The sequence below is a fragment of the Carassius auratus genome, chromosome 27 (genome assembly GCF_003368295.1).
Source record: "Carassius auratus strain Wakin chromosome 27, ASM336829v1, whole genome shotgun sequence".
NCBI lineage: Eukaryota > Metazoa > Chordata > Actinopteri > Cypriniformes > Cyprinidae > Carassius > Carassius auratus.
Genome location: NC_039269.1, coordinates 24,928,052 through 25,000,140, shown reverse-complemented (window position 1 = coordinate 25,000,140; position 72,089 = coordinate 24,928,052). Strand labels below are relative to the sequence as shown.

Below are 72,089 nucleotides of genomic sequence, written 5' to 3'. Positions count from 1 at the left end.
ACACACACACACACACAGACAGACAGACACACACAAACACATAGACAGACAAAGACAGACACACACACACACACACACACACACACACACACACACACACACACACACACACACACACACACACACACACACACAGACAGACAGACAGACAGACACACACAAACACATAGACAGACAGACAGACAGACAGACACACACACAAACACATAGACAGACAAAGACAGACACACACACACACACACACACACACACACACAGACAGACAGACACACACAAACACATAGACAGACAGACAGACAGACACACACACACACACACACAGACAGACACACACAAACACATAGACAGACAAAGACAGACACACACACACACACACACACACACACACACACACACACACACACACACACACACACACAGACAGACAGACAGACAGACAGACACACACACACAAACACATAGACAGACAGACAGACAGACACACAGACAGACAGAAACAGACCATAAATAATTAATGACGGATTCAGTTAACTCAGATTACACATTTTTAAAGTTCTTAATCACATTGCATTTAAGGGCATGTGTTTCTTAAATACAAAGTGACATTTAAAAGAACTTGTATTCCAATTCATGAACACACTATCTTTGTAGACCATACCTGCATGGCTCCAACAGATTTCAATTATAGCTAAGTGCCCCTTACCTCTCAGTGAGCGTCTGTTTAAACTCTTTCACAATGTCTTGTCTTGTTCTGAATTCACCACTATATTGTGTGTCCCGTAACAGGCTTCAAATGCATTTCACTCTTTTATTTTTTTATATTTTTTTGCTTTTAACATTATTTTATTTATGTGGTACATTTAATTTGAGACAAATTGGTCTCCAACCAATAAAAGAAATACAGCATGAATGAAATGTATACAAGAGATAAAGAGATATATAATACAGAGTAATGCACTCAGCATATTGCATATACACACATATTAAAACATGAAAAGATACTCCATCACAGAAATAATACAGCTACAGCATGCATCAAGAGACAAAGCACAGAGGCCCAGCTACTATGAACATGCCTGACCAATGCTTAGCTGAAACCTAATCTGATGACCAAACTTTCATTGTGGCAATGTAAATTGTTGCATTGTGACATCTTGAAAAGTCTGACATGGATTGGTTGCCACAACACAACATTGTGAGGTCGTCAGTAAGTAACTGTGACATTGTGGCATTGTTGTGAATCAGTAGCTGTGTTCTGGAAATCATTTGATAATTTTGATTTATATCCATGAGTGGACATGCTGTATTTATGTCATCGATTGACCTTAATTTTTTTTTATTCTCAAACAAAAAAACCTAAGAAAAAGAAAAGACAAAATGAATGCAAACTCAATTCTTTCAGTTCGTTTATTTTTAAAAACACAACAAATAATAACAAACACATGGTGCAAACAACCTTAGTCTTGTCGAGGTTTCCATTGGGAAGCTTCTTAAAAATAAATTTTCCCTGAAGCAAACCGGGCGGCTTCATAGCTTCATCCATGTCACTCACTTAAAGTCACTTAGCGCGTCACGTTTGATTTGGTAATTTCACAGGTGCGAAGACTCGTTCTCGCCCCCTACAGTGCAATTCGGCTAGGTATACATCCACGCTAAACCATCAAGGTGAAAGTCATCATAGCTCGCGTAGTATAGACCCAGCTCTCAACCCAACTTTGAGAATAGATTAACGGCGATATTTTTTTTTATCGCCCGATAAGAGTCTCGCGTTAACGCAGCACGTTAACGCCGATATCGGCCCACCACTAATTTGTACATTTACGTAATTGGTTAGGAAAAAAAGACATTAGCTGTTGATTACACACCATGAGTTCAACTTTATTTTCGTGATGAGTAGTGATTAGTGTATTTTGTTCATTTAACGGACCATAACATACGCTAGTGCCAAATCCACTGGCTCAGGTAACATTTCTAGTATAGTAATAATAGCAGTGTATATCTTATTTGCATTTGAAATGATATTAAAAATCCTGTAAAAATATAAAGAAGGTAATATTTGAATTTGTCCCGTTCTCTGCACTGGAGTTCAGCACAACCGGAAGTATCTATGCACGCACTCGCAAGACCGGAAATCCAAGATGGTGGAGATATACAACTAGCCCATGTGCATGTGTTTGTTATTATTTGTTGTGTTTTTAAAAATAAACGAACTGAAAGAATTGAGTTTGCATTCATTTTGTCTTTTCTTTTTCTTAGGTTTTTTTGTTTGAGAATGAAAAAAAAATTAAGGTCAATCGATGACATAAATACAGCATGTCCACTCATGGATATAAATCAAAATTACCAAATGATTTCCAGAACACAGCTACTGATTCACAACAATGCCACAATGTCACAGTTACTTACTGACGGCCTCACAATGTTGTGTTGTGGCAACCAATCCATGTCAGACTTTTCAAGATGTCACAATGCAACAATTTACATTGCCACAATGAAAGTTTGGTCATCAGATTAGGTTTCAGCTAAGCATTGGTCAGGCATGTTCATAGTAGCTGGGCCTCTGTGCTTTGTCTCTTGATGCATGCTGTAGCTGTATTATTTCTGTGATGGAGTATCTTTTCATGTTTTAATATGTGTGTATATGCAATATGCTGAGTGCATTACTCTGTATTATATATCTCTTTATCTCTTGTATACATTTCATTCATGCTGTATTTCTTTTATTGGTTGGAGACCAATTTGTCTCAAATTAAATGTACCACATAAATAAAATAATGTTGAAAGCAAAAAAATATAAAAAAAATAAAAGAGTGAAATGCATTTGAAGCCTGTTACGGGACACACAATATAGTGGTGAATTCAGAACAAGACAAGACATTGTGAAAGAGTTTAAACAGACGCTCACTGAGAGGAAAGGGGCACTTAGCTATAATTGAAATCTCTTGGTAATAGACTCAATACAGGCAACAAAGCAACTACAGCACATTTTATGCACTCATTTAAATGATGTGCCATTAAGATGTCAACAGGGCTCAGCCGTTGGGTATGGGGCTTGATCTGCATGTTTTTTTTGTGTTTCAGTCTTGATATATAAACATTAGTAATGTACATGAAAAAGTCACCTCAACCAGTGTTTTTATTTTTCACTTGTGGCTTTTTATATTGTAAAGTGAGCAGAGATATCACAACAGACATCATCAGTTAAAGGAATAACATTTGCCGTCTATTTTCTCGCCTTTAGGACATCCAAGATGTACTGAAGATGAGTTTGTTTCTTCATCAGAACAGATCTGGAGACTGCACATCAACTGATCCTCTGCAGTGAATGGATGCCGTCAGAATGAGAGTCCAAACAGCTGATAAATACATCACAGTTAACACTGTGAGGTGTTTGTAAACAAACGTGTCAGGGTATGGACTTTTTCCCTGGAGGAAGCATTATTATTTTTATGGACTTGAAGTTAAAATGCCTTAATGATGGATTTGTTTATTATACACACATAGCCTTTCTCTTCACAAGATGTTAACTGATACACTGGAGTGGTGTGGATTACTTGTGGGTTATTGTGATGTTTTTATCAGCTGTTTGGCCTCTCATTCTGACGGCACCCATTCACCACAGAGGATCCATTTGCGAGCAAGTGATGCAATGCTAAATTACAAATCTGTTTGAATGAAGAAACAAACTCATCTACACTTTGCATGACATTAGGGTAAGTACAGTTTTAGCAGAGTGTATTTTGGGTTGAATTATTTAGTTAACTCTATGTTTTCATTACTTATACAAAAGGAAAACTACTATTACAGCAAAACCGAAGACCTGGGTCCCAAGGTTGCGCAATGCATGCAGTAGGTTAGTACAGCTATTCTCACAATGACCAAAGCTGTTGTGTGTTTGAACCAGACATTTAATGCACTGAAATTACTCCAAGATACATCCACGCTAGTGAATAAAGCATCCCTTGGGTGCAACAAAAAACTCTTTCTTTCTGTTCTGTGATCATAAGCTTTTGAGGTAACAAAATAACAAGATAATATTAGTCAGCTCAATATTTTTTTCATTTCAGTCTCAGCTTACAAGTGTTCAAAACTACTTTAAATTGAGCACAAAAGGCAGTACCATAGCACAATAAGATTGAAACTAAGCTTTGATTTGGTATCTGATCTGGTCCAAAGCCTGTTTTTTGAAGCAAAACTGACAATAATTGCTTTGAAAGCTTGGATTTAAAAAAAAAACAAGAGCATTTCTGTTTCATCCGTACATTTTTAAGGGTGACCCAAAAGATTTAAATACCTACACTTCCAGAAAAGAGCTAACTATTTTAGTCTATATTGCATCCATTCCTTAAAAATGACTTAAAGTAGATGTTCTGAGGAATATGACACAGACATATTTTCAGACAAAGAAATGTATGTCCAGTAATTCTCCGTGGAAAATTACAGGCATGGTTGGATCCTGCCAAATCTTTAGAAGGCTGGAGGCTTGGAGGAGTGATGTAGTGTGCCTTTTTGGTTTATTTCTTGTCAGGGTCATTTCAGTTTTCTGCGGTCAGCCCTTTCCATCAGCTAGACCTAGAATAGTTATTTTTTTCAATAAGAAGGAAATGTGCTCCTGTCTCTTCTTTTGTGAAAATCTCTTTGAGACAAAAGCTATTTTAAGTGATTGTCTGAAAGACAGTGTAGGGCAGAAAAAGATCTAAATAAAACATGCTCTCAGAGCGGTGTCAGCAGCTTATTTAAAAAGAAGTCAACTCCTCACAGTCATAGGTCAGTGAACTCTGGGTGCTGCAGTACATGCCCTTAAAAATCTCTTCCAAGTAAGAATAGCTTTTCACTTATTACCGTGATCTCTGTGCATCTGTGTGCTTCTCTAGTCTGCTCAGAGAAAGAATGCAACACGATAGTGGTAAGCCTGCAGACCTTAATTAACTTAGAATGTGGGAGGGGGTAAAATAGCCCCCCATATGATCCCTAAGGTTTGGGACAGAGGTCACTTTAAAAAGCAGTGGGGCCATTTTAAGCAAAAAAAATAAAATAAAAAAAATAAAAAAATAATAATATATATATATTAAATTATATATATATGTATATATATATATATATATATATATATATATATATATAGGCTATATATATATATATATATATATATATATATATATATATAATTTAATAATAATAATAAAAATTATGATGTATTCTTAAATAACTTGTAGGTTTAAAACTGTCCACACAAACCGCAATTTTATGTCTGTCAACAATAGTGGAAAAAGGTACAGTAGACCTTAAGTTCTAATAAGCAATTCTCAACATTGGAAATGTAGCGCCATCTAGTGGACACTGTAAGTAAGTCTGAATGAATAAGCATGAATAAAAAAAGTAAAACACAAAATAGAAGTAATGAATACCAAAACTGCTAACAAAATAAAATACCACAAAAACTGTCAGAAACTAAAAGTCCAAAAGCTGTCACTGAGGTGGTTCCTTTTGAAAAGATAGACTTTTATAACTTAAGGAACCGATATGAAACTTTTAGGTACAAAGTGTTTTCTTTCTTTTCCTTTTTTTTTTCTGAGAGGTTATAGTGCTACAGATGGTAGCTGTGGTGTAGTGTGTTGTGTGAGATGGGGGTGTGTATTGGTTTTAAGCCCTTCAGATTAATTATTGTTATTGACTGTTTGCACCTGCTATAAACCTTTGGTTTATAGAGCATTTCAGAATGAGCCATAAAACAATGAACTACTTTGCAAAGCACATTCAAATTCCACAACACAACATTCAATAATAATAATAATAATACATTTTGTAACTTGGTACTGCATCTTGGTAGGGATTTCTGTCACATAAACATGTATATAATTATAAATAAAAGCAAGAGAACACAAACTGTCAGAGTTTTGATATTCATAAGCTTTATTGCCTGTTCTGTGCTCTCTCATTTCCATATAAAATGGAAAAGATCATTATAGAATAATTCCCCTGTCTACAGTATTTCGTTGCCTTGTGCCCACATATGCAATGACAATAAAGCTGAATCTAATCTAATCTAATCTAATCTAATCTAATCTAATCTAATCTAAATAAACTTCTTTAGTACACTCTTCAGCAGACTTTAAAATCATAAGCTGCTGACAATAAAAGTTTATTATTATTTTTATTTGAAAAAAAAAAAATCTTGTATTATTATTAATTTATGTTCTTCTTTTTTTTTTTTTTTTTAGAAAATTTTACTGACCCCAAACTTTTGGATGCTAGCGTATTACGTTTTTTCACAAAAATTTGAATATATTCATATTCATTCCAAACTTCCAAATATAAATACACACACACACCACACACACACATGTTTGGGTTCATCCCACAGGTGTAATGATTTTTATACTGTACAAACTGTATATTCTATGGCCCTACACCAACCCTACACCTAACCCTAACCCTCACAGGAAACTTTTTACTTTCTCAAAAAAAAAAAGAAAAGAAAATTGTGTGTGTGTGTGTGTGTGTGTGCATCATTGATATTTGTAATCTTTCATTAAAAAATTCAGAAAAATTACTTTCATTAAAGTAAAACAACTGAAAAATCTCATGCTGAAATAAATGTTTTTTAAATAAATTTATGTTGGCCACAATTATTGGCACCATATAAATTCTTACGAGTAAAATATTTCTTAATTATATTCCCATACAATATATATACAGTATATATACAGTCATATTTTTTTTAAACCAGGTTGACTAGGAGCATGAAATTGTCCAGCCATGATTTCCTGTTCCACAGGACTATAAATACGAGGAAAACAAAGGCCAAATACCCCTTAATCATCATCACAAGGAGTAAAACCAAAGAAAATAGTTATGATGTGCAGAACAAGATAGTTGAGCTCCACAAAATAGAAAGTTGCTGTAAGAAAAGAGCTAAAGCATTGAAATCCCCATTTCCACCATCAAATCTGCCTGGAAGAGGACGCGTGTCTATATCGTCCTAATGCACAGTGAGGAGGAGAGTGTGAGAGGCCTAAGACTCTCCAATGATCACAGCTGGAGAATTGCAGAGATTAGGTGAACCTTGGGGTCAGAAAGCCAAAAAAATAAAAAAATAAACAGCCCCTACATCATCACGTGTTGTTTGTAAGGGTTACAAGAAAAAAAAAAAAAAAAAACTCCTCGCTCATCCAAAAACAAACTCCAGCATATTCAGTTGTCAGACACAACAAAATGGCACTGGCTTCTATGATCAGATGAAACTTAAAAAAGAGCTTTTTGGCAGCAAACCCACCAGATGGGTTTAGTACAAACAGGGATAAAAAGTACCCCATGTCTATATTTAAATATACTGCTGGATCTATAATTTTGTGGGCCTGTTTTTCTGCCAGAGATCTTGGACATCTGAGAATCATGGATTCTATCAAATATCTAAACCTGACTGCCTCTGTTAGAAATCTTACAATGTTTGGATCTTCCACCAGGACAATCATTGTTACGGCCCGTCTAAGGGTGATGCAGAAACTATTCTTACACACATGCTTAGTTTGTGGGAGTTTATTACAATACAGATAATAGAATGAAACGATTGGCAAAACCTCACATTCTGACAAAGGCCAAAACTATAACCAAACCACAATCTCAACCATCCATTTTTCCAAACTCTTCAAAAGAAAGGACAACTAAGCCAATGTCTATAGAGAAATGAGTGAGATGAACTGAAGAGAAGAAGCATCAACCTGGAGCGCTGAATCTGAAGGATCTGGATGAAGGAATGGTGTCTGATCGATTATCAGGTGTTCTCCAAACTCTTCAGGCATTACAGGAGAAAACTCAGAGCTGTTATCTTGAGAAAAGGATATTGCAATAATTGGGTGCCAATAATTGTGGCCAACATAAACTAAAGAAAGCATTTATTTCACAATGAGATTCCCCACCCACTTTCAATTGTTTTACTTCAATCACAGGTTAGAATTTTTTTTTTTTTTTTTACGAAAGATCAAAAGGAAAAACTATGGAGATTTACTTTGCTCATATTTACCAAGGGTGCCAATGATATGCACTATATAAACAGTATATATATATACAGCCGTTTGCTTAATGGCTTTGGTTTTGGCTTTAAGTAACCTTAAAGGCAAAGATCAATTTTGATGTAATAGCATATGGTCAACAAATAAAACACAAGGGAGCAGCTACTTAACGGTCAAAGTCATCCAGGATAATGAGCCGAAGCTCTGTGAGTGTGTGTGAGTGTGTGTGTGTGTGTGTGTGTGTGTGTATGGTTTGTCTCGTCTGTCGACTAATTATCTCTGTCTGTGCGCTGGTGGTGAATGAAATCAGACAGCATGGATCTTCTCCATCCTCTGGATCTCTTAATGGACTCAATAATGGGATGATATTCTTATCATTCTTGTCTCTGCTCATCTGGAACATGAGGTTAATGACTCTGATTGGGTCGTGGCCACAGAGATTCACCAGATGGCCTCGGGACCACTCACTCATACTCAGAGATATATTTTGTGAAAGGGTTTAGGATTTGGATGCAGGGTCACCATATTGGCTGCATTTTTTTTTTTTTTTTTTTTTTTTTTTAATGTTTCAATCTTTAACATTCAGGCAAAGTAATAATCACAAATATACAGAAAGAACTGAAAACAACTTATTATTATGATATATGATGTACCATAAATCTAATAGAAAGAAAATAACAAAAAAATAGTCTTTTAAATTTGTATACAATTAAGAGATAGGCTCTTTATAAAAATAAAATAAAAAATAAATAAAAATAGAACCATTTTCTAATAAGATTATTTAAAGAACCATGCTTTGAGCTATACAGAACATTAATAGTGTTAAATGTCCAATATATTTATACTTTCATTAGTATTTTTACATTATTAATATTTTACATCTATTTTACATCTAAGTGTTTTTTTGTTGTAATATAATTAATGATGACATGGATTTAACAGCTACACACACACACACACACACACATATATATATATATATATATATATGTATATATATATATATATATATATATATATATATATATATATATATATATATATATATATATATATATATATATATATATATATTCCTTTATATATGATTTCAAACAAGGTGCCATTGTTTTAAAGAAAGGAAGCACACAAACAAATTTCAACAAAACGTTTCACAACAGATTGCAAGGTCAAATCAAATGATAAAGTAATAGATTTAATGAACTGACTTCATACATTCAGTGCAGATCATCCTGACACCGTTTGCCATTGCAAAATCTCTTAGAAAAATCTAATACTGAAGAAAAAAACAACAACAAAAAACCCCAGCATCATTTATTTGCAGACGGCAATTAGTAGTTAAGAGTCTGATATTTTAACTAATGCAGTTGGACGTTTGCTACAATTGTTACGTGTGCCTTAAGAGTCCAAATAGTTTTAAAGCCAGTGTAAAATATAGTCAGAAGCCACTAGATGTCACGAGAGTACTGATATCTGGTTAAGAGCTCTTTATTCTGTAATGAGGAGAGATTCATTGGTTTGGTTCTATCTATCTATCTATCTATCTATCTATCTATCTATCTATCTATCTATCTATCTATCTATCTATCTATCTATCTATCTATCTATCTATCTATCTATCTATCTATCTATCTATCCATCCATCCATCCATCCATCCATCCATCCATCTATTTTAATGATTTTTTGTTAATCATCGTGCTTTCATTAAATAATCAGATATATGTTTAAACCGATACAATTTTTAAAAACTATATTTGCATTTTAGGTTCATTCATTGTCTAGTCATATATCGTGAGAAATAATAATAGGCTACTAAACTGTCTAAAATCCAAAAGTATGTTTGCTAATGTAATCAGCGTTATACTTCCAATAAATCATTTTATATAAGTTTACCCGTAGCCAAAATAAAGCTATCTGCATATTCATTCAAAGTCAAGTCATAAACTGTGAAAGATAATAATACTAAACCGTATAAAATCCAAAAATGTGTGTGCGTATGTGATTTCCGTGCGTTATTGTTTGATTTCCTGTGCATAAATACATGGAAATGAATGTGCACGTCCTCACAGGAACTCAAAATAATTGCGTGGGGAAAACAGCGATAGACAAAAGTGGCTTTCAATCTCTTCACTCTCATCAATTGCAATTTCGCTTACGTGGAACTGTATCTCTTTATTGAGTATTGTGGGCGTTCAACTCAAATAATATTCACTAATTTTCATTCACCTACAATCTGACAAAGTGTTTAAATGTAGCAGCTCTCCACCACGAAACAGGTTTTTCTTCTAAGATGTCTTCAGCATGTATACAGGTCACGGTCCTGTTGGATAGGCTGCTCTTCACCTGAGGAGGCACTTCTTTACTCCTACATGAGGACGTGAGAGCTGCAGCGCTCGAGAGATCGGGGGAGGAGTTACAACACGATCACCTAGGAACCACTAACGTAAACTGACCAGAAGGGTCGTAAATAGAAACCCGATCCGCGAAGTCGGATCTTTTGTGCAGCTGCTTCAACGCTCGCAGACTGAACTTGTCTCGAGATTGAGAAGACAACCCCCTGCAAATCATATAGAAATAAAGGAAAAAAAAAAAAACAATAGCAGTGTGCACGCAGTATATGGACAACGTGGGAAAGGGTCGATGCGCGCGGCGTGAAGCAAGAGACAGGAGTTGGTAAATATACAACGGAAGCTTCCTCAAGCGACTGGAATTAAACCGGGAATTTCACTCATTTTGATTTGGTAGGTTGTGGGGTTTGCATGTCATCAGTTAATGTGATTATTTTCATATTTGCAGTGATTTCTACAATGAACTCATGAACTTCCAATCGAGACGCCGAAAGTAACTTCAGTTGATTGATGTTCTCTGGTAACTTAAAGCGAATGAATCGAGAAAGTTTGCTATTTTGGACCGGAGATAATGGATCACACGTTACTAAAGCATGTTTATTTTTTATTATTAATATTACATTGAACATTCAGATACATCTATCGTGTTTTTCGTATAGACCACCAGCGGGTGAAAATGATTAGAGAAACATCACATTTCGTGGATTGTGTACCTTATAGTAACTTATATTTCATGGTTACACACGTTTGTCGTTTATATAACGTTAACTATTTCGCTAACAAACAAAGTTCCTGGGTGCATTACATAACTTTGCCTCGTCCCTATTGTTTACCTGTTGTTATGCTCTCTAGTACGCGATACGAGGCGTCTTCACAGACTTGACGCGATTAAACGAACGAAGAGTGCGGTTTTCTGATTGACGTGGCGAGATGATTTTTGGCTTCAGCGCGGTCAAGCCGGCAATAGTTTTTTTTTTTTTTTTTTGGTGTTTAAAGCAAAACCCATAAAGGTTTTACATGTGTTTTGTTACTATAATTCACTTGTAATGAGATATTAAACCAGTTATGTTCTTTTGTTTTGTTCAGAAGTCTCAAGTGATTATCTTTGTAATATTTTAGTCGTAATAATAATAATAATAAGGTATGTCATAGGAGTTAAAAACTGAGCTACTCAGCACTACAATACTCGGGGGCTGAAGCGCAGTTTTCAAACAAAGCTCAAGTCAAGTTTCTCAGAGAGCGGTCTGACAAGGACCGGAAGCCTATCAGCAATTTCTTATATTACCAGAGTCAGTAAGGAAGTGGCTGACACACCAGATGAGAAGCCCGACTTTTTTTCTGTATTTTAGGGAATAGTTGTGTTAAAGAGATAGCTCACCTAAAAAACAAAACAAAACTACTTGCATAGTTTTTTTTTTACCCTGTATGACTCTTTCATCTCTGGAACAAAAAATGATATGTTTATGTCTTTCATTGATTTATAGTAAATGGTAACGTTACAGTATCTTCCATAAGTTGACAGCATCGTGCTAATATTTAATTTTAGTTTACCCACCCCCCCACCCAAATTTATCCTATTCCTTTAGAAGACTATGAATACATTGCCTGGTCCAAATTGACTACTTTCATTATACTTTTACTGTGTTGTTTTGTCCTTTTTGGTTTGAAAGCCCCATTGTATGGAGGTGAGCAATATTAATATCCATCACAACTTTTCTGTGTTAGGTTTGCGTTTACAAGACAACGGTGTAGTCAAAAATGGAAAAGTTTTTCCTTTGTGTTTTAAAAATTTTCACGTATGCACGGCAATGTTTTCAAAACGATTCACATTTACACATATCCTCGAAAGTGGCCAAAAACACTGTATTATGTATGCCAGGCCAATAGTTGGTGCTGTCACCTTGTTAGTAAATAGTACCTGTAGGGAAGTGACGATTATATGACGTATATGATGCGTCTCCGCTGTTGGTTGTAATATTGGTGAAGTAGACAGTAAAAGAAATGGACACAGCGACCCAATTGGATTCAACGAAAACAAGTGAAGTCAATTAGAAGCACGCACTTCCTGCGGCTTGAGCATACTGCGCAGACTCAAACTGAGCTTGATGACGTAGATGTCACGTTAGCAACCTGTCTGACAACTGTAAGTCTTCTAATAGCTGTGCCAAGAGAAATCTGAATCACCCACTGAATCTTGCAGACGTTGTAGAGTAATTTTGTCCCGTTGCTTTTATGGACTCTCAAAATGAATAGGAGTCAATGGAATACTAACAGCAGGTCCGGGTTCGCTAACCAATGGCAGCGCCCAGGGATGTTTCAATAAAATATGAAACCCTGCTCCCCTGGTAAATCCACACTTTGCTGAAAAAGCGTTAGCACACTCTTGAGCAGCAACACCATTGCCATTGTTGTGTATGTTTGTTTGCGCTCTACACATACTGTGCACGTCTACATACCTAACACGTACTATGCATGCGCATGACATCACCGTTTTCAAAGATTCACGTTTTGAGTGTTTACACGGAAACGATAACAGTGGCATTTTAAAAAAATTGCACTTTGAATAGTATTTACAAAAATATGCGTTTTCAGTCCCCAAAACACCATTGTTGAGTAAAACGAACTGGCAAAATGCAAGAAAAGTTTCCAGTTTTTGGCTGAAAACGTTGTCGTGTAAATGGCTCCTTAGACAGAAATTGAGTTAGGACTGACATGATGTTTTTTTTTAAATAATGACAGAGCTTTATATATTTATTTTTAAAAACAATTTTGGTGAACTGGCCCTTTAAGGGTGGTTCATGTAGGTCACCCACTTGCTTTCACACAGCACAGCCATCAATCATAAGAGTGTAAAGTGCAAGCTGACATCTTCCCCCCTCACATTCACGGTTGGTTCCTGTTCTGTGTCACTTCTCACACGCACAGCATGGTTAATTTATAGCTCTTTAACTGGTTGGTTTAGTGACTGTTGTACTCGCAGCATAACTGCATGGCCACGTTGTGTGATCAAACGTTATTGATTTTAACAGTCAATAACTGTGACAGCTGTGGTTTTTCATTCTCCGTACCACAGAGAAGTGCGACTTAAAGCAGCATGCAACACAATGAATGACCCATCAGGCATCATTTAAGCATTTATAGAGAAGAGAGCTGCTCTTTTGAGGACAGTAACGTTTAATTTACACCTGCTTATGTCTTCAGATCAAGGTTATGTTGGACCCTTTTACATTCTGAATTAGTGTTGACTTATTTTAGCACTCAAGTGTGTTTGATACTGAAGCAATACTTTTGAAGCATTATTAAGTATTAAAAGCTTTGGTTTTTGTCTTTTCGTATGACTTTCTGGAGTCCTGCAGATGGAAATTTGTCAAAATATGATGAGAGAGAGGAGAAAAGTTTGCATAGCATGACCGAACTCATTGGAATTCTCAAACATCATTGTTTAAATTAATTTGCGAGGGTAAATGTTGAATGTTTTAAACTGGATCTGTTTCGCAGTGTTGGAGCCCAGGTTTGTTGTTCGCTTTGAAAGTGTTGTTGATGAATCATCTCGAAAGCCGTCACCATCTGCCAGATGTTTTCCAGGTCTGTTTACCCCTCGTTCGTGTGCCTTATCCTTTCAGAAGAAGTTTTACACTCTACACAAAGTCTTTAAATTTGTGAGCTGCGAGAGCTTTGTTTCTTTTTCTGTATGGAAAACGTGTCCGGTGAGCAGTCGGTTTAGTTATCTGAGCTCTTTCTCCATGATGAGGTGTGGTTTTTATTGGACCTTTTCCCCTGCTCGTAAAGTGCTGAAGGAGAGGCAGAAAATGAGTACAGCTTTACTCACAGCCGACTCAAAGAACACCATGAAAAATATAAGCGTACATGTTTTCATGCTAATAATTTGTCTGCATAGTTGTGAAAGTGTTTTGATTTCCACTACTATTGCTTTTTCAAAATCTTTCTTTTTTTTTTTTTTTTGCAGCATGCAAATCAATGTATGTGTCAGACATACCTCTTTGGTTTGTGTATTGGGTTACACATGCAGAGTTCAGTAATTATTTAGCAAAGCTGCCATGAGCATTGTGGTTTTAATGTGGCATGTCCAGTTATGTCAAAATAATCATAAAATAAAATGCAACAATCACTATTTATTTACCTATATACATTTTATTAAATGTGTAAAAAAAAAAGAAAAGAAAGTGCTGAATTTTTCCCCCTCCACATTTTAGGTGTTTTCTACAGGGTTTCTGTGGGTCTTAAAGTCTTGATTTACCCTTCCACAAATTTAAGGGACAGTTCATCCAAAAAATGTAATTGTCATCATTTACTTAGCCTCAAGTTGTTCCAGTTGTATGAGTTTCTTTCTTTTGCTTGATACAAATGAACATATTTTGAAGAAAGTTGGTGACCGAACAGTTGACGGGTTGCCATTAACTGAAGTCTCTATAAGTCTTGCATCAGAAAGTCTTACATTCATTAAATCATGGAATCAAATGTTGCATGCTTTGCAAACAAATAAAAACTAATTGTCTTCCTCAGTATTTTTGTTTTTCTATACAAATATCTAAATATTCTTAAGACATGCACTACTAAAGATGCAAGAAGTTATTTTCATGTAGTGGTTTTGAAGCACTATTTTCAAGCCTGTAAGATGATTTTTAGTAATGGAGATGGCTTGGTAATGTTTCTAATACAAATGACTGTTCCCTTCAAATTATTCATTTAATTTTCTTAACTTCGTCATAAAAAGGGTCTTAAATTTACCTGACAACCTGGTTTTTGGACCCTCCCTGCTTTTCCCCTTTATTGTGTTATCAGCCATTTCAGATAAACCAGACCTAAATGACACGCAATAACAAAACAAGCTGTGGTTGAGTGCATTAGATGCTGGTCTCTTCATGTCTAATTGGGTTCCTCTTTACCGGAATAAGCTGCAGTGTGAACCACACTGATATATTGAGGCTACTAGTACAATGTGCCAAACACTGTGTTAACACATACAAACACATTTATTAAGTATTAAAGACTTTGTGTACAAAGGGTTTTTAAAATAGCTTTATCCTTCGCTACCCAGTATTTAGTCAAATACTGTATTCAAAGTATGCATGCAGCCTTGTTTGAAACAGTCTTTTGAGTTCAAGTTGGTGATGTAATCTCTGAGTCATATCTAGTTTGACTCGGACACATTTGACTAGCCCGATCATGCCTGGATTATCTGTAAATTGACTGTGTGCTATTCTCTCTGAGCTTAACATTTCAGTATTTTTATCTCATTGAAAGCAAGCGGTTTCAAACTGAGTTCCTTAGTTTTGCGATTGTAACAGAGTTATGTTTTTTTTTTTTTTTTTTTTTTAAGAGTCATGTTTGTTATTTGATGTAATTATTCATAGTATAATGCTGTAGGATTTCACATTATTGCTCCTTAGTTTGAAAAAAAATAACATACAGGTGTGGTTTGCTGGTTCCTTTTATGCATTCATTTAGCTGAATTAATTTTAAAAAGGTTGGTGACGCTAAGTGCACTCCCTGCAATTTATTGGTTTGTGCTGTATCTTTTATGAGGTTAAAGATGACGAACAAAACCATGAACCTAAAGGAGCTTTATCCCACATTCTTCTGGAAAGATTATTCGCAACAGCCTCTGATTTATATCGATGGATATTTAGAGCCTCTTCTCAACTCTTGCTAATTGTAAACACATTTGAATGTAATCTAACCACTCTGCAATTCTCTCTTTGTCTAAGCTGTCTGCTGAAGTTAAATGCTTCGAAATATACATCACTGCATTTGAAGCATTAATAGGTCACATTAAACCGTGCTATAGAGTAAGCTTTGACATTCAAATATTTTAACATCTCCCACTTCCTGTTGCCGTCCCCACAAGGCTGGGGTTTGACTATTATGTTAGCGCACAAGCCGACATAATACTAACATGAAGATTGATCGTTCGTCTGTTTTCCTCATTAAACCTTCTTTTGTTTTACAATCTGTTCTCTTAAAGGGATAGTTTGCTGAAAAATGAAATCATTTACTCACTCTCATGTCGTTCCAAAGCCTGTATTTATTTTTCTTACGTGGAACACGGAAGAAAGTCAATGTTAATGAAAATCAATGGTGACCAGAACTGTTTGGTTGCAAATGTTCTACAGATGTTTCACAAAGAAGAATGAAAGTCATGTTTGGGGGAGGATGTGACTTATGGCAGGATTATAATTTTTATTAAACTTCTAACTGCATTGTACGGTTTTATTAATCTGATTTCATTTATCTGTTTCAGGTAGAGGGATTTCTCATATGGCAGCTTAATGTCAACACGGCGTAAAACCATAAATCCCTTCTGTAAAACATGCTGAGAGGGGCTCTTGAAACTGATGAGCTTACCAGCCAAACGCTCTAACTAACGTGAACGTGATGGGGATGATGATATTACACATAGCAATGATGGAACAGCCACACTGACAAAGATTAACTGCACTCATTCTCAGCGCGCTGCTGCCAATCAGCATGCTGCGGATACTGTCGCTCAAATTTGGCCGCGTCTACCGCTGCGGCAAGTTCCTCTTCATCGTAGCTCTTTTTGTGATCCTGCTGATGAACACTCACAACCTCTTCGCCTCTTTCCAGAGGAACGAGCTCACCGACCGGCGATTCATCGGCCTCAACAAGTGTCCGGCCTGCTTTGGCACTAGCTGGTGCCGCAAGTTCATGAACAGCCAGGTGACCTTCGAGATGTGGGGTCGCCTGCGCTTCCTAGACTTTTTCAACGTAAAGAACGTTTATTTCGCTCAATACGGAGAACCCAGGGAAGGAACACGCAGGGTCGTGCTCAAACGCCTGGGCTCCAACCAAGAGCTCGCAGAGATTGATCAGAAGATCTGCAAACGGGCCACTGGAAGGCCTCGCTGTGATCTCATTCAGGGTATGTACAAAACCGAGTTCGCACGGCTTAACGGGGACGTAAGGCTGTTGACCCCGGAGGTGGTGGAAGGCTGGTCAGATCTGGTACACTGCCCCTCGCAGAGGCTTCTAGACCGCGTGGTCAGGAGGTACGCGGAGACCAAGGACTCTGGAAGCTTCCTGCTGAAGAACCTTAAGGACACGGAACGAATGCAGCTGCTGATGACGCTGGCGTTCAACCCTGAGCCGCTTGTGCTGCAGGTATCTACACACTAGCTGATAAAATGTCTAATTTAAATGCAGTTCTCGTTGCTGAACCTTTCTTTTGATGCTGAAGCACTGTGTCTGATGCCCGCTTGGAAGTTAAAGGGATTAACTGTGCGTCTCTGCATATTTGAAAGTTCTGCACAAGGCTATGTAAATAATAGATACTTTGTGTCTGTTGGTGGTCACTTAGAGATTTCTCTTTCCTTCAGACATAAATCATAAAGCACTTGTTATTCCATAAGCGAAGTTTAAAAACACAGAGGTGGCGTATTGTTCCGAAAGTTTTTTTTCCAAAACTTGTTTTCAGTAGGATAAACATTTTCCACTTAAGGGTGTAAAATATTGTGTGTCGGTTAATTCACAGCAGTCCAATTTTAAACATAAACAAGCCCCAACAGAAAAGGTCCTATGCTTGGACACAAATGGGGCCTACACAGCACTATGTCTTCCTAAGTGCTTTTAGAATTGAATGAGGCAAAGGATTTAATGCAGGGTCTAATGGTCGAATGAAATCCAAATTTTGATATCCAGCATATTTTTCTGAATCCTCGATGTTTCAGTGAGACATTATATATCAGTCTAATTCACAATGCTGTTTCTAAAATGGAGTGTCTATTTACATTGCGCAAATAACCTTCCTTGTTGATTTATAGTCTACATTAACCCTCCCCACTTATAACAGGTTGGGCCTCACAAAATTGACAGAAGGAATAACACCAATAGACTATTATAAACTATAAATTCTCTGTAAAAACAACAGCTTTCATCCTGTCAACATTATGCAAACATGAAATATCACACATAAGCCCCTTTCACACGGTAATTCCAGAAAATCAATGGGTATTGTGTCCCGGCAGTTGTTCCCGGGTAGCTAAATGCTAGATTTTACCCCTTTCACACTGCCAGTGATTTCCTGGAATATGTGCGTGTGTTCACACACAACCCATAAAGGTCCCGTGTTGACTCATGACATCAGATTGTGATGTATAATGTACGAGTCGAAAATGCTAGGCACGTTAACATTCCTTTAAACTGGCGAACAAGATCAGCGTCAGCATGGATAGTGATCTCTGCTTCATTACAGTTTGCACATCTTTTTTTGTCGCGAAAGTTGTTCTTCCTTTAAAACACCTGGTAAAAGAGTCACACGATAAAGTGCGTCATCACTACACAAGGGCATTAGTTCTGGCTTTTGTTGACACAGAGCTCGATCCGGGACTGAACCTGTCAATGTAAAAGTTGTGCTCAAGTTAAAAGTTCACACCCATCTTCTTGCATGGTTTTTTCCTATTTCACTGCCCGTGTCGCGTATTTTTCAACACAAAAGCTCGTTCTGTGTGAATGGCACCTATGGGATATGAGAGCATCACATGTGAGCGTTAAATCATGTGCGCCACCATGCGGTTGGATTGTTCTTTTCTCTTTACTGTTAGCACCGGCATATTGTTGAAGTGTCTAATTCCAATGTTTGGTGATATTAAAAATTGTGATTCCTCGATTAAAAAAAGAAAAACAATCGTGGCAAAACATTTGAATTAATAAAATCGGACAAAAGTTCTATGTCAAAAACTGTGACCGTGACATACTCAGAAATGTCAGCTGTTTCCAGGTGAAAAAGGTGCACTTCCATAATGTACTTAAAGTGCTCAATTTTCACTCACTAATTTTTTACTTTAATATACTAAAAATGATTCTTTAGTGCATTTTCAGATAAACCTAAGGTCATCTAAGTGTACTCAACTCTGCTTTTTTGGGACAACATGAACATGAACTAAAATGTACTTTTAACAAAATATCTCTGTATTTAAAAATGTATTTAGTACCCTTGAACCCATCTCTCATACACTAGTACACTCAAGTGCACTAAATATATTTTTAAATACAGAGATAATATGTTTAAAGTGCATTTTAGTTCATATTCATGGTGTCCCAAAATGGCACAGTTGAGTACACTTAGTCGATCTGAAGTTTACTTTAAGTACTAAAGAATCATTTTAAGTATATTAAGTACATAATTAGTGTGCAAAAATAGAGCACTTTAAGTACATTATGGATGTGTACTTTTTTAACCTGGGTTGTAAAAACGTTAATTGCGATATTATCATAGACCATTTATACCACACACCCCTATTTCCAGTGTATTTTTTCATACACTGAGCTTTCCTTTAACAGCTATGAGAGTCCTTGACAGCTCTCTTTTTTGCACCCCTCGGTCCGGCATTGATTTTTAGACCCAGCTAATCTATTCCAATTTCTTTTGCGATTGACCCAGCTTGTCGAAGGCCTGGGCAAACAAAAGGACATCTCTGTGTGAGCAGCCAATATCCGTTCTCACCTCCCATCATTCACTCCATCTGCCACACCTCAAGCATTCTAGGTGATAAAGGCAATCTGATCTCTCTCTGGAGAGCGAGACGCTCGATTTGATTAGCAGCATACAGTTTTGCCCCCTTTTGCCCTGCAACCTCTGCAGCGCTTCGGTCAAAATAATGAAATGTCATTAGTTTGCTGTGGATGCCGCTAATGAATTGGCTCCTAATCCATAGATGCGATTAAGTGTGATCTTCACCAGCGCTTGCTGTTCCTTCTCCTGCTGAAAACATGTTAAAGCTAACAGATGCTTGTCTCCTCAGAATGCTCTAAATGATTCATCCCACTTCCTGAAGCTAAGAAAAGCCAGTTTTTTCAAGTTTAGCAGAAGTTGTAGCAACCTTTTGCAGTTTCATAAGGCAGGCAAAATCTGCTTTGCAATTATTTTTTTACTTTGTTGGAAACCTGAGGCAGCTGCCTTGCTGTCATTCAGTGTTTATTAAGGTGCTTCCAAATCACCATAATGGTGCTATTAGGGATGTGACAATAATATATTCAGAATCAAATAAAAATTGTGTTTTTCATGTTTGACAAGTGGCCATGTACGACAAAGAAAGCTAACTAATACACTATATAGAAAAAGATAATTTCAGAAGCACAAAGTGATGTGATTCTGCCACGGAGCCTGTTCAGATAGCACCTGTAGTACTCCTAAAAAAAGTGTTTGAAGTGATTCCCGCGGTGAGTTTTAATCTAGGTTCCCTCAGGTTTTTTAAAATATAATGTATTCTATAAAATGTAGGGCCATAAAAAGTTATAATGACTGTTTTATATCTTAAATGTCTGTTTAATTACCTGGTCCAAATGCAGGCTTTAGGTTAAGGAAACGGTTATTAATTATTTGTATTTGCTTCCATCCCAAATCATGAACATCTGCTTGCTTTTCTGTTTAATTTAAAGCGATAGTTCACCCCAAAATGGAAGTTTTATGTTTATCTGCTTACCCCCAGGGCATCCAAGATGTAGGTGACTTTATTTCTTCAGTAGAACAAAAACCAAAGATTTTTAAGCAGTCTATCACTCATAATATAAGTGGATGGGAATCTCGGCTAAAACAAAAAAACAAAACAAAAAAAAACACATTAACTAAACCAAATTAAACCATGCGTCTCGTGATGATACACTGGGTACGTTTACATGCACACTTTTTTGTTCAATCGGACTGAATTAATTTCGATTGAATCTGATTGTAGTGTTTACATGAACGCTAAATAAAGTGATCGGGTTGATGTGTGGGTTTATATGTCACAAGCTACAAATCGGAATAGATTTTTTGACGTGCACACTGCTCAAATAGTGAAAGTGACATAGATAATATAGAGTTTCTCACGGTTTGCACATAATAACCACTCTCCTAAACGGGTTTCATTATTTGTTTTAATATTTACCCGTTTAAGGATAAATATATAAACCCCAGTGTTGCTCATATTTATCAAAAAAAAACAAAAAAAAATGGGTAGCCTGTGGATGGCAAGTCTAACAAGGTTGCCCTTCTCACTTTACAGTTGCCGAGTGAAAGGAGAGTTTTATACTGACAGGACACGCTTTTATACAATACTTTATTCAAAAGGAAGAGCCGCTTGTTCTGTGTGTCATACATTACATTATTACGTAATGTGCGTCATTGCACATGCGCAGTCCTTTCAGTTTCGTGGTTCAGTCCGATCGAGTGTTTACATGCACGCTCAATCGTATTAGAAGAGGAGTAAACCACCCCCTTCAATCCGATTAAGAATTTCATTCGGAACGAGCTCAATCGGATCGATTTAAGGTGTTTATATGAACGTTTTTCAGTCCAATTGAGCCGACAGTCTGATTACAAATGGATTATTTGGGTGCCTTTAAAAGTAGCCACTGATGTGCAAGACACAAAATTATTGGTCTGTGCAAGAAACTGAATAGTATTTATATAGGTTTGTACATCTGATTCACGGAACCAACGACATTTCTAATTGAGATTGTAGATGGTGTCAATGTTCCATTTGACAAATAGATGGCGGTAATGCACTTAAGTCTGCGATCCACCATAAAGCAAGAAGAAGAAGACGACAACACCTCACATGCCTGCTGCTGAGAAGTGAGACGCGCACAGGAGGACACGCTCAGGAGAGTTCTAACAGTTCAGACATGAATCAAATGTAAAAGAAACTACATAAATACGGTTCAGTTTCTTGCACAGACTTATTGTTTTGTGTCTTTACACATCACTGTATCGTCACGAGCCACAGGGTTTAATTTGGTTTTGTTTGTGTTTTTATTATTATTGTATGTTTTGGCTGTGATTCCCATTCACATCCATTATAAGACTGATAGACTGCAATGGTTTGACTTAAAAACTCAGTTTGTGTTCTACTGAAGAAACAAAATCCCCTGCATCTCGGATGACCTGGGGGTAAGCAGATAAACATAAAATTTTCATTTCTGGGTGATCTGTCCCTTTAACCCCTTACTAGTAACCCCCCTTTTTTGGCATGGAGACCAAAATTACATTCCCTAAATAAAAAGGTTTCTGCTCATGATTCTTTCTGACTAGATACATAATCAACCTTTGTTCACAAAGCTGACACTTTAAAGTTTACTGTTCAGGAATCAGAATCACTCAGACTGTTATGATAATAGAGATATATAAGCTCAAACATAAAAACAAAAATATAAATATTAAAAACATATGTTTTAAATGTATTTTAAAAAATGTTGATGTAGGAAATGAGTTTGAAAACACAGTGTAGCTAAGGCCACAAGTCTTCCAAAACTTCATAAAAAAATTCATAATCGAATCTGTAAAACTGTGTATTTTATTAAATATTTTCTAAGGCCATGTCATGTGTGTTTTTAGAGAAGGCTAATCAGATTGATTTATGGCCCTTGTCATCCCTGTAAGATCTCACATGTAAACTCTTTTGTGTATTTTGTGTGTGTGTTGGCTTTGCAAAACTCCCCATTCATGATTGTATTGTTCTCACCAAACGAGTCTTTCACACCTCCGCCAGGTATGACACATTATCCGCATTATTCTTTTATCATTATTCTTTTGTTTTTATTCCACCTTTATTAGCATTGATTGTGGTTTTTGAGGCTTTACAAAGACACAAAGCAGCAATCTCACTTCAGTCTCTGTTTGCATTTAGCCCTTATTTATCAAAAGTTTTACTATAAAAATACAACAAAACATTTTCTTACGACCTTACGTGAATTATTGAGACAAAAATGCATTATGAAGAAGAAATGCACCTGCTATTAGTAGCATTGTAGCTAACGTTAGCATCAAGCTACATCAGACAATTTATGAAATTATTAGTACACTTTTACTCAAAACTCACTTTAAACCCCGATCGAGTGTTTATAATAACTTACTTTAGCGATCAGGGGTGGAATTTGGTCGTTTACTGTTGTAAAAATATATTTTCTGTAGCCTTTTTCATCGCTGCACAAGTTAGCATTTCCCATGTACATTTTCGATTTTTTTTATAAAAACGCCCCAGATCTCAAGAAAATCTCATACCAAGCTTTACTATCGTAATCGCAGGTTTATTATTTGGATATTTCGTGTGTACAGATGTGTTTCGGTGTTGTTTTGGCCAGATAACTACCAGGAAGTGTGCAGGAAGCATGTGACACGATGTGGCGGTGTCCATATATGACACTCTAAGATTGACACTGACAAGGCCCAATCAGAGTCTGAGTGACACACAGCACAAGCTGTGACCACTGCACGCACACACAGATCGCTGGGAGAGGCTGTTTATCATCAGATCGCGTAAATCCGTGGAAAATGAATAGAAATGACGATTCTGTCTGAAGAAATATGAAGTAAACATCAGTAAATATATCCATATATCTCCGCAGATATGCATCTTTTGTCTATAAATCCTTATTGACGCTGTTCAGTGAGTCTATGTGAACACAAATAAACCGCTGCTGACGTGACTGAATATGAGTGAGTGGTGAATTTCTATTCAAAATGTGGCATAATACGGATTTATTATTTTGCACTTCTGACATAAATCACTAAATATCTGTCACTGCAACAATGTTTTATCAAAATATTGGTCAAATATCGAAACTAGAGTCTTTAAACTTTCAATTGATGCACAGTTTGTCCAGATGAAGTAAGACAGTGATGTTTAATGTGCTGTGAAAGTGAAACAATAATAAACTGGGGCCGTCAGCGATGTTTGCACGTAAAGGGGTTTTAACAGTGTTTTTGTGAATGTATATGCTTTAATAACAAAAAGCCTAAGTGTAACACTTTACAATAATGTTCCATTAGTTAATGTATTAAAGTGTATTTAAATGTTAGTCAATTATTGTGAAGTGTTACGAAAATAATATTTTGACTATTTAATGTATTCTCCCTAATAAATATAAAAGCACCCCCCACCCCCACCAGTCTGGTGTCCTGACGCCGGGCCTGCTCTGAACGATTCATATTAAAGTAGTGCTCATTTATTTACAGCAGTAACCAAGGAAACGCTGTTTCATTGCGGTTCATAAGTGCAATCTGCTGTCAAATAGTGAACCTGTGTCTCATTCAGCTCGTCTGATGTTTCGTTTTGATTTAAAATTTCAATTTAGTTGTGTTATATTTCAGTTTCACAAAGAAACTTGCAGCAATAGCTAAAAGGATACCTTTATATTTACATTATAATGTTTTCAAACTCATTTTGTAAAAAAAATTGTTAGAAAATCGAATCTTGAAATCAAAATCGTGACTCGAATCATGAGTTGAGTGAATCGTTAAATCCCTAGTTGTGATTAATAGAGCTAAACAGAATGGAAGATTCAATGTGATAAATTACTAAATGACACGACAAGGGTTTTTATGTATTTTGGTAGTTCATTGAAATGACAGCATTTTGTGGGCCAGGAAATGCAACATTTTAAAAGCTGGTTTCCAAAGTGCAAGTGTTTGAAAATGATGAACAATTCTGAAATGTTTGCTATGTACATTGTTTTTGTGTAAACAACTGAATTTATATTTTAAAGGAACTTGCTAATTGCCATTAAAGTGTAATTATTAAATCTACACACAGAAACCTGATAAAAAAAATGCTAATTTTAGTAGCTAATTTTAAATAGCACTTAGTGGCTTTTGCATCTGAACCCTTAATATATTTACCATATTACATTTACTAGATTCCAACAATGGTTGAACCACACACAGAGGATTGTAGGATATCGTAGGCAACAATGGATACATCTAATCGGCATTCAGAGATGGAAGGCAACTTGGTAGATGGGTTTCTAAACCAACAATCTATTTTGGACATGTTTTATTAGCTTTCTTCATCTGTATTCTGCTTGCAAAGGCATTCTTTTGACTGTAAAGGAGACACTAAGGTCTTGTGTAGCGGATCTAAGGATTTCTGTATGTTGGAAAGCTGAATTTAGATTCTGACTTATGTTTGTTTTCCATTTGCCCGGCAGGATGGATCTGGAGTCACTCAAGTTTAGGTTTTTGTGGTCTGTGTATTTTTAGGTTTGGGTAAAACAAGAATGGACTAATTTGTTTTGTTAGGAATTGATGGGAGTGAAAAAAAAAAAAAACAGCCTATGGAACCAGAGACAAGCAAGAAAGTTGAGGTGAGAATGTTGTTTTGTTTTTGTTTTGCCCACTGGCATTTTTTACTGCTATTTATAGCCGTAAAGGTCAGAAACACAATTTGTTCACCTTAACCTGGTATTGTGTCAGAATGTTGTGAAATATGTGTCCTCTGGAGAAAAAAAAAAAAGAAAAAAATGCTGCTGCACTTGACTTTGTGCTTGCATTACTCGTGCCTCCTTCCTTCCATTGAGAAGGAGGCCCATCTGCTCAGCGAGGCTGAGAATAGCACAGGCAGAGCCCTGAGGGTCACGTCCATCACAGCATTAATCTTGCACACAGCCCAGTGTGTGCCTCCTCTCCCTTCACCTGACAATGAGGTTATTATGAGGTTGCCATGCCCCAGGCACCTTTCTAAACAGTCCCAGAGCCGACAGGAGTCAACTGCTGTTTGTATGTAAGGCTTTCAAAAACAAGACTGAGCACAGCAAGGTTGTTATCAAGGACATGCCTATTATTTAGTGCTTGTAAACTGGTGAACTCTCCTCCTGTTGAAGAAAATTGTCCAGATAGCGCCTGTAGTACTCTTATATATATATATAAAAAAAAAAGCGATTCCCGCGGTGAGTTTTAATACAGATTCCCTCAGGTTTTTTAAATATATTGTCTGATATAAAATGTAAGGCCATAAAAAGTTATAATGACTGTTTTATATCTTAAATAGTACAAGAAATGTCTGTTTTATTATTTGCAGACATCATAAGTTTGGCAGAAGAGAGACAGAAGGTAATACTGGTTCCAAACCTGTATGCCTTTTTTCTTCCGTTAAACACAAAGAAGATATTTTGAAGAATGTCGGTAACCAAACAGTTTCTGGTTGTTTTTGTTCAACAAAAGAAAGAAACTCACACAGGTTTGGAAAAACTTGAGGTTGAGTAAATGACAACTTGGGATGTTCATTTCGGTTATTTTTCCTAACCAACAAATGACGCTTGTTAACCGATTATTAACCGTTAAACAACAAGATAATTTTAAGTTAGAATTTAATTAAATTTCAAAGGATCTGTGTATGTGATTAAAAATACTAACATTTGTTTCCGGGGGATTAATTTTACATGCACAAAAAGCATAAAACAACAGAGCATGAGGATTCACATGGTCTTCATATCGCATCACGCACCTGAAGCGCTTCTGTTAGCGGAGAAAAACATAATATATATATATATATATATATATATATATATATATATATATATATATATATATATATATTAGGGATGTCAAATTTCGATTATTTCCATGATCGATCGTCGTTTAAATTAACGATCAATTAATCGATTAATCGTTAACCATAATACTGCAAAATGCGTCTATTGCAGGCACGCAGTCAGCGGTATGACAGGATGTGCAAAAGCCACACACACACACACAAAACGCTTTCTCACTTGAATTAAAGAGGTTTTAGTCTGAATAAAATGCTAGTAGCAGGATTATAAAATGAATAGATGCGATTATGATCATTTGATAAAATGAAGAGAGCGTGCCATACTTTTGAGGTCATTTTACTTTGTTGACAGTTTCCAATCCCGCACGGAGAACGCTGAACGCGCATCTTTAAATGGTCTTGTGGTGCTCGTTGTTGTATTTTAAAGCACAATTGCAATGTTTTCAACTGACATTATTGTATAAAATTATCCGAAATGTGGAGCGCGTGTGACTGCGCTGCACATTAAGTGAACTACATCGGCGCTGCTGCACCAAAACACACTGTTGCTCACATTAATTTGATCCTGCTGGATTCTGTCCTAGAAAATGTCAGATTTTTAAAAATCCGGCATACAGCGCATTAGATCGTGACAGTGCATGCGTGCAGACGAGGATGAGCGAGCGCGGCTCAGGCTAGATTTATTTGGAGGTTATTGCTCATGTCTCATTCGGCACAAATCGAAATGTTTCCATATTCGCAATGTATTTGAATGTTAAACTATTATTTATAATGTAAACTAGGCTTGTACTTAACACGCATTCGCATATAGACGGAAAAGATGATCCTCTTCATATGAGCAAAAACGTCCTTGGCATAACAGCAGAGTGGACCGGTATAGGCTACTACGGTCTATTTAAACTGAATGCTCCAGGAATGTGTCGGTCACAGCGCCTATTAATCGCTGTTTTGAATCCAGCAATTATTTATTTAGAAATGATAAGTGTGGTATAAAAGCTTTGTTTATTAGAGGAATAATAGGTTAACTGGAAAATGTTAGATCGCGACCATGCTTTTGGACCCCATAGTCTTCATTTACGCGGCTTTGTTCTGGTTTGCCGGTTGGTCACGAATTTCCACAAATTCAGTATATTTAGGCATTGTTTCTTTTCCTAAATCTTCATAGTCTAACCCTCTAATTTTCCAGGTTTATTTTATTATCTTTAGCTTTTAATAACTGTTTTCGCATCTTTTACTGTGGTAAACATGGGAAGGGAAATTAAAGATTTCATGAATTAAGAATTCGTTCGATTTATTAATTTGTTCCCTTATTTCACTTAAATCATGGGTTATTTAGGGAACAAAATTAATGAAACATGGACAATTGCCACATTAATAATTCGTAGGAATGAATTAACAAGTTGTATGAATGAATAGACTACCTGTCCTGTCACTGTGTCCCGCAGCCCTGCAAAGCGCACGATATAAAACAGTTAGGCTATCTGATGAAATGATTAGTAACGACATTTCTATTGCATTTAATGTTGAAGAACTTTTATGTTGTTTCTATTTTAATGTACTTTAAAGTTTAAATCACACTAAAAGCTTAATTTGTACATTGTGAATGAATGATGATGCTTTTATATATAGTCACCGTCACTCACAGCCGCTCGCACGTGTTGAGTGCGCATGAGCCGCACGCAGCCCAACATTGAATCGGTTAACCGACCATCGATAGCCTTAATCGATTGCATCTCTTATCGACAATTAATCGATCATCGATTAATCGTTGACATCCCTAATATATATATATATATATAACGAATAAATAGGCCTATATTAGAAGTATATTTTTACTTAACACTGCCCCATCCTCCTGTTGGTGCGAGTGATCGGTCAGTCATGTGTGTGTGTAGGATGGCTGAAATTAGAGGGTTAGTTCACCCAAATCACCTTCATGTCATTCCAAACCCATAAGACCTTCAAATTCGGAACACAGTTTAAGATATTTTAGATTTAGTCCGAGAGCTCTCAGTCCCTCCATTGAAACTGTGTGAACGGTATACTGTCCATGTCCATCATCAAAGTAGTCCATGTGACATTAGAGGGTCAGTTAGAATTTGTTGAAGCATCGAAAATACATTTTGGTCCAAAAATAACAAAAATTTCGACTTTATTCAGCATTGTCTTCTCTTCCGGGTCTGTTGTGAGCGCGTTCACGATGTTGCTGACATTTTTTCTGGTGCACCCAATAATGAAGATAACATATCAGCAGCGTCACTGCAGTGTTGTAAGCCTAAATCTAAATATTTCTTAAACTGTGTTCCGAAGATGAGGTCTTACGGGTTGACATGAGGGTGAGTCATTTTTGGGTGAACTAACCCTTTAAGGAGCTGCCCCCAGAACTTAAGGCCCGGATACACTTCACATTCAGCGTTCCTTTCCATCTCGTGCACAGCTTTCAAAAGTATACTTAACTGCAAATGAGTGTTGATGGATGAGCTCGACATATGCGCAGTACCATTGGGTGCGCAGCTGTCCCATTAAGGGAAGTCTCAGTAGAATATGAAGAAGAGCAACACATTTCAATACGTAAAATAAACCTTATGTTCACCAAGGCTGTATTTATTTGATCAAAAATACATTAACTATAATATGACCGCTAGATGGCAGTCTTCATCTCTGAACGACAGTGAGAGTAAAAGGAAATACTAGCATTAGAGCACACCACTAATGTTAGCATTAATAACACTGCTAGTAGTGGAGGATGAAAGAATTGTCCCTTTTCCTGGTTCAGTGTATAAAGCTGAAGTGTGCCATCATTTGGGCTTTTGTGGTAACGTGTTCTTACAACACGTAGAACTACCAAATTTTGCTATTAAGTTTTTAATACATCGTATAATTGCTTTAAAAACTGTTCATTGTCTGTTTGATTATGCATTTCATAGATTTTTTTCGTACATTTCTGCCATATGTACACAAACTGACAGTCTCCACTGAATTTTCTGTAAAATTGCTTTGCAATGATTTGTATTGTAAAAAAGCGCTGTACAAACAAACTTGAATTTAATTGGGTTCTTAAAAGACTGCTTGTTTAAAAATATATCATATTCCTAAAATAAGAAATATCCCAATATATCACCTTGCTGACAGTATCGCAACATATCGTATCGGAACTCATGTATCGTGATATGTATCGTATCGCCAGATTCTTGGCAATACACAGCCCTACATTAAACATGAATTAATCTCACACAATCACGTCTTTTTTAAAAACCCAGTCTTAATTATAACTTCAGATTAGGTTGATTTTGCTGACAGCTCCCTTCCTTCTGTATCCTGACAGGCATGTTGCATCATGGATCGTATCGGTGTGATTTTGCTTTTTGTCCATCCTAGTGTGAATCGTGTTTCGTAATGAAGTCCATGGGGCAAGACATTGCAGAGGATTTAAAAGCAAAAATATGCTGCCTTAAATAATAAATAAATAAATGTTAAAGGGCTATATTCTTCTGTAAATGTGCTGCTTGAGCTATAAAGTTGTCGACATATTCTTTTCAGTGCTAGGCAGATGATCATACATTACCATCATAGTTCCTGTGGGTGAAAAGTTAGAGTTTTGCAATTACAAAGTTAGTGGTTTTATCGCACTAGTCTTGCATTAATATGCATAATGATTGTCTTGTTTAGTAGAGTTCGGGAATGGAATCCTAAAAAAAATTGCAGGCTGGTTTTAAACCACCATTACCCACATGAGCATCAGTAAGCTGTTTTACGGCTCCAACATTCCCATATTTTCAAAATAGCACTGCTGTATTCCTTTTACAGTTTGTCACTTAGAGCACAGCCATCTGTGCAGAGTTGATATTCCCTCCTCACACTTCAGCAGCAGTTTGACAGACTCTATAATTTCGGAGAGTGTGAGCAAACTGTAGACTTGGGAGCTCCGCCACCCAAATGGAAGTTGCCATTCTTTATTAGTTGTCAAGCAGGTGTGTTTAAAGAAACTTCAGTGCAAATATTACAAGTACAGTATTTCTGAAGCTACCAGGTCTCTTGGCAATCCCACAAGCTCTCAGTCTCTGGAATTGACCCTATCAAGGTTGAAACCAGGCTTTGGGTTTCATGACCAGATCTCATTAAGCTGCCATTACACTAACTAGGGTTGGATGGATGTTTTGCATCGGCCATTGGTATCGATACTGAATTGGTACCTTGACATAACCAGATGGTGGACCATTTAATTTGATATTTTTAATGCACAGACCTAACTGGTTAGCAGTTTAGATTTTAAGGGTATTTGTAAGATATTCATGACTAGCACCTGGCCGTCTGTCATTATGTGGTGTTGATGGTGCTTTTATTAAAACAAACATTTCACCTGCCTCCAATCACCTATTTTGTGTGTCACGCAGGCGTTTGGCCATTGTTGTCATTTATGAAAGGGTTGAGTGCAAACACGTTCCTATTCTTAACGGGCTTGAATTTCCACTGGCTTGGAAAAACAAATAACTAATCTCCATGAGACGGTTCTATCTGCTCACTCTTGCACGCATTGCTTGTCACCAATTGCATGCATTACCAATCTCACAGCACTGTGATAAAATGAGTCTTGATTGTATTGCTTCTGAAAGCCGAGACTCCCTGAGACTTGACCTGACAATAGTTGACTTAGTCAAATCCGATTTAATTTGCTCTTGAATGTGTTTGCAGCTTTTTCATATTGGTCATTTTAAGCGGTTTACAGCAGTGTTTGTTGATGCACGTGCTGTAAAAGCATGTTTGTGAATTGAGGATCTCTTTGACCTCTCTTGGTAAAGAGATGCACTTCACCATTGCATAGAATTTATTTAAAACACTTTTGAAGGTTATGTGCATTGTCATCTTCCAGAGTCCTTGACCAAAAACAGAGCTCTGTGGGTAAGGAAGTAGAGTTAAGTGTTAGTCAGAGTTTCAATTATAGCAAGAACCGCACTTCAAGTTGGAAAAAAAAAAGAGGAAGAAAAAGCTTGCTTCTGAACCGTGTTAAGCGGCCAACTGCAACTCAACAGGTTTGTAGTGTGGGGTGCTGTTTTATTTCACTGAATTTCTTGGAACGGTTTTATGTCAAAAGCTGGTTTCGTTTCAGTTTATTATGGTGCATAACTGTATATGGATTTAGTTTTCCTTGACGTTTGGTAATGATGCAAATCCATGGAAATTTGATAGCGGAACAGGACATGGTATTGACAGTGTGATGTTTGCAAGCACATAATGTTTCGTACAAGTAAAATAGGGTTTGAAGCACAACTACATGGTTTCTGCAAAATAGTCATGAGCTGGCTGTGCCGTTTCTCTGACAAAATGAGGCCGTTAAGCTTCCTAAAAGACAAAGAGCCCTTTAGACATTATTTGTTTTTTAAATGGAATGTATACTGTAGTTGAAAAATGTCATATATTTGATTTGCAAAATGCTAGAAATTACTATAGAATGTAAATTTAGCACATTTAATCATTAAAAAATATATAATATTAAAATAAAAAATGTTGAGTAAACGTGCAGTTTTCCCTGTAGAGTTTCTCTATAATGGCTTCCTTTTTTTTTTTTTTGGTGGTCATCTATTATTTACAAAGTTCAACAACAAAACGTAGGGACAACCACTTTCTGCACAGTGAGGCTTTTTTCCAGGAACAAATCTTCACTCTCACACAGGACGTTGCCTTCCACAGACATTTGACACTTTCAGAGAATGAAACTTCATGCTGACATGTTCTCAGAGGTGAAAAAAAAAAAACTTCTAGAGACACAATGTTCCCTTCTGTAATTAACTCATTTGTCACAGACCGAGCAGTTACTCTGTTAGCGCCTAATAATTGAATTCAGTATGCAATAAATCCTAAAAACTAAATGTAGTTTTAGTTAAGCTGAATAATTATCAAGGTTACCAGGATATATGCATTTTATTTATTTATAAATATATCTATCTCCCTGTTGCGTTTCTTTTGTCAAATTTGTGTGTTCTGGCAGACAAAGTGTAGAAGAGTGCTGAAGGTACATTGCCAGACAGCCGGAAAGAAGCTTAAAAAAAAAAAAATTGAAAATAATTAATTGTAATTTTCCAACCATTTGCCATTCTCCAAATGTCGTGTCACTCAGATGCAGTGTGAATGTTTTGTACCCAGCCTACACTAAAAGCAAGAAGCCTGAAAAAAAAAATCTAGAATAGCCCTTTTCAAATCAACAAAGCATATAAAACAGATTTATTCTGCAGTGCGGACAGCTTTGTTTATTATAGTAGGAGCGTTTGTGAGAATCCAGAGCTCACACTCAACTGTAGAGCTCAAAAAGTTGTGATTTATAATAGTGTGTTGTGGCGTTGGTTGTTTATATTTTATAAAAAAAAAATTAATGAATAATCTGTTTTGATGCTGCTCTGACAGCCAATGTGAAGTTCACTTTAGTATTAATTTACTGAATTTCTTTTGTCTGTTTTGGATGTGTAGCCACACAAATGTCCGATTCCTCATGCAAAAAGGAATTTTTAATAAAAAATTCTATTAATCTACATTAATGATTGTTATTAGGAAATAGTCAACGATTGATTTTGTCAGTCAGTATCATTATGAGCATTAGAACTGGTCAAGGCAAGAGGAGGATGCAGATCTTGTTGTACGTTTTGTCTCCACTTGTGACCCCTAAAAAAAACTCAAGGACAGGACGGGTGTAACAGATTGGACACTGTCTCCAGCAGTTATCAGATTTATGACATTTAAGACTGTAAGCTGGTGAAACATTATTTATATGACCGATTTGCTTTGCCGAAGTCCACAAGTAACCATGCCTGTGTCATGAAGAGCAGGAAGCGTCCCCTTCATTGCATGATTCAGCCGCTCCAGCTCAGACCTCAGAGGCCAGATGTCGGAGGCTCAGACTGGATACCGGATGCTGTGTTTTGTCCTCTAAATTATTTGAATCTCTAAAATTAAAGTTTAATGTTCACTCATACATATTTAATGACTCGAATTGAAATGGGGCTATCGAATATCCACAGCACTTAAGAAAAGTTTGGTCCAGCTACTTTGCTAGTGATTGTGCAGTTTGTCTTGTGTCTTAATTGGTATTTTTTGCTCCAGATTTGAGAGGACATGGTGTGTGTGTGTGTGAATGGAGAACTTCTCTCACCTTGACTCTCCTCGTGTTTCATCTCTGCAGAGTTTTCCCTCCGATGAGGGCTGGCCGTTCGCCAAATACCTGGGGGCCTGCGGCCGGATGGTGGCAGTGAATTACGTGGGCGAAGAGCTCTGGAGCTTCTACAATGCACCATGGGAGAAAAGAGTGGATCTGGCCAAGCAGCTGATGGACATCGCCGAGCAGCTGACAAACAACGATTTTGACTTTGCCCTTTACCTCCTAGACGTGAGCTTCGACAACTTTGCAGTCGGGCCTCGTGACGGAAAAGTCATCGTCGTCGATGCAGAAAACATCATAGTGGCAGACAAGAGACTGATTAAGCAGAGTAAGTAATGACTTTATTCCAGTGTCTCCGTGCTCTTGCTTTACAGCATTAATAAGTTGTGCAGGAGACTGTTATCCAGGTTAGACGGTGTGTTGTTGTTGGGGTTTTTTTTTTCTACTTTCATACGTTCCGACCCACTTTCAGTTTTCCCTTGGATGGGCTGGAGCACCTGTTTTTTTAGGCCTGTTTGTTTCTGTATTTTGCCTTCCCCGTCAAAATAAATGTTTTTCAGGACTTTCAGGAAGAATTATCACAGTCTCACAGACCAAGTGGAAACCCGCATGGGCCTCCCACGCTCTCAGATTTGTAATTAAAGTCTCATAGCTGTTTCTTTTTTTGGACTTTTAAGAACTTTACACATGAAAAGCACCGACAGCTTTCCTGTAACACTGGTCAGAAATTAATGGGAGTAAATAAATTATGGCTGTCATGATTTAAATGAAATGTGAAAATGAATGTAAAGTGTAACATTAGATCTTAGACTTTGCATCAGATTTCTGTTAACATTTTTTGCAGTTTTCAGTATAACCAATCACGCACATTTCCGTTGAGCTGATGAAGGCAGTGACCAATCAGAGGTGTCAAGATGAGCCACTGCTGAAACTGACTGAATTCTGAATCTGCACTTGCACAAATTCTCCCATCACAAACAAGTGCAGATGGCAGTGCAAGAGATTAATTTTGCAGTGTAGACCGCTTCAGTGATCATAACACGAGTTATTGCGTGAGTACATAACTCGTGCCTGACTTAAGTCATGTACTGCTTCAGTGATGGAGAGCATACTTTGCTCGCTTTATTCCCAGTTTAAATGACGTTGGGTTTTTCATGAAAAATTCTTAGCTTTTTTAGGAATATATAGGAATATAATATCGTTTCCCCCAACCCAAAACATTTAATAATTACTTACAATATCAAGAGCAATAATCAACAACAATAGTTATTTCAGATGATGATATTTTAGCCCATTTTGTAGTGGTTATAGTGAACTTGCTGTTACTTATTTATTTACCATTTACATTCTTTATGTATGCTATTTAAAGTTCCCCTATTATGCCATTTCCAATATTGCCTTTCATGTAGTGTGTAATGTAAAAGATCTACAAAGTTGTAACGATAAAGTTATTGTCTCCCAAAATAAAGAATTGACTCTCTACAGCCTAGACGAGTCGTCAGTAATTCGAATCCCACTTCCGTGATGGCTACACATCATGGGGTATCACATTTGCATAATTCCCGCCTGTGCTCTACATTGGCTGGCAACAAACAACTTGACCCCGCCCACAAACACGTCAATTTACTGAAGACTGCTTCTCTAATCTCGTTGAGTTTTATAAAAAAAAAAAAAAAAACCCTCTTTGGGAGTTCAACGTGGGATTCACTAAAGGCTTGCTCTTGAAAGATGGCTTAGTACCATGTTTATTTGGACCAGCTGCTCCATTGAATCACAAGAATGATAAATAATGTTTATATTTTCTATCAAGCGTTCAAAATAGGGAACTTTGGCAATGGGCGTATCATATCTCACATGTGTTGTACGTGGACCAATCACAACAGACAGGGCCATCTGACCAATCAGAGCAGAGCAGGTTCATAGTGTTTGGAGAGACTTTTACTTTTTGATCAAATAAATTCAGCCTTGATGAGAAGATGGTCATTTCAGAATGTTTCCAAACTTTTGGCAGGGACTTTAATAATAATAATAATTCGATGTACTTTAATATATTATAGTACTTTATTATATTATTATATTGTTGTCATGATTATTATATTTTACAGGACAGTATGCATTTTTACAATATAAGATCAATCTTATAATGTGCTAAAATATATTTTTAATAATAAGTGTTGGGGCGTGGTCAGATTTTCCTTCTTTTTTTGTCTCTAGCTGATCACATGCCTGAATAATACAGAGGAACGCAGGAACAGAATTGTTAAAGAGCCAGTAAGATGAAAATTCTAAGCTTCCTATCACTGTTTATAAGTCCTGTACATAAGGTTCCATCCAAGGTTAAAAAACATTGTCATTTTGTCAAAATATCATTTTAAAATTACCTCAATTCTCAGAGATCCCCAAACGGTTCGCGTGAAGCTGTTCAAAAGATTCAGTTTCCTTAAACCCCATCTTTCGGTAGCATAGTGTGTTCTGATTGGTCGGCTGACATAGTTTTGATTGGTTGTTCCGCACACAACTTCACGGTAAACAATGCGTTAGCATCTGTTTGGGGTGAATTATGTCTTATTCCTCTCACCGCGAAGCAAACAGTAAAATAAAAAAACTTGAACAGTCTCGCTGCTTTTTCTTCTCTGTGGGTGTATTCAAGCCGCACGCTTCAGTTAGAATCTGAATAGCGTGTTCAGCGCAGGGGCGGGTCACATTAGATATAACGAAGGGAGACATGAAAAACAGACATCGCGTTGTTTTCATATGGATTACTTTATCACAGAAAATCTGTTTTCAGCAGCACTTGTTTAGTTTTAAAGTAGACACGTCAAGCTTTCTATAGATATCTCTCTCATGTCTCTTCGTTGAGTATTCACGGAGTTACACTTCATTTTAATGACGTGTTTGTACATGACGATCAGCGCAGACAGGCTGCAGACAGCACACATACTGATAAGACGCTCGGGAGAAAACAGACACATAACTTCATAGTTATACTTCGCGTTGTGATTCGGAGATGCTCGTTGGTCTAGATAAAGTTGGTAATGAACCCTCTTTTATTGCCAAACGCTTTGAAAATCCCGCTGTACTCACCGAGATTAGAAAAGCAGTCATCAGTGAAATGTTGTGAACACAACAAGGATTTGTTGTACTGCTCTGGTATTGTGGTAAAAATGAATTTTAGCTATTGGTTCTTCTGATCTTCATTCCTTGGCAGTGAAAATAAAGCCGCGTTTCCACCGCAGGAACTTTACCCAGGAACTAGGGACTTGGTCCGGTACTTGGTGTGTTTCCACCGCAGGAACCAGGAACTAAATAAAAGTTCCGGGTAAAACAATGCCCCCCAGAAAGTCCCTGCTGGCGAGGTGGTACTTTGTTTAAAGTTCCGGAACTTTCGGGGGCGGGGCTTTGGCGCTAAACATGCTGATTGGTTGAGTTCACGCAGCATTGGTTGAGGTCAACCACCAATTATTCAGATCAACATTTTCAAAATATTACTGTTATTGTGTCATGAAATGTAATTTTAAAAGTATTTCAGGCGAGAATGTAGTTGTTTAAAACTCAAATCTGTTGTTTATTTATAAAGACAGCGCCTATTAAAAAATGTGTATCGCCGATCTCGTAGACGGTAAACTCCACTCAATCAGCGGGAGCTCAATCCTCATCTATCCGCCGAGAAGCAGCCTCTCCTGGGATAGACCTTCTGATATGTGCCGCTGGCTCTGATGTGTCTTTAGTGGTTAAACATAACATATAATTCTAGTGCGGGGTAAATCTAACAGGTTTTCTTTGGTCTGTATTCAATTTATCTATATGTTAAAATGAAAATAAAAAGGCAAGTCTATATAATATTTCGTTTCATTGTAATGGCTGTATATAACGTTACACATATCCCTGAACTAAGTACATTTCTGCAGCTGTTATTATGTTTAAATGAAAACGAAAGGAGGCAGTGGTATTTTATATCCTATTTCGTTTTATTGTAAATATACTGAGGGGAAAATTGCAATAGCCAAAGCGATCTGAGTTCACGCAGCATTGGTTGAGTTCAACCACCATTTATTCGGATCATTTTCAAATATTACTGTTATTGTGTCATGAAATGTAATTTTAAAAGTATTTCAGGGCGAGAAGTAGTTGTTTAAAACTCAAATCTATGGTTTATTTATAAAGACAGCGCCTATTTAAAAAATGTGTTTCGCCGATCTCGTAGACGGTGAGCTCCACTCGATCAGCGGGATCTCAGTCCTCATGTATCCGCAGGGAGCAGCCTCTCCTGGGATAGACCTTCTAATAGTGCCCCTGGCTCTGATGTGTCTTTAGTGGTTAAACATAACATATAATTCAGCTGCGGGGTAAATCTAACAGGTTTTCTTTGGTCTGTATTCAATTTATCTATATGTTAAAATGAAAATAAAAAAGGCAAATTTATATAATATTTCGTTTCATTGTAATGGCTGCATATACACATTTCCCTGAACTAAGTACATTTCTGCAGCTGTTATTATGCGTAAATGAAAACGAAAGGAGGCAGTGATATTTGATATCATATTTCGTTTTATTGTTATACAGTAAGGAAAATTGCAGTAGCCATGACGAGCAGACTGAAGTTATCAAGTACGCTGCTGTTTATAGATTTACTGGACTTGCGTCGTCGCGGACATCACACTCCCAAGACGAATGCAGGAAGTCAGAAGTAACTATCGTGATGCACGTCCAAAATCAGCGTACTTTTTTTTTTTTTTTATCAGCAGTACTTTGTATTGAGAAACGCGCGCAGACCTACGTCACCAGTCTATTTGCCTAATCTACCCGGTACTTTACACCGCGGTGGAAACGCAGAAAGCAACAGGTCTGGGGGGAAAAAAGTTCCTGGGAAAAAAAGTTCCTGGTACAAATGTTCCGGGTAATTTCGGTGGAAACGCGGCATAAAACAAACTTGCCTTTACAATTAAAAACACACAGTCTCCTCGACATGATGCCATCACACGTCTGTGTGGGGGGTGGGGCAGCTCAGAGTTCCGTTTCCTAGTGACGTACATAGAGATGGGCAAAAGATTTGAAATCTATAACGACTCGTTTCAGCGATTCAGAGTCGACTCCTTACTTTAGAAGCCAATAACTTTATAAATCGTGTACTATTTGGTTTAATTATTTGCACATTGTTTACACTGATGGACAGCTACATCATACACTGTAATACAGGTCATTTTTGATTTCCCATCTGTGTGGCTCTTTAAAATATCGACTCTGCTAGGAATGTTGCTATCGAAGTGTTTGCGTTGCAACAGATGAACAAGGCCCAAAGCTGCACTTTGATTCTGGGCAGTAGTGAGTTGGCATGGATGGGTGCAGTGCTTGCCCAACTATTTCGTGCCAGTGAATCTGCCATCCAGAGAGGCAAGACTGGGCTGGCGGATGAACTTGGAGCATGTGTGCTACATAACAATGGCTGTTTGCTTCAGCCTTCCAGCGTTTATTTGAATGGAGCTCGTATGTGCGTCTTTGCTTGCAGATGGGTCTTTCTGAAATGTTAGATAACACAAGCTTTTTTTATTGAGTTTCTATTCTGATGTGTGCTTATTATGTCAAACCACTTCACTGGACATGTGTGGGCATCAAGGTTGTAAGTGTTTTTGCAGGGGGCATTGGATAGATGGGCTTTTATTCATCTTTTAAATTTAATTAATTGTGCTTATAATATCTCAGTGCATTAATTAAAAATGCGAACCTTTTAATTATTGGCATTCATGGATTCAGAAATTAATTCTATTCACAGGAGATGGTTTTTTTATTGCAAATATCTGTTGCCAATTTTAGTTGATTTAATGACATTTAATAGTAACATGACTTTCTACAGTCATAGCCGAAAGATTTGGCAGTGACAAATTTTGTGTTTTGTAAAGTTTGCTGTTTAAGATGTTGTGGAGTTCATTCACATTGTTTCTTGATTGTGAGTAATCAGATGCATTAAAAAAAAAAACTGCTAAAAGCTTCATTGGCCAAAACACACACACACAAACAAACAAAACAAACAAAAAAAAACACTTTTTTTTTTTTTTTATCCTGACCCAAAATGACCAGCAAACATTAATTGACTAATCATGTCAGCAGCAAATGTGAAAGTGTGAATGAGTACTAGTCAGGGAAAATCACTCTCATACTAAAAAGTTTTTCAGAGCAGATTGCTATAAAAGGAGGGAAGAAACACTTCCAATAATTGTGTTCCTCTTAGCAATGGTTACCTCAAAATACGTGCAGCCATCATCGTTTGCATCAAAATGGCCTCACATGCAAGGAAAATACTGCACCTGAAAGAACCATTTACCAGATCATCAAGAACTTCAAGGAGAGAGTGCAGTGAAGAGGTCTTCAGGACGTCCCATAGTGTCCACCAAGCACCAGGACCGTCTCCTCCTGAGGAGTCAGCTACAGAATCAGGAAGTTACCACCAATGAAGAGATTTCTCAGGAACGGCAGCAGGTCATTGTAAGAGCATCTGCATGCACAGTGAGGCCAAGACTTTAGGACAATGGCCTGGTGTCAAGAAGATGAGCAGAGAAGCCACTTCTCTCAAAGAAAAACATCAAGGACCGACTGAAATGCTGCAGGAAGCACAAGGACTGGACCGCAGAAGACTGGTGCAAAGTTATTTTCTCTGATGAAGCTCAGAAAAATGGACTGTTCGGAGAAGAAAAGGTGAACGCTACCACGAGTCCTGTGTTGTGTCAACAGTGAAGCATCCTGAGACCATTAATGTCGTATTGGTTTTCAACCATGGGAGTGGGCTCTCTCATAGTTCTGCTCAAAAAGAAGGCCATGAATAAAGAATGGTATCAAAACATCCTGTGAGAGCGACTTCTTCCAACGACTCATGAGCAATTTGGTGATGATGCATGCATTTTCCAGCATGATGGAGCACCATGCCACAAAGCAAGAGTTATAAAGAAGTGGCTCAAAGATCATTACATTGAAATTTTGGATCTGTGGCCAGGCTACTCTCCGGATCTCAATCCCATAAAGAACCTGTGGTTAGTCCTCAAAAGGCAAGTGGACAAGCAGAAGCCCACAAATTGTGATCAACTCTGAGACCTAATCAGGCAAGAATGGAAGGCCATCAGTCAGTATTTGGCCTAGAAGCTGATATTCTGCATACAGCGAACTGCAGAGGTTATGAAGAACAAGGGTCAACACTGTAAATGGGGACTTATATTTTTTTGCCAATAAAAACCTTTAAAACTTATGTTTATCATTGTTTTCAATATACCATATAAACTTGGAAAATATTGAATCAGCAAACTATGCAGAACACAAAATTTGTCACTGCCAAAACTTTTGGCCATTACTGTAAAATACGGTTTTGTTTGATAAAGCTATGATAATTCACCCAAAAATGAAAATTCTGTCATTAATTACTCCCCCTAATGTTGTTTCCAAACCAGTAAGTAAGTCCTTTGTTCATCTTCAGAACACTAATTTAGATTTTTTTTTTTAATGCATTTTGAAAACTCTCTGAACCTCTATAGACGGCCAGGATCCTAACATGATCGAGGCTAGAAAACATAGCAAGGAGATTGTTAAAATAATCCATGTGACATCAGTGGCTCAACCGTAACTTTAAGAAGCTACGATAATACTTTTTTTGTGCAAAGAAAACAAAAATAATGACTTTATTCAACAATTCGTCTCCTCCGAATTATCCTATAGTGCCATTTTTTGATAGCATAAAACAGGTCTATTCAATTAGTTTTGTTTGAGGGACGGATTATCATATTGAAAATTTGAAGGGGGCCAAGGAGGTTGGGGGCCATCCAAATCTCTTTATGTGGGGGGTCCAAAAAATAATAAATTAAAATTAAATGCATATTCAGCAGTAAAAATAATTAATATTACCAACAGCAACGTCTGAAGAGGTTGACATTTGCTTTGTCAATCAAAAAAAAATTCTAAATGAAAGGAAACTAATTAATCACACATTCTCTTTAATTAATCGGGACTAATTGATTGCTAATATCGTCATCATTTCACACTGAACCTCCAAATTATTGTAGAAACAACATAAAGATGGTATATTTAATGACATCTCTTTACAAAGTCTTATTATTAACAAATGTTTTGATACTGCTGATGATGTCTCTTTTTGAGAGGAAGATGCATTTAATATAGCCATTAATTATAGCCGTTCAACATTTACAGTATAATTGTTGATTTTTTAACATTTATCTAGGCTCTGAAAAATATAACAACTTTTTAACTTGATGTTAAACAATCTTCAAATAAGCTATAAATTGTATATGAATAAACTATATAGATTAATCTTTATTCAAGCAACAAAAGTTAACCAGCGACTAGAACAGTCGAGTGATTTCTCTTTTTTGTTTCTGTGATTTCAATCAATGTCAGACTTCAGCAAGTTTCATTTTAAAAGCAGCACTGTCTCTTTAAAATCTGACATGCGTGAGGTATTTCTGACACACATCAGGTTTTCTCCCAGCTGTTTACGATTATTTTGGACTTAATAACTAATTTAAGGCCGTGTTTAAAAAAAAAATCACTCGCCAAAACTGTATTTTGACATAATTGTGTGCGTTTTTGTCATTTGAAGTGCTACTGGCATGCTTGTCTGAAGCGGCCAGCATATTTTCAGCCGAACGCGCAGACTTTTAAACTATACTTTATTTGATAATCACCTTCGTCCAGTCTGCGCTATTTCTGCATTATGACCGATAACGCTGACTTTATACTCATTTTAAACTAGTTGTGGATATCTCATAACTCACTCACACAAGCTCGTCAACACCGTCATCTATTGATGTTACGTTCTCCGGTAGATTGTAGTTGCCATTTTTTCACAAGAAAACCAGCCCAATGCTACTTAAAACAACTCCAAAATGAGACTAATCGCTTTAAATTTTTCATTTTGCTTAAATTCGCATTCCAGGGGATAAATATAATGTTATTGGAGTCGCTTCAAAACAACCCTTGGCAACATTGTTAAAGTAGACCAATTCTGTGGGAAAACCGTAGAGTTCACGCACTGTTGCGTGAACTCTTCCTCTTCTTTTCCGATTGGCCCGTGCCAGTGTTGCCACCTTGTGGACAAACTACCCTAATTGGTGAAAACACAATTCAAGGCATATATGCGATCTGCACGTACTCTTCTCACGGGCCAGATTAAGATGATTGGCTGCCAATTAAATAGCCCTGGTATAAAATTATTCAGATCAAATTGAAAACAACATAAACAGCAGATCCATGTACATAAGTTGCATGCATTGTTTATGTATGTGAAATTCTCTCAAATGGCGCTATAGGGTGACACGGAGGAGACAAATTGTTGAATAAAGATTTTTGTTTTCATTGCACACACAAAGTATTCTCATAGCTTCGTAAAATTACGGTTGAACCACTGATGTCACATGGATCTCCTCACTAAGTTTCTGAGCCTTGATCGTGTTAGGATCCTTGCTGTCTATAGAGGGTCAGAGAGCTCTCGGAATCCATCAAAAATGTCTTAAATCTTGTCCCGAAGATGAACGAATGTCTTACAGGTTTGGAACTGCTTGAGCGCGAGTAATTAATGACAGAATTTTCATTTTTGTGTGAACTATGCTTTTAACATTAGTTATAGTTACTATAACTACATTAGTTAAACAATATTTAGTGGTAACGCTTTACAATAAGGTTTAATTTGTTAACATTAGCTTCTGTAACTACATTGTTACAATGTTACCCATTTAGTTCAAGTTATATTCTGTGGCTGAGCAGTTCATCCAAAACGAATGTAGTCATTATTTACTCACCCTCATGTTGTTCCAAACCTGAAAGAATTTCTTCTGCGAAACAAAAAAGAAAGATATTTTGAAGATTGTTTCATCTGTTGAAAGTCAATGGGGTTCTTTTTTGTTCCATATAAGTGTCAGGTGAATAAATGAACTGTCCTTTTCATTTCAGTTCTTAAACAATATTTTGTGCAGTTCCTCCATAAAACTCTGGATGAGAAAAGCACCGAAGCCAGCGTGTGTTCTGATTGGCTGTGGCACATTACCTCCTGTGGATCTCATAATTGGCTCCCACGAGAGTGATTGGCAGCACGGTGACTTCATTTTCTCTAATTAGTTATTGGCGTGATATTGAGCTGTGTCAAATGACCAAGACAGCAGTTCCCCAACTCTTTAAGGCGCTTTATGACTTAATATACTTTTGCTGATGAGTAAATGTCACAACCCAGTCTATTTCTGCAGGATGCTCTGCTTTATTGATTTGTTCAGCATTAAAATGGGTGGATAGAGAAAAACTGCACCTGCTTTCAGAAGAATTTCTTATTTGTCTTATCGCAGTGAAGAGCTGAATCAAGTCAGTGTTTTTATTCTGTAGATCGTTGTTCCATTTTAGTGTAGGTTGTGCTTCTTTTTGAAGAAAATTGAAATGCTACAAGAAAGCAATGTAAGATGCAAGATGCAAGAAAGCGATGATAAAGAGCTTTTTATGTTGTCTGGTATACAGAATCCAACAGCAAGTTGTTTTTAAAAGGAAGAGCCAGTGGAATAAGGATTAGGTCGTATTGAATAAAAGTCAGCTGACTGAAACTAGGCATGTTGTGAAACACAGAAGAGAACTAGACAAGAAATGCAATCATTGCTTCTGCAAAGGATAGTGAACTTGTGTTGAATGTAAACATGAAATTGATCCTAGTTTTTCTCCTAATACATGTTCCTGGTCTTATTTTTTTTACCAAGATCCAAATAGGCATTGTTTTAGACTAATGTTTTAAATAACAAAACCTTTTCTATGTTTATTTAAGAAGAATTAAATGCCAGTTTATATTGTAATACAATCTACTGTAAACTACTTGCTACTACATACATTAAGAAATAGATGAAATGTTCAGTTCAATTGCCAAGTTCAGTCTCTCTAGAACCCCAAAGCAATCTGACTAAAAAAGTACTCTGTTCAGTGCCTGATAAGAAATCCTAAATCATTTGCACACTACAGTTATTTAATATCTTTATCATTAGTTTTTCCTTAAAAACCTATATATGCTGACCAAGGCTGTGATTATTTGATAAATACAACAATTTAAAAATCTGTTTTCTTTTGTAACATTTTACAGTTATTATTATTATTATTATTATTATTATTATTATTATTATTATTATTATTATTATTATTATTATTATTTATTTATTTATTTTTTCAGTAATGTCAAAGCCATTTTCAGCAGCCATCACATGATTCCTCATTCTAATATGATGATTTAGTGTTTAAATTTCTAGTATTAGTTTTGGATTCTTTGATTGGGAAGCTTTCGTAACCCTTTAAAGGGGTCATATGATGCAATTGTAATTTTTCCTTTCTCTTTGCTCTTTGGAGTGTTACAGTTTCTTGGTGCATAAAGAAGATTTGTAAACTTGCAAAGACTAAAGTCTCAAATCCAAAGAGAGATTCTTTATAAAAGTTAAGTCAACCACGGCATCCTAAAACGGCTCGTTCTAACACTCCCCCAAATGTCTACATCACGATGTGGGAAGATTTGCATAACACAGCCCAAGTGTTCATGCAAAGAAAGAAAGTGTAACTTTTTTTATTCTCTGTGTTGCCGCCGGTGCCATGTTGTGAAGACGCTGTGTGTTTCGTTGTGAAAGCGAAACTACTAAACTACTAAAAAAAAAAGTGGTTAAGTTGTATTTACAACAATTCCAATTGGGGCAATTCCGACTTTGCAAGGACAGATTGGTGCTTCTGTCAGTCTGTAAGTACGTTTTCATATGTAAAGGATTTGCCACTGATGATTCAAACGTGAGTTTTGAGCAGTGTAGAGTAGCGCTTGTTGTTTGTCATTTCTCTGATCACAAATGCAGACATTGTTCTTTGTTTTTGCAGTGCGATACACAATGCATAAAAAGACAGTATTAGTCATTATGATCAGTATTTATATCCCTACTGGATGCAACAAATACCTTGTTTGTAATGGGTTATTGTTGTTTTTCTTGTCGCGCAGGGAGATGTCATCACAGTATGTTTAGGGATATAACATTTCCATCACACAATTGAGACATTTGGCCAATCACAATGCACTGGATAGCTGGCCTATCAGCGTACACCTCGCTTTTCAGAATGATGAGCTTTGCATAAACGCGTTGCATTACACCAAATACACATCTTTTTAACAACGTCATATGACCACCTTTAATGGTTTCTGCTGAAGCTTAAAGTATACTTTATCTGCCCTACATGCTACATCAAGCTACCACAGCTACAAAACGATAACAGGTGTTAGGATGTTTTGATTAACTACAACAAGATATTGCAATAACAGCTTTTGATGAGCTGTTACAAGCGGCTGCCCCCTGGGATCCAATCCGAATGGTGCTGTACACAGGCCCTAACTCTTTATGACACCAGCTGTGTTATGAAACACTGGAAACTCATTCTGCTCTAGCCCTATTTCAGAGGGCCCTATGCTCTAGCCCCATTTTTCCCTCTTCTCCATACCCCCAGCAATCCGGCCACATCCCAATAACATGTTTTGAATGAAATTGATGTGTATGTGGAATAGATACAAGATATTTCAATACTTTCTCTCACAGTTGTATCAGTGAGTAATTTCCAAATTTTAATCAAATTATTATTTTTTGTACTGTGGTTGACTTTTAAAATGTTGAATATCAACATTTTTAAATTTCAATATTCCTTAAGATATATATGTACTTCAAGTACAGTCTGCTGTGCAATAGTGTTATATTTGTGTTATATATACAGTCATATCGCTCCCGTCACACTTTCTGTGAAAATGTTTTGATGGGCTGTCATGAATGAGCAGCTCTGGAGATGAAGTTCTTGTGGTGTTTTCAGCATCTGCAGTCTCACTGTATGAGGACCTGAACTAGAGTTGGGTCCGAGTCCACCTTTGTCGAGTACGAGTCAAGACCAAGTCCTCAAACATCGAGTCCAAGTCCGAGTCCGAGTCCAAAAGGGTCCGAGTTGGACTCAAGTCCGAGTCCTTAAAGGCCGAGTCCGAGTCGAGTCCGCCCGAGTCCAGAAAGTAATTAAATTAAAAAAGATTATAAATTGGTATTGTGAATTTTTACATTCTATTAATATTTTAACCTTTCAACCCATTAAACCAATGGCAATATAAAAATGTAATAAAAAAATACCACTGTTACATCTAGTCATTGCCATTGAACATTTTTATTTTATGTCAACAGAACTAGTTTCCTATCAAAAGAGGTTTCAAAGTTTTATTGTATTACAAGTGCATGAAAATACAAATGAACCTGTTTTATTATTGTATCACACTATATTGTCCTCCAGTTAAAGCTGACATTTCAATTATTCACTGCCTCTCCCCCACATTTGACAGAGGTAAAGTGCAGTCAATGAGGAGATCCTTAATGATGACATTATGAATTTCTTGTTGTCTTGGAGACCTTGCATCATAAAGTTGCACTGCTTGTTTGGTCAATTCTGGTCTTGCAAATCCTGCAATGCTGAGCTGTGCAGCATCTGTTGGTTGCTGCTGCTGTCTCTGGTACTCGGTTGCATCGGTTTTCGGATCACCAGTACACTGAACCGAAAACAGTTTCATTCGGACACGTCCGATTTAAGAACCGATGAACTGATGATACTGCACATGCGTGTAATTTTTCAAGTATTTTGTTAAACATGGGAAAGTGTGCAAAAATAACTAAATTATATATATATATATATATATATATATATATATATATATATATATATAATTATATAATATAATTATATTATATTATATAATTTTTATTTATTTATTTTTTAATGCATGTTTCTAATCTGTATATTGTAGATTATGTATGGGCCAAAGGGGTTTTCAGGGAAGTTGGACAATAATTAAATCTCTAAAGACTCTATGTTTAATAGGAATAAGGGATGATTTATGAAATATCAGTACTGTATTTATAGTTAATGATGACACATTCACAAATTGAGTTTGTAGTAAACAGAACGTGAACACGAGTAAAGCAGCTGATGATACTGAACTGCAGCACGTGCCGGTTAGAGAGATTCTCGTTCTCGAGTCAAGAACCGGTTGCATCGGCTTTCGGATCATCAGTAAACTGAACAGAAAACAGTTTCTTCTATGTTTCTTTTGGACGCGTCCGATTCAAGAACCGAGGAGCTGATGATACTGCGCATGTTTGATTCAGCGTGAAGCCGACTGACTCATAGCGCGTCTGAACCGAACTGATTCTTTTGGTGATTGATTCTGAACTGATTCTGTGCTAATATGAGCACGGGTAAACCGAGGGCTTGAATGAAGGGCAATCTGGCGAAACGTAAGTTCATGAAATAACAAATATCGCAATGGATTATGTATAGTAAGTGGATCATGGTTTCTGCGCTGATGACACCTAATTTATTTACTTTATATCTTCAAGACTTAAATCCTTGTGTGCACATTGCTGTTACTGTATTTGGGAGTGTTGTTACAAAACTTAATTGTAAACTTTTCATGATTATGAGGTTTTTAACTGACTGAAGTTATGATTAGTGACTTTATATATTTGAATATTTGGTAGACTTGACGCCATTACGTCATCGCCAAAGACGTAAAAGAACCGGTGAACCGTTTTTTTTTTTTCAACCGGTTTATTGAATCGAACCATCCGAAAGAACCTTGTTCGCGGAAAAGAATCGAATTTCCCATCACTAATCCACATTGATATCCAGTGAGTGATGTGTGTGTTTCTTCTGCAAGCATAAGATGATATGCTACTGCTGCCTGCCGATGTGGTGCAGTAAAATGACAGAAGGGGAGACATTCATTAATTTCTCATCTCAATTTTATGCTGGTTTTATTGTTACACATGACTCGGACTCGACTGTACTCGGAATATTTTCAGAGTCCAAAATGTTCAAGTCCGTGTCAAGTCAGAGTACAAATTCACCCGAGTGCGTGACAAGTCCGAGTTCATTCAAAATTGGACTCGAGTCCGAGTCCAAGTTCGAGTACCCCAACTCTAACCTGAACACAACCATTGCTTGAGTTTGTGTAGAAGACAAAACTGTGCTAATCAATCACACTAAAAGAGCAGACTTAATATTTAAATAGCTGTCTTTTTGCACTTGAATATTCATAAACACAAGTCCACATCGTGAATTAAACATACAGCCCTACTTTTGACTTATTCATCTAAAATGTGCTTAATTCAATGGCATTGTGTGTTATATTGTAAATTGGGGTTACAGAGTCCTAACTTCAGCCTTCAGTATTATCGAATATGAATTTTCACACAGAAACATGAGCTACAAATGCAGTTGTTAATGTTGATTTTTTTGGTTTCTTCTCTTCTATTGTTTTGGCAGATCTTATATTTGTATTTTCTGTAATCCACTCAGATAAACCAGAGAACTATGACGTGTGGTACGAGAGCCGCTACGAGGAATGCGACAAAGAAGCCTGTCTCTCCTTCTCCAAGGACATCCTCTGCTCTCGGGTCACCGTGGACCACAACTACTATGCTATCTGTCAAAACCTGCTCTCCAGATTCGCCACCTGGCGTGGCACCACGGGTGGTCTCCTCCATGACCCCCCTGCCGACGTGGTCAAAGATGGCCGCCTCACGGCCCTGCTGGACGAGTGCACCCGGCCTCAGAAACAGTACGGTCGCTTCCAGGCAGCTAAAGAACTGCGGGAGTTCCTGACACAACTCACACAGCTGAGCAATACTAACAGGTAGTGTCCAGAACAGGGGACGTTCTGTGCCCCCACCCCCCACTCAAAAAAGACCTCTGAAGTACTTTTGCAAATGTGTTACAAGATTCTGGAACACATTCGTTCACCTTCAGGGGAGTCGCTATTTGGTTGCCGCTATCAATCATGCCAACATTGGCTCCAGTCCTGCCCGGGGCTAATTAAAGAAGTTTGCACATGAACATGGATTAAAGGGTCGTGTGAAAATCAGCAGAATACAGGCTCAAACTGCTGTGTGTGTACAGGCTCACACGTGTGTGTGTGCGTGTGTGTGTGTGTGTGTGAGAGAGAGAGAGAGAGAGAGAGAGAGAGAGAGAGAGAGAGAGAGAGAGAGAGAGAGTCGATTGTAATATCTCATGCTTCAGTGAATACCCTTGCTGCTATTACAGGTTCTGATTAGGATCCTGTAATACGGTTTCTAATTAATTAAAAAATTGGGTGCTGTAGGTGCACCGTGAGCAGGGGCTTAGAACTGAAGTGACACAGGGAGCTTTGTTTATGTTTGGGTGACTCTTAACAAAAACATGTCCAGGTCATGTTTTAATCCAAAATGAAAACAATAAAGAAGCAAAAAATATTTTGAATATAATGTGTTCCTGTTTTGGCCCAGAATTTCATTGTTTTAGAAGCATCTTGCAAAAATAGACTGGTGTTTGTTTTGCATATTATAATGCCTATATGTTTGTTTGTTTTCTTGTTTTGTTTTGTTGTGTGTCCTGTATTTCTTTTGATCTTCTGTGTTCTCTTTTTTTTGTTGTTGTTGTATGTTGTCTTTTTTGCTTTGTTTTTTTATTGTTTTTGTTTTGTTTTTGTATAATTATATTTTTTTTTATACCAAAAGTATAAAAAAAAATACTAAAATGCTGTTAAAAAGATTTAAAGTCAGCATCAATTTAAAGCAGTATAATTAAATATTTTTTATGAATATAAATTTAAAACCGTATTCATTTTCTTTAAGAAAAATGAGATTTTTGGGTGAAATATCACTAGGACATGTTCTTGACAAGCTTTGAGATTCATCCATTTGTGTTTTATTTTAGTCTCTATATATTCAATGAACCACCTGGTTTCTTTTCAATGGGGAGTAAAGTCTTAAGTGAATTTGTAAGTGTGCTCGGTCAGATTCTGCCTCTTATCGAAGGGAAATTTGATCAATTGTTACAATAAACCATTTTGGTGAGATGTTGATGCTTTTTGTTAAAGTGGCAGTCAGTGCCAGTGATGGATAGTTGGGTGGCTTGACTTAACAAACAACCCTGAAACGAAAATACGAAACGGAGAACAAAATGGATTTGAAACAACTTAAGTATGCAAGAATAAAAATACCAAAGAATATTGTCACCGTTGCGTGGTTCGTTTTGTTCTGTTAGCAATGCTGTGACCAAGATTGTTCAAAAGGGAAACCACAATAAAGCTCTTATTTGTCCTGTTTCTGTATTCATGAGCCTGTTAGTGTTTTGTTTTTTCTTTCTTCTTTTTGGACCAATTCAGTTTTAATTTCTCATGCCGGCAACCATGACATACCGTTAACTTCACTTGCACTTGCATTGTTTACAGCGACAAGTTGCACTACATTGTCAGATCATAGTTTTTCATTGTAGACCCTTTCATATTTCCCCTCTTATCAATTTTGTGTCCTTTAATATTTTGTGTGCATATATTAATGTTCTTCTTTCCCCCTAACAATGTTACTCGTGTGCCACTTTCCATGTTTGTAATAAGCAATATTAGGAGTTTATAGAGCCCAATGAATTATCGCTTTAAAAATGTGATTTAAAAAATGTCATATTGATTTGTAGGCATTCCAACTTTTGAAATCCGCTGTTTCTGTTAAAACCTGTTTTCTTCTGTAAGAAAAGTCTGCTTTCTGTATGTGTTTGTTTTAAGACTAAGGAAAAGTCTGGTCATACTGTGCCTTTCATTCAAAAGTTGTATTTTCGACTGGATGAGAATATAAAATTATATTAAAGTATATCTATACTTACCTGCTCTAAATTATCTTCTTTATTGAATCAGCAGTACTGAATCCATTATGAGATTTGATAACGGCAACAATTCAATTTAAGGCTGCATCAATTTGTTTCCTGTGGTAATAAAATATCTTCAGGTGTGTGTGTGTGTGTGTGTGAGTGTGAGTGAAAACCTCCATATGGTTTCATCTGGAGTGAAGCCAACACACATATCCTGTGCAGGAGAGAGAAGTCTGTGAAGACTTGACAAACCGAACAGAACGTACCATTTTTTTCTCAGTCCTTTTTCAAGTATTGTCAGACAAAATGTTATTTTTGTAGGCCAATACACTGTAAATAAAAATAAAGTCTTTGCCTGTTGGTTGACCACAGAAGTCATTAAAACCGGGGCCTGGAGCTGGATTCAAGGTTTGCCCTCCTTTGAATGTGTTCCTGTGATGAATGGAGCGACTCTGGGCTAAAGTTAAACACATTCACCCATGGCATCTAAATATAGATTTCTTCCTCTGGTTGCAAAACCCATGGCAAGGATTAGAGAATACAGAGTCAGCACCGCTCCGCTCTGACAGTTCTCCAAATCTAGTGGAGATGGAAAAAATTGAAGGTAAAAAAGACATCCAATATCCCAGACAGTCCGAAACCATTCATATTATTCACTTGTTTCATAAACTCCAGGCTAAATCGAGCAAAAACTGCAGACAAGCAAAAAGTTTTAGGCTTCCTAAAGGGTTTCAGGAAGTGGAAAAAGTATCAGTTTCACAAATGTTTTAATTCGAAACCTTTTTTTTTTAGAAGCCATTATTTTGTGATTTTAAAGAGATTTTTTTTAAGGCATATAAAAGTGTATTACTTGTCCTGGCACATGCTTAAAGGGATGTTTAATCTTAATAAACATGGCTATTAATTAAAGTCATGTGCATATAATAATATACAATACGTGCGTTACCATTCTAACGTCTGGGGCCAGTGAGATTTTTGTATGTTTTAAAAGATTTCTTATGCTAACAAAGCTGCATTTTTATGGTCTGAAATATATAAAAACAGTAATATTGTTAAATACAATATTTTTATTATATTACAATATAGCTATTGTAAAAAAAAAAAGCTTAAAATGATTAAAAACTGCCTATTAAAAACAGCTGTACAGCTTAATATTTGTGTGGAAGTTTACTTTTTTTTTGTTTTGTTTATATTGTATGATTTTAGCTCTGTAAAAAATGTAAATTCAAGATGGTGTACAAAAGAATAATTATAAAACCAATTTGTTTAGTGTTGAAAACTTTCAATAATTGAAAAATTACTATTGAAAACAATTATCCAGTTTAGTAATTCAATATATATTGTATTTTCCGGACTATAAGTCGCATAAGTCGTATATTTTTTTCATAGTTTGGCTGGTCCTGCGACTTATAGTCAGGTGCGACTTATTTATCAAAATTAATTTGACATGAACCGAGAGAAATGAATCAAGAGTAAACATTACCTTCTCCAGCCGCGAGAGGGCGCTCTATGCTGCTCTAGCGCCCTCTCGCGGCTGGAGACGGTAATGTTTTATCTCGGTTCTTGGTTCTAAATAAATGCGACTTATAGTCCAGTGCGATTTATATATGTTTTTTTCCTCATCATGACGTATTTTTGGACTGATGCGACTTATACTCAGGTGCGACTTATAGTCCGTAAAATACGGTATATACTTTTGATCAGTTTAATGGTCACTTCTTCAATATACATTAATTAAAAAAAAGGGGGGGGGGGTATAATTCCACTATAATAATAACTGTAAATATTTTAAATATAAATTCCTTTTTGATAGCATTTCGACTGCAAGCTCCTAATTTCTGACTTTGCTCAGAACTACAGTTTTTATATATTACCAGCCTGTGCCTGATGCAGAGCTCTTTAAGACTGATGAGGTTCTGCTATTTCTTCAGTTTCAGAAAGAAGTAAAGAGGAAGAGAAGAACTTTCCCTTTAGACATGATCTTGTTACATACAGTAGCCTTGGTTAGTCATGCGTGGGCCCCTTAATGGCCAGAAGTTCAGAAGCCATCATTATTTCATTGACATGACAGTGAGCAGATGCACAGGTCAAGATACTGCTCATGACCTCAATGTACAGTCGTTTAAAACATTCGGGAGTCTTTATTTTTATCTGATGGCGAAGAAAAGCCTTTGCCAATGCAAACTGAAGCATTTCAGGTTGTTGAGACTGGAGTTACTGTTGACTGCAACTTCAGTCAGAATGGAAAAGTGGATTTATGACAACTTCATATGAAGAACAGATCAGATTTGAGCCTTTGTTTATTCTAGAATCAAGTTAGAGCCTTTGAGGTTTGGCGTTACATGTCTATGTATTTATGCGCTGGATAATATATTGCTTTAGAGAATTTTGGGGGTTGCTCAGACCCTAAATTTGAACACATCTGCACATTGTGGCCAGAGGACTGTCCAGCTGTGTGGGGTTGTATAAACTGTATCATTATCTGGATGTTTGGTCAGGTTTACACAGTGAACTTCATGAATCAATTTGGAAGTGGCAAATTTACAGCTGCGAATGATGTTCTTCAGTCTCAACGGGAAACTTTTGCACATTGCGGCCACTTTGTTGCTGATTATGCAGACGAAAACATCACATCACAAATGTCAGCATCTACTCTGAGGAACCACATGGTTGTGGTTTTCTGAAATGTGAACTGTAAGCACAGATGTTACAGCTATATTTCACTTTAAATAGGGACAGCAGGAAAGAAGCAAATGAGCAGCTTCTGGAGGGGAACTGTGCTGCTTTTTCTCTGAGCGGGGATGAGAAACTGAGTGAAAACAAAGATAAAACAATCGAGCTCTAAATGACAAGCACCTGACCTGACAGAACCAACAACTCCATAAGCTGCTCTATATCTACTGTCTGTCAGCTGGGAGCTCAAACCTATATGGTGCCCGGGAGGTAACATGGACGGTTCACTTAGTTTTGTCATGGCCACGGCATAAAAACTTTATTTATCAAAAGTATTTAGAACGTTAAATAAAGAGATCAAAATGTAGCAACAAATGAATATAAACGAACATAAAATAATAATAGTCCAATAATAATAATAATATACAAATATTATGAGGAAAAGATGATCAGTTAATGGACTTACAAGACTGTAGGATGGATAAAAAAAAATATTGGAGGCCTATTTTATATAATGCACTTTATGTAACATTTATTCATGATAAACTTCATTTATCAAAATGTATTTATTCATAGTCAAAATGCTGTATGTCACACGCAATACAGTCCGGTAGCCAAGGCGTATGTTTAATATAATAATTTCTTAAATCAAAATAAAATATTAATGAATAAATCTCTTATAATCCCGGGTTGCTATGGTCACACAGGTTTGTTTACGCATTAAACTCGTAGCCACGAGAAAATGGATTTCATTCCCTCAACACAGCATCTCGAGGCTACGACATATGACGGTCCCACAAATTAATATCTTGTGGCCATGACATATGTGTCCCTGGACCACAAAACCAGTCTTAAGTGTCAGTTTTTCGAAATAGAGATTTATACATAGTCTGAAAGCAAAATAAATAAGCTTTCCATTGTCTGACAAGATACCATGAGTTATTATGTCGTGGCCACGACAAAACTAAGAAAATTGACTTTGTCATCTCCTGGGCACCGTACAAATCAGAACACACAAGCTCTTTCTAAACCGTAGCCGTCTGTGAGAGCATCCTGCAGTAAGACAAATATAAACTCAGAAATAACTGATTTGGACACTTTACACAGGCATTAAAGTTGGTGATGTGAGATAATATATATTGTGGGTATTATTTATTATTTTGTTACCTACATAGGACAAGCAGGCTTGTGAAATGGATGGACAGATAATTCTGAGGTAAAATAGTACATTTTTAATGATTTGAATCTAATTTAATTTCTTTAAAAGTTTTCAATATTAAACAAACTGTATTTATAATCAACATTTACTCCTTTGATTAAAATTTCAAGTGAACTAAATATATGTAGCACACACAATTCTGGGGTGAAATATTCAGTACCTAGTTTTCAATATTGGATGAATTATAAGATGAATCACTATCATGCTTATTAAAAAAATTATAGGATTATAAATAAATACTTGAGTCCCATATAATGAGCCATGTATATTGAGGTTAGTAAGTAATATAATCCCCAAATTATAAAAATGTTGATAATAGGTAATTTTTTTAAATTGTTTTAATTTTAGTGATAATTTATGTTTTGGGGGTTAAAATAAAGAGTTAAACAAATAATATATATATATATATATATATATATATATATATATATATATATATATATATATATATATATATATATATATATATATTTATTATTTTAAAAGCTCTTTATGTGTATAAGTATATTTTAGGGGTGTAACGGTTCACAAAATTCACGGTTCGGTTCGATACGATACACTGATGTCACGGTTCGGTTCGGTTCGGTACGTTTTAGATACAGCAAAATGCAAAAACATCTCAACTTTTCAGAATGCCGCAAGCGCACCGCGGGTCATGTGACAAGAACTAACCAATCAGCTTCATCCTTTCCCATAACAACGTTGAAAACTCAGCCAAGATGAAGGATCAGCTGATCATAGTTGTATATGGATTAGTGGTGGAAATTATGATTCTTTCTAGAGATTCGTTCATTTTCAGTTCGTTCACCAAAATGATTCGTTCAGAATCGTTCAATGATTCGTTCAGTGACCATTTCTTCGTATTACACAAAATAAGCCAGCAGGTGGCAAAATAGAGTGTATTACGTGTTATGTCTTAAATCAACGAACGTATTCACTTGTTACAAAAACTGATCTGGCTTTATTAATGTGTGTATAATCGCATTCAGTATATAAAGTCTAATTAAGTTGTTCAGATGAACAAAGCACAAGGTTTTCTTGCCTTATTAGCATTTTAATTGTTTGGTCCGACAGTTTGTATATTATATATTCACATTCATAAATCGGGGATTAAACGTGGAATTGCTAAATATCAAAACAAGCGTATGTGCACAGTACAGTAACTATAACTGCACTTTGCATTTTTGCGAGATTGACATGCTAAATGGCAGACTAACCCGGTTTACTCCCATTCATTTCGTTCACGAACGACATGTGTGTATCAGTTCAGTCATTTCATTCACGAACGAAATGTATCATTCAACTCGTGCACGAACGACATGTGTGCCAGTTCAGTCATTTCATTCACGAACGAGATGTATCAGCACATTCAACTCATTCACGAACGACATGGGTACCAGTTCAGTCATTTCGTTCACGAACGATAAGATCTCTAGATCTCGTTCAGACTCATATCAAACTCGTTCATTGAAGGGCGTATTCGTTCACTACATTGAACAAATCACATACTCTGTCACATCTCATACTCGAAGGCTATTGGCTCGAGGTTGAGTAATTCTTTGACAGGATGAAATGCTTGTTACCCGGTTCACCGAGCTGCGCATAAGCTGCTTATAGCGCCGCGCTGCGGCGGAGGGAACTTCACTGAACGAGAAATATGAGTCAGTGGATAGCGTGAACGAGAACGATTCGTTCACCTAAAAGATTCGTTCAAAAAGAACGATTCGTTCACGAACGACACATCACTAATATGGATTGCAATTTTGAAATAAATTTAGTAGCAGAGCTACTGCAAGTGATTTTTAGAGCTGCAAATCCATTTATCCTTTGCTTAAATTTCCGCGTCTCATGGAGAGAGCACGTCATTGTTGCTTAGCAAAGACAGACGCCTCATGAGCGCTTCTGCCCGAGCGCTTTGGAAAGGAGGAGAAAGACGTGCTTAGCGTTTTCCACGCGTTTTTAGGCGCGACATGTGAACGGACCCTAAGGCGCTCGCTCACTCAGCACGCGCTGAAGGCTCGTTGCAAAATGTCTAATGCATTTAACAGACCAGAAATATAAGATCCTAAAATAACCAACAGGTCTGGTGTTTGGGTGCACTGGTGCTAATACTGGTGTCTAAATGCTGCAGGCATAGTTTCTTGCGTGCATGTTTCTCCTTTTTTTCGTCTTTTCCCAGATACTGACACAATAAGGTGATGTCGGCGTAAATGAGTTGACATGTTTCAAGTATTCCCGCTGGTGTTTTTTTTTTTTTTTTTTTTTGAAGCAATGAAGCAACCGCGCGAAGCCCTCACTATATAGGATTTTAGAAAGAATGCAGAGCACTAGTGTAGTGTGCAAACTTACCACAGTGTGGATTTCAGAAAGTGTGCAAAGACTTCACGTGCACACTTACCATAACATGGATTTACAAATAATGTTCTAAGGAGGGGCTCTCATGTCACTCTGATCGAGCAGCTCATAGATGGAATCATGCATCTCAAACAATATGTTTGAGAGTCATCTTTTTCTAGTCTGTTAAACGCATTGGCCATTTTGCAACGAGCCTTCAGCGCGTACTGAGTGAGCGAGCGCCTGACTGAGTCATAACATAACATAAACATACAAGTTGGTGTTTTTTTCTTCTTCGGGAGTGTCAGGGGCGTTGCCTGTAACGTCGTTTGGGTTATTGGGCTACCTTGTTGAACGCATATCATTATATTTCTTATATTTCTTTTTTTTTTCAAATATAATTAATTAGTCCAACGAACCGTTCGGTACACATAATGCGTACCGCGTACCGAACCGAAAGCGTCGTACTGAACGGTTCAATACGAATACGCGTATCGTTACACCCCTAGTATATTTATAATCCAAATTTCGTCCACCATCTTGGATTTGTATTATTCTATGAGCTAATTATATGTGTGTGTATATGATATACAATTTTGGAGGCTAAATATATCAAAAAAAGTTTTACTGACAATTTCCAGTATTGCATGAACTATAAGCATTTTTATAACAGTTCGCCATCTTGACTTTATATTTTTCAAAGACTCACATTGAAGAAAATAAATTGTCAAATGAAGGGTTTTTTTTTTTTTTTTTTTTGGGCACAAAAAGTATTCTTGTAGCTTCATAAAAAATGGTTGAACCACTGATGTCACATGGACTATTTTAACAATTTCCTTACTATGTTTCTGGCTCGTGAACATCTCAGTTGCATTGCTGACTATGGAGGATCAGAAAGCTCTCGGATTTCATCAAAAATATCTTAATTTATGTTCCGGAAAATAAGGGTGAGTAATTAAGGGCAGAACATTTTTAGGTGAACTAACCCTTTACCTAAATATACATATCAGACAATTTTGGGGAATTATTTATATTTATATTTATTATTATTTAATTGCTAGCTTTCAGTAATTAATTAGTTATTTTTATAATCAAAATTTTTTCAATCACCTTGTGTATGTTCCTGCATAATAATTCTGCAATTTGATGAATTTGGTAATAAGATTGGCAGCATAATGTAACTGTTGTCTAGCATTTGAAACAAGCGTTTCATCCGCATTACATCCATGCTATCTTGAAATGATATGTATGTAGGCAGCTCACTATGTTTTAGAACAGAGCTGCAGTCTTTTCTGTCAGTGTGGCCCTGTGAGATGGCCACAGGCACTGAGGTTAGAAAAACAGAGAGTGCTTGGAAAACCAACACAGCAGGGCATCTGAACAGCTGTGCCCCCATTACTCTCACTGCCCACATGACCACCCCACAGAACACACATAGGATGTGATTACTATTGACCTGAGCAGGAAAAAAAGAACACCATCCACACCCCCCTGGGGGACTTTTAGAGCTGTGTCGGCCTCATGATTACAGCTCTGAGTGTTTGTGCGTGTGTGTTTGTGTGTGTGAAGAACTACACACTGACCCCTCTGCCATCCATCTCTATTACTGGCACAAATAACACAACACTGCAGGACACTGTGTTGTTCGCTTCTTTCACATTGCTCTTGTCCTTAACCACACTCTTCAAAAAGTCTCAGTTTTATTTAAAGGCAGAAATCACTGACTAAAAAATATAGTTCACTCTTTATAATGTCACTCTAAACTTGTATTGTGCTTTTTCGTTCATGGTATGCAAAAGAAGCTATTAAGCAGAATGTGCCTGCTGCCTTTTTCCATGTACATGTGATCAGAGACATTGACACAAACATTTATGACCTAATGATGCATTATGCCTGGTTTGATTGACATCACTAAGAATTCAGTATTAACTGTGTGTGATATAATGTAAAATGTAATGTTGATATGTGCTACTTCAGCAAAGACCTTGGTGACTTACCAAAACCCCATAGCGAAGACCTTGGCATCTAGACAAGCCCTCGCACAGATCCCAACAGCCAGCTATGAATGTGTTGAGCCAGGACCAAAATGCTGTTTTATCAAAAATGACGTTCATTGTCCTTAAGGTCATTAATAAGCAAATCACCTATTACTGGCTAAAGAGCAGCTCTTCCTTCAAGTTTTTGACCTGCTGGACTGCTGCAACTCTTCCTTCCCACTTAATTCTGGCATGATTACCTCGTTCAATATCACACCGAGTTCATTCGCTTTGGCCAGAGGAGAACTGGTCCACTAGGTCCAAGGTTTTTTGTTTTTTTTTCATTTCTTTCACCTGATGGAGTTTGGGTGGCTTGCCACGGTTGCCTTCTGGCTTGCTTAGTTGGAGTCTGAAAGACACACAATAATTTATTGACGTTGACTAACACAATGAGAACACAGATTAAGATTAAGCTGGGTGTTGGCACTATGCTTTTTCTGCAGAATTAAGTTATGACAATCTTACTACATCAAAACTGGTATTGATCTGGACTGAATCAACATTAAACTGACTGGAGCTGAATAACAAAGTATTGCCTATATTGTATGACTGACTAAAGCTTTTGCCATGTCTTGTCTAAACTCTATCCTTTCTAATGAATTCTGAAAATAACATGAAACTAAATATGAAACTGTTATGGAAAGAAAACAAAACATTACTTTTTAAAATTATAATTTCAACAATTTTTTTTTATTTTTTTTAGTTATTTTTATATATTTAAAATATTATAATATGTAAATACATGCAAATATTTTTTATTTAAAATAGGAGTTTTATAAAACAATATCAATTTGACCATATTTGTATTTCTGGACAAATTTCACCTTGAAAAATGGAAGTCATTCTTGTTGGTTAAACGTTAACAGTGGTGAATGGATAGTACTCAAAACATTATTTTTTGCATTTTCCTTTTTTAGAAAAAACAAAAAACAAAAAACTAAATCCACACTGGCATTTCTATGTCTTTACAAAAGAGGAGAAATGTATTAGAGAGAAATATGTCAAATTTGCCGTTGCTCCCTCAGCTGTTGTGTGTGTTATTGTGTTAAAGGGATAGTTCACTCAAAAAGGAAAATTCAGTCATTAATTACTCAACCTCATGTCGTTCCATCTCCAGAATTTTTGATGAAATCTAAGAGTTCTCTGACCCTGCATAGACAGCAACGCAACTGACACATTTAAGGCAAATAATGGTAGTAAAGACATTTATAAAATAGTCCATGTGATATCAGTGGTTCAACCTTATGAAACAAGCTATGAATACGAGAATACTTTTGTACACAAAATAAAACAAAAACAAATACTTTATTCAACTATGTCTTCTCTTTTGTGACAGTCTTCACAACATATGCAGGGTTAGAAAGCTCTCTGATTTAATCAAAAATGTATTTGTTTTCCGAAGATGAACAAAGGTCTTACAAGTCTGGAATGACATGAGGGTGAGTAATTAATGAAATAATTTGCAGCCAATCACATGGCCTGTGAGATAGCCTGTCAAATGATCTAAGTAATCCAAAGTAATTCTGGAGGAGAGTTAACACCCTAGTTGGTAAGTCCAATAATACTTCCAATAATATGATAATTAATAATGAAATAACTAATGATCCAGTTGTGATTTCAAATGCCTTTAGTTTGCTTTTTTCTCAAACACCTCTTGTTCAACCACCTGTTTTTCATGCAGACCCATGTGTTAACAGCCTACCCTGCTGTACCTCATTCAAATTTAGGCAGGTCAGATCAATGGATGTTCATTAATAAGCTTTCTAATAGCAGTGGTCCTGGCCCTGATGGCCTTGAGGGTAAGTTTATTAAACTTGCCTCGCATGTACTAGCACCACTACTGGCTGTGCTTTTTAACATGTCTTTTGATACCTATGAAGTGCCCCTCGCGTGGAAATGGACTAAAGTCATTCCTTTGCATAAAGGTGGAGACTTACAAATTCTGAACAATTATAGGCCAATATCAATAATTAATAGTGTGGTTAAAGTCTTTGAGAAAATAATTTTTAATCAATTATCTCATTATCTGTCTGATAATAATTTACTTACTCCATGCCAATCAGGTTTCAGAAAATACTTCTCCACTACCACTGCTCTCTTAAACTCTCTAATGATATACTTTCTAGTTTTGATGACAATCTATGTACCGGTGCCATTTTCTTAGATCTCTCCAAAGCCTTCGATTTAGTAGATCACTATCTTCTATTGGATAAATTGCATGCTATTGGCCTCTCGAGATCATCTTTACTCTGGTTTAATAGTTATTTTCATCATCGTCGTCAGGGTTCTGTCTTACAGGGGTTGTCAGTCTGATTATACAGGTATAGTGAAAGGCATCCCTCAAGGTTCTTCTCTTGGACCTTTATTATTTTCTATCTTTGTTAATGATATGCCCTTATGCTGTACAGATTGTAATATTCATCTTTATGATACAGTTATTTACTGTAGTAAACCTACCATTTCAGGGATAAACCTCTCTTTACAGCACAACTTCAATTCTGTACAGAAGTGGCTATTGGCTAATAAACTTCTCCTTAATAAATCAAAGTCCTACTCTTTATTGTTCCATAGGAAAGCCTTGGATACAGGTGAAAACGACCTTATTCTTTGTTTTCTCGACTCCTCTCCTTTAGAGTCAACTGAGACCTTTAAATATCTTGGTGTTTGGCTGGAAACTGATTTATCTTTTAAAACTCATGTACAAGCAATGACAAACAAACTCAACTCTCGTCTTAAAATACTTTATCAATCTGTTAACTGTTTTAATTTTCTGGTCAGGAAAAGAATAGTCTTACAGCTGCTCATGCCTATTTTGGACTATGCCGATATTATTTATCAGAATACTACTGCTTCTTGTTTGCATTCCATTGATGTGGTATACAACAGTCTTTGCCGCTTTGTTCTCCGCTGTCCCTATAAGACACACCGTTGTGTGTTGTACAGACATCTGTCCTGGTTTGCCCCTTCTGCCAGGAGACAGTATCACTGGTTACAATTTATTTTTAAAAGTTATTACTTGACTTATCCAGTTTATCTCAAGCAACACTTAGTGCTTTATAATTCGCTATACAGCCTGCGACACAATGATCAGATCTTTTTTGTTGTTCCTAGAGTTAAAAGACAGGTAGGGAAATATGCATTTTGTTTTATGGCTCCATATGACTGGAATAATCTTCCATTCTCTATACGTTCTTTAACTTCACTTACAGCGTTTCGAAGGGCCCTCGGGGAACATCTTCGGAACAGTTGTCTTTGTTTCTAGTTTTGTTTGTTTGACCTTGGACTTGAATTCATTGGTCATGTGTTTACTATCTCTCATTTTTATGTCCTTATTTTTATTTATTTATGTATTATTATTATTATTACTATCATCATCAATTTTCTTGTTTGTGTTCCTCTTAGTCCTTGATCTTGTGCAATGCTAGTCATGTGGTTGTTGTTGTTGTTTTTGTCTTGTCACTTGTGGGGTTCGTGCTTGGTGGGGTGGGGTTGAGCATTGTGACCTGGAATGTGTGTGTGTGTGTGTGTTGTTGTGTTTTGTTGTGCTGTTTTTGACCGTGATATTTGCTCTGCTGATTTGGTTCATTTTGCTTTGATGTACTGGAGGACCCCCTCGAAAATGAGATGTTTCATCTCAAGGGGTTAATCCTCGCAATAAAGATATGTTAATAAATAGATATAAACATGGCAGCAAGTCGGTGCATTTAGGCATTTAAACATGGCCAAAATGATCTGCTGCTGTTCGAACTGAGCATCAGAATGGAGAAGTAAGGTGTTATAAGGGACTTTGAATGTGGCATGGTTGTTTTTGCCAGACAGGCTGGTCTGAGTAATCCAGAAACTGCTGATCTACTGGGATTTTCATGCATGACCATCTCTAGGGTTTACAGAGAATGGTCCAAAAAGAGAAAATATCCAGTGAGCGGCAGTTCTTTGGACGAAAATGACTTGTTTATGCCAGAGGTCAGAGGAGAAAAGCCAGACTGGATTGATCTGATTTTGAATAAAGGTATGCAGAAGAGCATCTCTTAACTCACATGTCAAAAGCAGCTGAGGCTAAAATCTGCACGGGTTCACCAAAATTGCACAATTATAATATATATATAAAAAAAGGTTACCTTTTCAAATGAGCCTCAATTTCTGGTAGGGTCAGAATTTGGCGAAAAAAAACAAAACATGAAAGCATGCATTCATTCTGCATTGTACCAGTGTTTGAAGCAGCTGCTGGTTTTGTAATGGTGTGGGAAATATTTTCTTGCCACACTTTGAGACCATTAGCACCAATTTAGCACCGTTTACAGTAAATGCCACAGCCTACAGTACCTGAGTGTTGTTGCTGACCATGTCCATCACTTTATGATCACAGTCAACCCATCTTGTGCTACTTCCAGCAGGATAACACGCCATCTCACAAACCTCTAATAATATTGAATATGATAATGAGTTCACTACATGAGGCCTCTATAGTCACCAGATCTCAATCCAAGAGCATCTTTGGGATGTGGTGGAACAGAATTATATGTTGCAACCTTCATTTAAAACATTGTCAGATGATCAAGATTTAAAGCTGCAATCTCTTGTAGATGTGGTAATGACCAAGAACAATTTTCTGTGTCACAGTGTTACTCTTGTTATGAAAGGGGTTGAGCCCATCTAAAGGTGAAATGCAAGAACTGATGCAGGCTACATTTATGATATTTTTTAATTTAGCTTGACAGTCATGTTACAGCTTACTTTGGTTGTATGGAAACTCAATAATTCACCAAAAGAAACAGAGTAGATGTTCTGCAACCTATGAATAAACGTGTCCAAATACATCACCATTTAAACCTTTGAGATATTTGACTTTGTTGGTGGTGAGTATAATGAATGTCCAATTTCCCTTCCACAGTTCCTCCCTTCATCTTTGACTTTTTAAGCAATAAAGCTCGACTAAGGGCTTGAAAACCTCTATTGAGCCTTTTTGTGCTGAATCTTCAGTTTTCACCTTTGAGAGCAGACCAGGTTTTCCATCTCTATTAAATGAATGAAGAGTAAAGACCTGAGGTGCATCCACAGATCAAATGCATCGACATGCTGACTCAGACTCAGGACGCTCTGAGATGCCGGCAACTCTTTAGCATCGCAGCGCCGATCAATAGAGCAAAGCTTGCGATTCAGGACGGCGCCGTGCCGAGCCAACAAATTGGGATGCTTTGACTTCATCTTTTGATCAACACTTCACTCTGATGAAGATCAGTGCCGAATCAGTGCAGAGCAACATGTTGTTGACAACATGCGTCTCCCACAGTGAGCTCACTTCCAAGGATGATCACAAAAGGTCACTGGGTTCCAACCATGTGTGGATTGAGGGGCTCACAAACTTCTGTAGACAGATGTTATTTGAACCAATGAAATGAAACTTATCAAGGGTGTCATTTAGCATGTTATTTTTACATTTCAAATACATGCTGTTCTTTTTAACTTTCAAGAATCCTGACAAAAATCTTTTGGTTTTCACAAAAAAAAATACTATGCAGCACAACAGATTTCAGCTTTGATAATAATAAGAAATGAGCAATGAGCAATGAATCAGCATGTTGGAATGATTTCTAATGATTTTGATAATGATTTTTTATTAGAATGATCATGTGACACTGAAGGCCGCAGAGTAATGATGTTGAAAATTCAGCTTTGCATCACAGGAATGCATTACATTTTTTAAATAATCAAACTCTAAAAAGTGCTGGGTTAAATACAACCCAGCACTGGGCAAAATATGGACAAACCCAGCGATTGGGTTGTTTTCACCCAGCATTTGAGTTATTGCCCAGAAGTTTGGGTTAAAATTTTAACCCAACTGTTGTTTGCTGGGTTTGCTGGGTTGGTCCATATTTTACCCAGCGCTGGGTTGTATTTGACCCAGCAATTTTTGGAGAGCAGAAAATCAATAGAAATCAATTATTTTAAATTATTATAATATTTCACATCATTATAATATTTCTGATCAATTAAATGCAGCCTTGTTGAGACTAAGAGAAATCTTACTGATTGAAAAATAAAATCATTTCTTTCTTTCTTTCAGCCATAAAACTCACTATTTGTTAGATTCTTTTTTTGTTAATTTGCTTAAAAAAGCTAATGGATACAACAGTTTTTAAATATTTTTTCACGGGAAAACAAGACAAAAATAGTGATTCAAAATAAAAATAAAATTTCAGCATTAGTTAACTACATTAGTTAAAAATGAAATAATTAGTTAATTTCAATATTCATGAATACATTTTAAAATCAAAAGTTGCATTTTGCAGTTGCACAGTGAATTCACATCAACAAACAATGAAGTTGTAGGCCTACTTTTTTATTTTATATATATTTAAAAAAAATTTACCAACATCATGGATTAATAAATATGTATTTTTAGATAATACACCCCCCTCCCAAAAAAAAGAAATAAAAAAAATGTGAATTGTTACTTTTGTGAAGTGCAAAGTTTTACAAATGCAGAGCCAATAAACTTTATTAATCTTTTCGATGGCTAATGGAACAGGCTCTTATTGTCTATTTCTGATCCGTTTATTAATGAAATTCCACTAATGGCATACTTGATCTAGTATAGCCCTTGGAACCGTGCATTTGTACTGTGAATTCTGCCTGTCTGAGCAGGGAGAGATTAACACAGCTCAGTGGTCTCAGCATGTCAGGTCTAAGTGGGAATCACACTAAAGACAAAGCAGCCAGCTGGAGCTGCAGCCCTGTATGTAATTCCTTGCAGTATTCGAGCGTGTGGCATATTGAATAAACCCAAAGAAGTGGAAAGCCAAGCGTAAGGCCAGGCATTAGACCAACATAATTGCCGTCCTCTCTAGGGCGAATTGATATGGCGGTTAAATAAGTTTCACGTCTAATTGTGACAGATCAGCCATGCTAGCCATATGACTCTGATTCCCTTGCTTACAGTGTGTGTGCTGTAAGTGGAAAATGTTGATGTTAATTTGTGCTAATTATAAAAGCAGAACCATGCTGAAAAATAGATGAGTGTGGTTTCCTCAAGGGAAGCTTTCTATAAATGTTGAACACTCATTGCCAGCATGTAATGGCATTTTAGATAAGGGGAGACAGGAGGCGATGCTATTTTCGGACACATCAAAGTGCCACACCACCATAAATAACACCCAGCCAAATTTGATTCGAAGTGGATTTCCTGCTGAAAAACAGAGGCAGACAGCTCTGAGACACACAAACAAAAACGAGTCAGACGTTGCAAAGAAGAAAGCTAACTGCGCTAATGTGTTGCGTTTCCTCATTTGTGCTGATGCTTTAGCAGCGGCTCCTGTCCCAGTTGGAAATACTTACAGCTCCCTTTGAGACTTGGAAAGCTAGCATTAAAACTCACACGGTGCTTTCATAATGGGTCTGTGTTTATTTTCTGAATGGCCAGCCATCTGGTGGAGCGCTCGCCTGGTGAAACTTTACGTGGTGCACACTTGGAAATGTGTCATTTAAGGCCTTGGTGTATAATCTGGACTGCCATAAAGACGAGTTACAACTTTAAAAGGCGTAAACTGTATTTATCTGGAGAGAAATTGCATCGCTAATAAGATTGTTCTATTTTAAGGAAAACTCATCTTCATTTTTCCACATCTAGGCTTGAGTGATCTTGGTAATAGGGGAACACAGGTGGTGTCTCTGATAAGGTAACAAATGGGTGAGCTGTCAAAGCTGAAATATTTGACCAATCTCTCATTCTCACTCGAGCAAAAAAAGTCAGCGGCAGATTGGACGGCAGATGATCAATAAAGCTCAGAAAGCAGTGGGTTCCCTCAGGGCATATGCTGATGCTCCATCAAAGCTAATATAGCCAGCTGTGTGCGGTTGCCAGGAATGAAATTATCACTGGCAATAATTGGCACAAATCTTGGTGACTTAGATCTTAGTGGTGAATTTGAACTAAAACAACTTTGTTGGGTAAAAAAAAACCTTTTCATGTAGAGAAAACAACTGACACTGACACTTAGAACTGCGAACAGATTCCAACTTGGCAGAGAAAGAAGAGAGAAAGAATACTTACATTTAATGAGGTTTAGAGGGCAGTTTCAAAAGAATCTTAAAGCGTTAAGTTCAATAGTTTGAAAATGTTTCTGTAAACGATTTTGATTTTTGTTGTTGATGCTATTGTTTTGGACCCCATTGACTTTTATTGTCTAGCCAAGACGGTTAAAAAAATCTTCTTACAGAATATCGAAGAATTCCTTCCAACAGTTTTAAAGTTAGTAGAACATCTAAAGTGGACTATCAATATAAAGTGTAGGCCATATATGATACTGATTTTACACAACACTTCAATAAACAAAAAATTAAAGGTGCAACAGGAGATCTTGGAAAATGCTAACATTAGCCTGATAGCATTGAAAGAGATTTTTTCCACCCTCCCTGCGATCGCTGTCCAAAGCCACGCCCCCTGAATGCATTTATGCTCACAGACCAGAATAATAGAGACAACATTACTACAATAGGGGAAATCAGTGGTTCCCAATTCCAGTCCATGTTCCCAAGTGAAGAAAACCCCTGCTCAGGGAGTAGGGAGCAATGAACATGGTTTAGGGATCATATCGATTGGAACACAGTTCATTCACATAGCTCAAGTTGGTCATCTGAATCGGGTGTGTTAACTAACCGAGAATATGTGCGCGAGCACTGGAATTGGGAACCGCTGGGATACATCATGTGTCATTAACCAGCGAGAAAACTATAAAAGTACTACAATACCAGGAAGGAAGACTGGGTTGTTGAGGTTTGTCGGTAACACTTTATAATAACTGCAAGCTATTAATCATTAGTTAAGCATAAGGAAACAGTTAATTCATCGTTTATAAATCATTAATAGACATTTATAAGCAGTTTATAAATACAGATATAAATGCTTTATACCTGATTTAAAAGCATATCTATAATGTATTTAATAATTGTTTTTTCATAATTTATTAATGATCAATTTATCATTTCTAAATTAAGTATAGCATTATTTACACACCAGTTATTAATGAGTTGTCAGTGGTTCATAAGATCACTTAGAAACTGTAAGTAAATGATTAATAAAATATTTAAATGTGCATTCATACATGTTTTTATTCAGACATATAGTAATATTTACTTATAGTGTTAATAAATGGTTTATTAACATGTATTTCTACTGTAATTCAGGGTAGTTATAAAACATATGCAGTTGTTAGTTAACTATTTTTGTGAGCTCATCTAAAGTGAGGACTATTTATGCCTTGTAAAGCTTTTACAAATGAGATTTAAAGGCTGTTAATATTTCTATGTTCTGTATCACTGTGTTGTGTTTGTTTCCGTTTTTTGTTTAAAAGATAACTGAGCCTTTAAATATCCTTTTTTAGCATCCTTTATAGTAGATTTTATTTTATTTTATTAGTCTGAAACCTAGCTTAAATACTGGCCTTAATGAATCTGCTTCCTCAGGCTATAGTATAAGCATGTCCCTCATTCAAGGAGTTAGATGGTAGTGTTTCTACTGCTAATTGTGGCATTGGTGTTACACAGAGATCAGGACACTAATTTAAATCAATCAGTGCTTATTTTCAGTGGGACACTGACAGATGTAAGAAAAAATCAGTGCGGTTCAATATTTACCATGTGATCAGATTTTCTTTCAGATAAAGTGAACACCGTGGATGGAGCTCTGATTAGCAGAGCCTTTAATATTCATGAAAAAAAAAAATAATAAAATAAATAAATTATATATATATATATATATATATATATATATATATATATATATATATATATATATATATATATATATATATATATATATATATATATTTATTTTTTTTATTTTTATTTTTTTTATTAGTCATTTATTGACACCCTCAACTCCGCTGAGATCATTCAAAATGTCCCTGGAACCACTCACTGTCATAATAACACTTTATATATAATGCTGTCATTATCAATCATACAGGATTGATGCCAATAATCGCTATTGAAGCTATCTCAGATCACTCAAATACATTTAAGAAATGTTATTTAATCTACACTTGGTGGAACAACTGGAGAAACTGAAGAGGAGAAAGTGGAACCTATAGCAAAATCCCATGAGCTGTTGTAAATGTCAGGCCTGAGGAAAAGCACAGGGGTGCTAATCATAACAGCATGAGAACTTTTTACCCGATCAATAGAAAGGTGAATCCCCAAGGACAATCCAGCTCCAAAGAGCAGGATGCAAGATGCAGGAACTGATCTTTAAAACCACCAGGAACCGACCGAAGAACTTGAATAGATGTGGACAGGTAGTTCTGCCAAGAAGAAAAGTTCAAAAAGATTTCCTGGAATTTTCTTTGTGAAAAATAAGTATACTTAAACATACTTTCTAAAAAGAGAGCTGATTATAATGTTTTTAAACTCTTAATTGCATGTTAACTCCAATTAAATGAAACTGCATCATAGTTTAAATTTATGTTAGTTAAATTTCAGGGTGATTTTTTGACCCACCTAAGTGGGACTTAACTATATCTTTACATTATGTCATTTCATTTATGAATACATTTTAAAATCAAAATCAAAATTTAATTACTGACTTGATCTTTCATGTCACTTGTAAGGAAAGTATTATGTGAAACATTGATATTTTCTGTCATCGGTTACCCTCATGTAGTTTGATGATTTTTTTTTTATTATTATTTTATTCAATGGAAGTACAGTGGAATATAAAGAACTGTTAAAACAATTTTGTTTCCAAAATTCTTCAAAATATCCTCTTTTGTATTTTTTAAGAAAAATTTGCTAAGCTGTCAAAGCCATAGTAATCTTAAAAATAAACAACACAAACAAACATATATTTAATGTTTATCAATGCGTCAAATGTAATAGTATCAAATGTAATAGATTTATCTCGAATCTGTGAAATATTTTCCCTGATCTTCTTGTATTGCATTCTGTGATTGCCTTTTCCTGAAAGGAAACATGCGATTCTGCAAATCAGGAGTACATATAATATCACTGCTTGTGTTTTGGAAAGGCCTGCACATCTGGAGTGTGTTTACATTAAAATGTTATAGGCAGCTCACTAAATTTTGGACCTATAGTATCAAAATTAGTTTAAACTTCCAGATCTCAGATGAAGGAACTAAAACCCAGAAAAAGGATGAGGAGTGAGTCATGATTTATTTATTTAGCTTAATGTAAACAGTAGACCTATATATAGGGCAATATCAATAAACATACCATCCATTACTTACATACTTAACAGCATGAAGGTCATGAGGTTGAGGATTTAAGCACTGACAGTAACATTTACCAGGTCACTGATTAGCTTTCTTACTTACCAGATGCTCAATTCCCCCTTCGGCACATTAGTTTTTTTTGCTTCTGTGGGAGGGGAGAAATAATTGCATAGTGACTTTACTCCACAATATACAGTAGTGTGTGTGTGTGTGTGTGTGTGTGTTTGTGTGTGTAGCCAAGCAGCAATATTTGAAGCATTGGAATACAATGGCCTTAAAATATCTTGAGTGCATGGGGGCAGTGTGCCTGAATTCTGCAGGGATCTACATGGTGACACAAAATTATATCAATATTTAGACCATAATCCTTTAATATTGTGAGTATATATATATATTTAGTGTATTTTGATTCAGAATGACAATATATTGCAATCCTACACTCATTTTTCCCATTTGTCTTCATGGCTTTGAAGTGCTTTGGGGCTTTGCGTAACAAGTGCCGAACATCCTGCTTTACTTCATTGTAGAAGCATATAAAGAGAGCGATGAGCAGTGGTTCTTACACTTCGGGTACCATCTTTGATCAAATCAGAACGTCCTAATTCCCCATAGTAATAACAATGTGCACCATGATTTATTTCTTTATTTTTCTCAGCACTGAGCAAATTGAGGCTTTGATCACGTTGCCGTATGACCCGTATCAGTCTCTTCCCTGCCATTTCTGCAGATCTGTGGAGGGAGCACCATCTAGTATAGACTCAATGTAATAATAACTTGTAGAAAGCATTTCAGTGCATATTTAAATAAACATTTAGCAGATGGCTTTAAACACATTAATATGTAGTATATTTCTGTCTCATTTTGTTAAACATCTAAGATTAAATTTACTATTTATTAAATTTAAGCAGACGCTTTTATGCATTCGGGCTAACAATTTTTACCTAACGTGTTCCCTGGGAAGCGAACCCACAACCTTGCGCTGCTAACGCAATGCTCTAACACTTGAGCTACAGGAGCAATCTAAATTTATCTACTACTTTAAGGGTCAAATAAATAATAAATATATATATATATATATATATATATATATATATTTTAATTATATAAATTAAAC

General features: G+C 36.6%; 1 protein-coding gene across 1 annotated transcript; it reads left to right on the top strand.

The window, feature by feature from the left end:
• The first annotated feature begins 13,781 nt into the window (after positions 1-13,781).
• On the top strand, positions 13,782-49,748 carry LOC113046009 (deleted in autism protein 1 homolog). Its single transcript, XM_026206829.1, has 4 exons — positions 13,782-13,946; positions 16,624-17,504; positions 33,819-34,122; positions 49,164-49,748. Exons 2-4 carry the CDS (start codon positions 16,851-16,853, stop codon positions 49,502-49,504), a joined length of 1,299 nt encoding a protein of 432 aa, XP_026062614.1. The 5' UTR covers positions 13,782-13,946; positions 16,624-16,850; the 3' UTR covers positions 49,505-49,748.
• Positions 49,749-72,089: the final 22,341 nt, after the last annotated feature.

What these genes read in the sequence shown, in the direction of transcription:
- LOC113046009 (XM_026206829.1), top strand. Translation starts at nt 16,851, where the DNA reads ATGCTGCGGATACTGTCGCTCAAATTTGGCCGCGTCTACCGCTGCGGC. An exon ending in CTGAGCCGCTTGTGCTGCAG is followed by an intron (nt 17,505 to 33,818) that starts GTATCTACACAC and finishes TCATCTCTGCAG; the next exon opens with AGTTTTCCCTCCGATGAGGG. An exon ending in CAAGAGACTGATTAAGCAGA is followed by an intron (nt 34,123 to 49,163) that starts GTAAGTAATGAC and finishes TAATCCACTCAG; the next exon opens with ATAAACCAGAGAACTATGAC.